Source organism: Amblyomma mixtum, chromosome 5 (genome assembly GCF_055824585.1).
Source record: "Amblyomma mixtum isolate Tamu chromosome 5, ASM5582458v1, whole genome shotgun sequence".
Taxonomy (NCBI): domain Eukaryota; kingdom Metazoa; phylum Arthropoda; class Arachnida; order Ixodida; family Ixodidae; genus Amblyomma; species Amblyomma mixtum.
Window position 1 is genome coordinate 186,851,443 of NC_143016.1, and position 72,089 is coordinate 186,923,531.

General features: G+C 47.9%; 1 protein-coding gene, 2 long non-coding RNA genes and 1 pseudogene across 3 annotated transcripts; 1 reads left to right on the top strand and 3 right to left on the bottom strand.

Moving 5' to 3' along the window:
* Nucleotides 1-10,443: 10,443 nt before the first annotated feature.
* On the bottom strand, nucleotides 10,444-18,093 carry LOC149345141 (uncharacterized; annotated as a pseudogene).
* Nucleotides 18,094-25,072: 6,979 nt separating this feature from the next.
* Nucleotides 25,073-38,144, bottom strand: LOC149345142 (uncharacterized). Its single transcript, XR_016282818.1, has 3 exons — nucleotides 37,797-38,144; nucleotides 35,864-36,029; nucleotides 25,073-25,612 (listed from the first exon to the last, which is right to left on the bottom strand). It is a non-coding gene; the product is annotated as an uncharacterized LOC149345142 (long non-coding RNA).
* Nucleotides 38,145-46,187: 8,043 nt separating this feature from the next.
* LOC149345143 (uncharacterized) lies at nucleotides 46,188-46,739 on the bottom strand. Its single transcript, XM_089542728.1, has one exon. It carries the CDS (start codon nucleotides 46,737-46,739, stop codon nucleotides 46,188-46,190), a length of 552 nt encoding a protein of 183 aa, XP_089398854.1.
* Nucleotides 46,740-54,134: 7,395 nt separating this feature from the next.
* Nucleotides 54,135-57,039, top strand: LOC149345144 (uncharacterized). The gene is made up of 2 exons (XR_016282819.1): nucleotides 54,135-54,279; nucleotides 55,410-57,039. It is a non-coding gene; the product is annotated as an uncharacterized LOC149345144 (long non-coding RNA).
* Nucleotides 57,040-72,089: the final 15,050 nt, after the last annotated feature.

The window sequence follows — 72,089 nt, forward strand, 5'->3', positions numbered from 1 at the left end:
GCATGTGACACATGTGGGTTTACCTCGGCAAGCCAACATGCTGTGTCCAAAGCGCTGGCACTTGAAACATCGTCTCGGATTCGGTATGTATGGGCGGACTTTACAATGGAGGTATGCGGCTTCGATGGAATCAGGCAGAGTTGTGCTATTGAAAGTTAGGAGGATGTGTTTTGTCTTGATTTCAGCATTGTTTCTCCGGATGGTTATTCGTCGGGCTGCTATTACTCCTTGTTCGGCTAGTTCTTCTTCCATTTCCGCATCGGTACTCTGTAGGAGTTCATATTCAGATATGACGCCCTTTGAGTGGTTCAGGGTGCGGTGCGGGGTTACCTGTACGCTCATTTCTCCAAGATTCTGTAAAGACATCAGTTTGGTGCTCTGTTCTTTTGTGTTTATTTCAACAAGGAGATCTCCGGTTCGCTGCTTTTTTGCTTTGTAGTTTCTACCTACACAGTTCTTTAGAGTGTTGGCGTTCACAAATGCAGACAAGTTTGCTACAGGTTCATCTGCATTTGAGTGAACCATGAAAAACTTCGGAAACGTTTCTGGTTTCTGTGGTATCAATTTTTTCGCATCGGTGCGACCCCTTTTTGGGGGCTGATCAAATTTGTTTGCAAATTTTTCCATACGGCATGTACTGGCTAAGGGTTCCCAATACTTTGTCGCCTCTGATTCACCTTTATACACAGAGGAAGGTCCCGGGACTCCCTGCCTGGTAGACAGACGAGGACCCCATCGGCCGAGGATTGACCACTTCCTCGACTGCCACCGTTCAAGGTTTCTTCCCTCCACCTTTCAACCTATCGCCACGGTACGGATGACAGCTTCGGTATGGGGGCTAAGGGTCCGTGGTGGCGCCAAGCACCAACAGCTCGTTACACAAGGTGCCCCTGCGGGGATCTCCGCAATGAATGCGGGCGCATCCTCATCGAGGGCGCCTGCGTGTACTTGCCGCAGAACCGATGGATCGGCTACGGGCCTACCCTGAAAGAGGGCTCGGCTGGCAGCGCGCGACGATTGCCGCAGCAGCGTCTCGTAGCGAGCCTTCAATAAATTATAATAGTCTCGCATAGCGAATGTAAGCGGCGCGCCTCTCTTGACTATGCGGATGCGAGCCAGCGTCTCGTTAAGTTCGCGGGTGATGCGTGCTCTTCGCTGGCGGCCTTCCGCGATAAGGAGCGCGCGCCATTCGCCCTTTCTCTCGTCCCACGGCACTGATGAGTTAGCGCGCGCACCCGGAGCACCCAGCGCACGCTGCAACGATGTGAGACTCGACCAATCTGTCAGTAGGCTGGCGTCCATTCGCCACAAGTCTACTCGTGGGGCGCACCCGCCGAAATCCAGCACTACTGACAGCGGCCGATGGTCGGTAATGCGCGGAGTGCCCGCGGGAAATGCGAGTACCTCGCACGAAGCTACATGACGCTTGAGGACGGGCGGGAGCAAAAACTTGTCGAGCCGACTGGCCGACCTCCCTCTTTCCCATGTGGCTCCGAAGTTATCGCCATGCGACGAGACCCATGCATCGGTAAGTCGGAACTGCGCGCATAGGTCATGCAGAGAATGCGCACCGGCGTAAGGCCGACCCTGACCTGGGCCGCGTACGTCACGTGAGGGGTCCAGCACACAATTAAAGTCGCCCACTATGAAAGTGGGGTAGGAGTCTAGCATAAAGCAATCGAGCGACTCGAAAAACTACGAAGAATCGCCTCGTTGCACTGGCGCGTACACAACCAATGACCTCACCCGTCTGCCGTTAAGGGAAAAATCGACGGCCAAAGTGCGACCGTCGACGCCGTACGTGCAATGTGCGCCTGAACGGAGAGAACTATTGATAAATACGACACCGATACCGCATGACATTGCGTCGGTGAGTGAAAAGAATGCTGGCACGAGGAAGCGATTCTTAAAGCTGGTAACATCAAGTGCGGTGCGGAAGTTGCACTCCTGAAGGAAGAGAATGTCGACGCCCTGCGCGCGAGCGAAGCGCATCACCTCCCTCTGCTTATCCAGCGACCGAAATCCCTGAACGTTCAGGGAGAGGGGATGCACCGTCGCCATGATGAAAAAGCAGGGCGCCGACATTCCGCCGACAAGTTTAGGGGGCCCCGCCATTGGCGGAGTCGCTCGCGCGCGCCAGCTTTTTGGGGACGGACGGATCGGCTGAGCCGTCCGAGTCCGCGGACTGCGACAATGCGTGCTTCCCCGAGACCCTACTCAAGTCCATGGGTTCTGCGGAGGGTAGAAAGTCGGTGGCACCTCTCACCGCACCCGGCGAGGCATGGTCAAAAGGTGTCGTGCACGGGTTGCGGTAGGTGGAGTTCTGGGCCTTCCCCTCCGCGGCCTCTGGGGGTGGTCGGCGCCATGGACCTCGAGGCGGGCCGGCGGCGCTCGGCAGGTCGGTCGCTCCGGGCTGTTCGCAGGGGACGTCCCCGGTGAGGCGGAGCGTCGCGTCACGTGAGGGCGCTCCCTCGCTCTCGTCCGCTGTGGTGGAAGAGTCGTCCTCGCCAGAGGAGGACGAGTCTGACGAGCTCGTGAGGGAGATCGGCGGGAGGTCGCCGATGTACGGGAACGTGAGCGAGTCCGTCGACGCCGTGTTCGCGGTGTTATCCGGCTGCTCCTGCGATGAGGCTGCAGGCTCTGGGCCGGCCGGGGTTTCCGACACGTGAGGGGCGCGCGTGTCGTCGTCCTGGCGAGGCGCGGTCTCCGCAGGGGGCGCAGTCGCGGGGGCAGGAACCGAGTCCTGCGGCGGTTGCGCTGCTGACGATGCCGGCTTCTTCTGAGGGCCCCTGAAGCGGCCGCCGCCGCGTAAGAGCGCGGCCGCAGGCAGTCGGCCGTGGCGTGGGCTCCGGAGCAGCGACGGCACGCCGCCTCGCATCCGGCCGTTTCGTGCCCGTACTCGTCGCAGCGGGCGCACCGCGGCGTGCGGCAGGCCGCGCCCACATGTCCGTCCTGGCCACAGCGTGAGCAGACCTTTCGGACGCCCCTGTAGTCGAACATGACGCGGTGACCCTGCACGGACATGAAATTAGGTACCGCCTGCTTCATCTCCATCCTGACGAGGCGCTGGCCGTTGCTCACGTGGCGTCGCCCCTTCAGCGTCGGATGAGAGATCTCGAGCACCTTGCCGTAGGGGCTCAGTGCCGAGGCCAGCGCCGCGTCCCCGACGAACAGCCGCACCCGGAATGCAGTTACGTGGACCGCGGAGGGGCCCACGCAAGAGACTGGGACAGAGGTCCCGTTCACTGGGAACGATCCCTCCGCGAGGAGCTTTTGTGCCGCCGCAACCGAGGTCACGGCGATACAAAACTTGAACCCTACTTGATGTTGGAGACTTTCGAGCCGTTTCGGGCCGACGATGCTTTCAATGCCGTCGACAGTGTCGTCGGCCGTGGCGTCCGCATTCATCGTGAACATGAAGAAGTGCGCCTTGGGTGGAGGCGCCCGGAACTCCGGACCAGCAGGACCGGAAGCTGGCATGGTGGCAGCAAGGGGGGGGGGGGGGGGCTGGAACAGCAGGATCAGTCCAGGAAGGGGCTCCCGGGCAGCCGGCGGGCAGCGCGGCGCCGGGATGGCGATCCTCCAGGGGGGGGGCGGCGCCTGCTGCTGGGGGCGGGGTCCAGGGCTCCGCTCCGCTTCGGGTAGGGCCTCGCTCCTCGCAAGACCGGCAGGAACTACGCAACGGTCCCAAACGAGAACATCCGGGCACCGTACGAGATTTAACGAGTTTCAACGAGACTCTCTAAGCCCTCCTACGGGACCGGCATACAAGCGCCGGTTGCTCTCCAAACGAGTCAAAAAAAATAACTGCTGCAAGTGTCTTCTCAATATTCATCAAGATATCACTCGAGCTGTGCATTTGATAATGCACGGAATTATAATTTCCGATTTCTAATAACGCGTGCGAAAAGCACATAAATGCCACGGTACACTTCGTTGTCATACGTGACCTCTTAGGGGCTTCGCGCATCGAAGCAAAGCCGCGCAGGCGCACAGGGGTCCGGGGGAGGAGCTTCGTGTCGTCTGCTACCGCGCTGGCGCGCACCTCGCTTGCACCTCGCTTGAGGTGCGCGCAGCGCTGTAGCAGTCGACAAGAAGCTCCTGGCCCGGGCCCCTGTGCGCCTGCGCGGCTTTGCTTCGATGCGCGAACGCGCCGGATCCGCTGGCGCTCCGCGGAGCGCGGCCACGCGGAGCTGTGTTCGCACTTAGAGTGGACCACCCTGTACATTCTTGTCAGGCCTGCGTCTCGTCGTGCCCGCGTACGCTTCTGCATCGTGCTGGATTTCATTGCCGCCACCGTCACAGCTGCTTAAGCCGAGCAATGAAGCCTTTGTTAGGCCCGTAAACATTTCATGCTTACTGTACTCTCGGTTACGGGAGAGGCGCAATTTTTTTTTAAATCTAACCTACATCTACATTTTCTTTCTCGTCTCCTGCTTCTTCCCGCTGTAAATGTGCAGCAAATTGTTCACGTGTACTGTTAATTTGCGATAAAACTGAAATCGCGCTTCACTCAGATCGTTTTTTCTCTCCAAATGCGCCACGCATATATTTGTGACCTGGTTAAATTGTAAAGGAAAAAGCGATTTTTTTTTCTAGGGTGAGCATCCTGTGGGTAAGGGATTGTGTCGCGACGATGTTCGTCTCTGTGTTTGCCGAGAGCGGGAGCTGAAAGCGCATTTGGTATCTTCTCAGCCTGTGAGTAAGTGAGCGCTGCCAACACTCTACGCAGCAATCTTTTAAAAGACTATGAGCGATTAAACTTCGGTATGGGCTGCCGACAGCATATACAAATTTTGCAGTGAACTGCGGCTGGCTCGAGGTAGTAACATCGTATCATATTTTATCAGTATAGATTTAACCTGCGGACGAGACAGTGTAGTGACCGCTGTTTCTTTTGACAGCCCTTTTTCTTCTGTACCTTGCAATCCCAGACGATGGAGTTGCAAAATATCCTCGGTGAGACGTTGACCGCATTTTCCGTTGCGCGAAAGTATTTACACGCCAAAAAATTTAGAAATAGTCTGTATCGAATTGTCAAAATTAGTAGGTAGAAGCATTAAATAAACTGAAAGAAAGCGCATAGCACTAAAGCGCATAGCACTCGCGTCTACATGAATGTAAGGGCAGCGCAGCATAACAACTTTCTGGTGTTATCGCACTCAAGTAAACAGGGAAAATGCGCCAGGAAAATGCACTAATCGCTCAGGCACTGAGGAGATCGACAAGTGCAACTCCAATGCAAGCGTGTGCTGAGGTGAGTAGAAACAAGTTTCGGCAGGAAGCCTAGATGTGTGCCTCCCCCCTCCCCCTCGTTTCCTGCGCATCGAGGCACCCTGGCTTCCACGGGCCCCTGAGCGTGCTGACCAGGCTCAAGATGTGAGCGGCTGCCCTTCCCCGCCGCGTGTCCTGGACAAGAGGTCACTGTTCTCGCTTGACTTGGTGTGGTGCATGCAAGCATGGCGTGTCCCCTGCGCGATACACTAGAAAATACGATGCGCTGCTGGGGTATTCATGTAAACGTGGAGCCCTTGTTAGCTTGCCTTCGTTGTCGCCCACCTAAATCTCTTAAATCTACAGCAGTGCTAACGCTCTTTAATCTCCCTATTTCCGAAAAAGCTTGCAAAATTAGCATCGCGGCTTCAGTACGGAGATCATTCATTTTTATTTTTCTTTATGTAATACGTCCTTTTTTTCGCTCCTAACTGCTCTCAGTGCCGTAGGCAGCGTCACTCGACCTTGCACGCATCAAGTAATGAATTTGGTTGTCTTCGCTTGTTTGTGGTAAAACTATATACCCGCTTCGATCACACCGCATTATTTATAGTACTAGCGAAACACTGAGCTCGCATGAAGAATAACAAAGAATGAAACATAGTGATGCGCAGTTTGTAGGCAGACGCTAAAGATCATTTCTGTATTTTTTTTTCGTGGGCCCTGTCGGATTAAGTTTCAAAGCAAAGAGTTTATTGGTCCCCTACACCACATACCATAGTAACAAAAGAAGCCTCTTTTTCAAAACTGTTGCCTTGGGGAATGAATCTGACCCTTGCTCATTTTTTGATCACTTGGTTTGTTTACACCGTTGTTTTCAGCAAGTTCACATCAGCTTTTGACGCTGTTGTAGTTCATGAAACAAGGCAACTAATTGCAAATAACCAAACATGCGCGATTATCACAAATAATGTTTGACGAAAATCGAGATTAAAAAAAGCAGGAAGATCATTGGATGCATCATGGAGTGACATTAAGAATGCAGCGAAAATAGCGTACAAGTAGGACCATCATTCTAGATGTACAGAGGTGGCACTGCCAATATGGGGATAAAAACAGACAAGAAGGGCCATCTTGGAGGTCTAGTGAAATGGCATTGCCATTATAGGGGCTACAGTGGACAAGTAGGGCCATCACTGCAGGTGTACTGAAGCGGCATTTTCAATATGGGGGCCACAGCGCACAAGTAGGGCCATCGTTGGAGGTTTAATGAAGCGGCGTTGCCAATATGGGGGCTACAGCGGACATTTAGGGCCATTGTTGGCGATGATATAAAGGGGCATAGCCAATATGGAGAGAACAGCGGGTAAGTAGGGTCATTGTTGGATATGATACTGAATGGCAATGCTAATATGCCAATATTGTGACAATTTAGTCAGAACTGGTCCTACACTGTAAACAAAAATATACCCAAAAGGGAGTAAAAATGGTGGCGGCCAGCCTTTTTACTTAATTTGTGAAAACATTTACTCCATGAGTAGGGAGTAAAAAGGTGGACTGTCCTCCATTTTACTCCCATGAGGGAATAATGGAGTAAAATGAGGATTTACCAGCATTTACTCCAGTCTAGAAAGGGAGTTAATTATGCCAAATACTCCACCAGTGCTGAAATGGAGTAAAAAACACCATTTTGTGCTATCCGCCCCGCCGCCTAGCGTCTCGTCTGCTTCTGGTGAGTTGTCGGATAACGGCGGTGAGTGACGACCGCTTGGTTACCATCGTCGCTGGATCTCTGCTGACTTCTGCTCCTTCACGGGCGCCTGCCGCGGTACAAGATATTGACTTGTCGCCGTTTTCCGCTACAGTACGTTACATAATTGAATTGCTCCTGTGAAGCCTCCAGTGCTCTAACCATACCTGACTTTCCTTTGTCAGTGTCGCCACCCCGTTACAGCCCCCGCTTAGGCCTAATTCTCGCAGGCTTTTTTCAGTGTCGTTCTCGCAATGTGTTGCAGCAGATTATGTGTTGCATGAACATAGAACTGTGATAGAACATAGTGTCAACGCTGAGCTCTTGATTGAGCTCATGAAGCCACATTTTTCCTCAGCCATGTTGAAAATCCAAGCCTTAAAGGGTCACTCTACTCACCGAGATGAGTGTATAAATAATGGCACATTCTGGTACTTGGCGCCCTCTAACATCAATAACGAGGGATCTGCTCCCGGTGTAGGCAGGAATTTATGTTTTATTTCGGCGTTAAAAGTCGCGTAAAAATGCATGGTGGCGACCCCAAACGTTCATTTTGGTCAAGCGGGTGGTAGTCTTTTTTGTAGAAGCGTAAGTGAAAATACTACGTACCGTTAGTATGCCCCAATGTCACAGAAACGTACGTTTTGTTCTTGTAAACTGTAGAAGACGTACCACTCGCTTTTTCTGTAAATAACATGTTATACGTACGCTAAACGCAGGCACATTCCCACTTTTAGTTCAGCGTATGCTAGCAGAGACGCAAAAATTAACTCAACCTATAGTGGCGCCATCTGGTTGTCAGGACGGGAACCATTGCTGTAAACAGACCGACTCTCCACTTAAGCCTAGAAGCGGCAGAATCATCACTGTAATTATTAAAATAAAGCAAATTTATCACTTATACGTTTTCTTATAGGCGAGATGAGACGAAGCGAAAGACCAGCGTCCCATTTATGGCTAGTGAACGCACTGAAAAAGGCAGCAACAACGAGAATTCAGTCCGAAGCGAGAGGTTCAGCTTTGATGGGCGCCGCCATGTTTGTCGCCGCGCGGCGGAAATCAGGATGATTGGCAGATGAGGCTACCATCTCAAACAGATGTGTTCCCACATCAATAAATTCTATTTTAAAATGTTCTACCGCACTTCTTGGCACCACACTTGGCTAAACGGTAATTTGAGTAAAGAGCTATCGCTTGCCGCAAAGAAAATATGGCCGATAAAATTCAGTAGACTGACCGTTTAATGAAGTGAATATGAAAGCAAGCACAGCCATTCCAAACTACCATGAGGTGTATTTTCATCTTTCCTGCTCTGGTTTTGAGTCAAATATAGCGTGGTGCATGACCGTGAAAACTACCCACCGTATCCTTTCAATTTAATACCCCTGTCAAGCGCGCAAAATAAAGTGCACTTACGAAGAGTGTCACTTGCTGAAAGTGCACTCTAGCACTGCTTAACGGCCCAATGTAAGTGCACTCGCCAAAGTGCGCACTCAGGTCGGAGTGCGTTCACCGAACACAGTTTGAGGGCCGAGTGCGTAGCCTCGACGGCAGTAATCTTTGCACGTCAAATGTATTACGTTGCAAAATGTGGATAAAAGTACTTTTTATCTGTTGAAGATATTTTTTTATTTGTGCAATGACTTTAAGACAGCCACTAGCAAAACAGCATACAATAAAAACACGAGACAATCGTATTCACAAAGCGGAGCTTGGTGCGGCACTGCGGCGACGCCATTTTCATCTTGGTGGCAGTTCGCGTCGTTCGTTCTCGAAGGTGGTCCAGCGGCGTCGCTTCATCTTCTGCGGACCAGTCTCAGCTTTCGGTGTTCCTGGCAGTGTTTTTCCTATCCGGTATGTTTCTGTTCATATCTTTTTTCAATTACTGGGAGCAGAAAGCTTGCAGGAAGATTTTTTTTGTATCGTGTGTTGCCGTACCCGTCTCTGCAGTGTGCAGTGAACATCTTTGCAGTGAACGCGGCGGCAACAGATATGGCAACTGATGAAAGCTGCCAAAGCAAGGAGCGGACTACATGGACAGACGAAGAGACGCGAGCCCTTATTAGAATTTGGGAGGACCTTTTGCCGGACCTCCGCCGGACCAAAAGAAACCTCAAGGTCTACATGGCGATGGCCGAACGGCTCCGTGCCGTCGGCATTAGCAGGACCACCAGGGAAATCCAAAAGAAAATTCAAAACATGGGGAATAAGTACAGGTTGAAGTCTTCTCAAAAACATTATTGCGCTTTGATTCGCTGTTAGCCAGCTATTGTTCGTTGCCGCGGCAGTCACGCCACGAAATGACATTTTCAGTCGGCTGTTTTCAAGCATTGACAAAAAAATAGGATTTCGGTACTCGCGATTGTCTCTTGCTATAAAGGTTGTACCTCCCCGTGGGTGTTATTTGATTTTAGGCAGCTGACAAGGACAGGCTCTCGGACGGGGTCCGGGGGCATGCCATGGAAGTTTTATTGGGAACTACATAGATTTCTTGGTTCCCTGCCTGTCAACGACGCAAGCCTCATGGAGGAAAGCATCTGGGATGGAAACGTCAGTGCCTCCCCTGAGGAGGTACAGTATCTATCATTATATAGCATTTTAAATATGATGCAGGCCCATTTGGTATGGAGTTGATGTAAACAAACAAGCTACAAGAAATGTGGGCGTACTTGAACAGGATGAAGGGCGTATTGGTATACATGGAAGAAAGCTGTTTTTATTCATAGCCGCAAGAGAGGGTTTTTTTGCATGCAATTGATTAGGCATATCTGTTCTGCAGAAGCATTATTTATTTATCGTACCCCTCAGGGCCAGAGGCATTACAAAAGGGGAGTGGCAGAAACACAAGATTAGAAAAATACAGCAGAGAGACAAATTTAAATAACACCTGAGTACACAATGCTAGCTATAGCTTCGCGGAACATCTCGTAATTATTGATGTCGGCAATATCTACGGGAAGGTGATTGCAGTCACACGAGGTATGCGGCAAGAATGAGTGAGAAAAATATTTGGTGTTACAAGAATCGAAACTGACTTTATGATTATGGTCAGTGCGATGGGATACATAAAATGACTGTGGAATAAGGCGATCGCAAAGTACAGGGTGATGGTACAACTTGTGAAATAATGCGATACGAGACACCTTTCGACGAAGTGACAGCAATGGAAGAGAAAGACTAGACTTCGTAGTAGTTATGCTAGCAGTGAGGTCATAATTAGTGAGATGAAATGCGCAGAGTTATTCTGAACCATCTCAAGAGCAGTAATATGACTGTCGTAAGGAGGATCCCAGACTGATGATGCATACTCCAGTTTTGAATGAATTAGTGTTATATATACCAAAAGTTTCACAGACTACACAATTTCTTTCCTCAGATTTTCAACAATATGGTGCATGGTGAAGTGAGGCAGAATGATGAATCGTATGATGACCCTCCAGAAATGGAAACAAGCAGCGACACCCTGGAACCAGCACCAGTCACTCAGGAGTCAGCTGCACCACAGGCTGCATCACAGGCTGCACCACAGGCTGCACAGGCACAGGCACGTGCTGCAGTAAGGAAGCGGCTGGCTGCACCATCGAAACTGTTGGCACAGCTCTTAGATGAGCAGCGGCAGCTTCGTTGCTCACTAGAGGAGCAAAGAAAGAAAACATTGGAAATGCAGAAGGAGCATTTAGAAATTCTGAAACGCAATGAGGTTCGCGAGGAGAAACTCATTGCCATTCTGGACAGGCTCTGCAAATAAATATTTGCCACAGAGATATGTTCTTTAGTACATTTTTTCACATGTGACAATATAAGTAGAGATCGGGTAGTCTTTGGCGAGTGCAATGCTACCGAGTGTTGATGCGCTCCGAGGGAGACCTAGGCATGTGCGAAGGGCCTGACCCTGCACTGACTGGAAGGCACGCATGTTAGTTTTGCACGTGTTTGAGAGTACAGGTGTACTGTACTGCAAGCATCCCACAAATAGAGCTCTGTACAACTCCAGCATTGACTGGACCGACGAGCCCCATGATTTTCCACCCAGAAATCGGAGTAAATGAGCGATAGATGTTAGCTTTTTTTTTCCAGTACAGTGCAATGCGGGCTCCATGATAAATTGCGGTCGATGAGGATCCCTAGGAAACGATGAGATTTGCTGTAAGAAATGACTTGACGGTCGATGCGTACCGGATATGGGGTCATACATTTACGTGTAAATGCCACTAGCGCGCACTTTTCCGGTGAAACGCTGAGACCTTGCTTCTGGAGATAGGAAGAAGTGATCGAGGCTGCCCGCTGAAGTCTTGCACGCACCTGGAGACGCGTCACAGAAGAGGACCAAATGCAGATGTCATCGGCGTACATACACACCTGGACGGTGTTGGGGAGGTTCTCAGGGACGGCGATGAGAGTCAGATTAAACAATGTAGGGCTAAGGACACCGCCCTGGGGCACGCCACGGTAGGTGTAATGCACAGGCGTCGGGCCATCTTCACATTGGATGAAAAATGATATTTTGGACAGATAGCTCTCTATTCACGCAAACATCCGACCACCGATGCCCACAGTTTCCAGCGCATCAAGGATGGCCTCCTGGGTCACGTTGTCGTAGGCACCTTTTACATCAAGAAAGAGTGCCACTGACAAACGTTTCAATCGCTTCTGTTGTTGAACCGTGGATACGAGATCAACGACGTTGTCAATAGAAGAGCGACCCCGCCTGAAGCCGGCCACAGCATCGGGGTATATTTTGTAGTGTTCGAGGTACCCCTCAAGGCGCGACAAAATCATTTTCTCCATGACCTTTCCTACGCAACTGGCCAAAGCTATTGGCCTATACGATGAGAGCTAGAGTGGAGATTTCCCTGGCCTTAGTAGGAGTATCAATCGACTCGATTTCCATTCTTGAGGAACAGCACCGTCGAGCCAAGAGTCGTAACGTTTGAGGAGCTCTTCTCGCGCGTCGTGGCCAAGGTGGGACAGCGCAGCATATGCGGTTCCATCTGGCCCTGGTGAAGACGAACGCCGACATTCTGCAAGAGCAGCGTCCAGTTCCTCGCGAGAAAAAAAGGACATCCATGGCTGAGACCTGTGAGGCAGGAGGAACACGCCGGGACCTCGAAGCAGTTGCTACACCAGCAATTTTCCTGCAGTATTCCGTTGCTACCTCAGACTGCTGTCGATCTTGATAGACAGCCAATGCATAGAATGGTTGTCTTTGCTGCGGAAGCGTACAGAGTCCCCGCACAGTATGCCATATGAGGGACATGGGCTTGCGGGGATCCAAGTGCTGACAAAAGGACCTCCAGCGCTGGTTCGCCAGCTGATCCACATACGTCATGTAAACACTTTCTTGACACACACACAGGTCACACCAGTTAGGAAATACAGAAATAGGGTCTTAACGCCCTCGTTAAGTAAAGAAAAATCGCAGGAGTTAACAACACACACACAAAGGATGAAAACAGACGATGGCTATTTTCAAGGAACACAGTCTCGCAACCTGGCAGGTGCTAGTCGCTGCCTGCGTGGGTGTCTCACTGCCAAAGGCTCATCGAGCTGATTATTGTCCACATTGTGCTCAGACCCGTCTGACGCTTCATCGTCGTCCAGATGAGATGTCTTACTTGTTCTTGACCACACCTTCAACTGCGAAACATGCGCTGTCGTTGCGAATCTGTTTCTGGTGTTCTTGTTGAGCTCTGCCACTCTGTATGTGTCAGCAGGCAACACTTCAGTTATCACCAGAGGGCCTCGGTACTTGGGTTGCGTCTTAGTCGGGTTTCCCGTGTGTTGGGGCGCTGCCTTCAAAAACACCACTTCGCCCACATCATACATCCTTGCGGGGTAATGCCGGTTGTCGTACGCTTGCTTAATCTTTTCTTGTTCTTCTCGCAGGCGCAGCTGTACTGTTTCTCTTACTTCACTCGGGTCCTTCCATGCGTGTTCACCGTCCATTGCTAGCTCTTGTAGGGCTAACCCATAAAAGGCTGGTTTGCAGCCACGAAGCATTTCAAAAGGAGTCTTGCCCGTGCTTTTGTTCACAGAGTTGCTCAGGCTGCACTCAACGTACTTAAGATTGGTATCCCAATTCCGATGCTCTGGGTCCTTCATTGCCATGGCGATAACAGGTAACACTGTACGATTCACTCGTTCCACCTGTCCATTGGCTTGAGGGTGACGTGTCTAGTTCAAGACGTGTCGAACTGCCCGAGTCGCACAAAACTCCTCAAAGCCTCTTGAGGTGAAGCAACTTCCTCGGTCCGTGATGATGGTCTGAGGTAGACCCCTCTCGAGGATGAATTCTTCCACTGCTTGAAGTACATACTTGGTCGATGTATCGCGAGTGGGAAAAAGGCGTACAAACTTCGTCAAGTTGTCAACGATTACTAGAAGGTGTTGGTTCCGTCTCTTGCTTAGAACAAACGGACCCATGTGGTCCAAGTGCACCGTCTCAAAAGGACGATTGCCGGGTGGAATAGGGTTGAGAAGCCCCTCTTTCTTCCCACCAGGGACCTTGTTGAGGGTGCACTCAAAACACTGTGCAATGTGTTTTCGCACGTAGCTGCGCATCCGAGGAAACCAAGAAGTCTCTTGGATCTTTGCCACTGTTCTGTCCACTGAGAAATGACCAAGCAGGTCACGGCATCGCACCACGACTGCCTTCCTCATACATTTTGGTAACACAAACTTCACTACTTTTTCCTTGTCATAGTTGATGATCCGCATAAGTCGGCCGTCTTTGAGTAGATAGTCCTTTGTTCTGTTCTTGTCTTCTCTTGAACGGTCGTGTACCGGCTGCTCCAGCATTTGTATAAGCTGTCGCAGCTCTTCATCTCCTCTTTGCGTGGCAACTATCTGGTCTTCTAGACTACAGGTTAGGTACACCTCCAAGCGTTTCTCCAAAAAGTCATCCATAGTATCACGCGGACACTCCACTGGTTCTCGACTCAACGAGTCAACATGCTGCATCTGTGTACCCGGCCGATGCTTGATTGCGAAGTCAAATTCCTGAATGACGTCATACCAGCGAGCAATCTGAGGTTTTTGTATGCGCTGTGCATTCAATTAAACCAGCGCCTGACAGTGTGTAACAACTGTAAAATGAATGCCGAAGAGTAGGAAACGAAGTCGATCCACACACCACACAATGGCCATCAGTTCCAATCTCGTGGAATGGTATTTGCTCTCCGCTTCAGTTGTTTTCTTGCTTACACAGTAAACGAGATGCCAGTTGTTTCCCTTTCGTTGTAGCAACATCCCTGCTAGTCCTTCAGAACTGGCGTCGGTGTGTAGTTCTGTTTCTGCCCCAGGATCAAACAACAGCAACACTGGCTTTGATGTGAGCTTCCTCTTAAGCTCCTGGAAACTGCTTTCTTGTTCTTCCGTCCACTCGAACGCTACTTCCTTCTTCGTTAGTCTTGTGCGTGGTTCGGCAACCAGGGCATACTTGTGGATGAATTTCCTAAACAACCCGCTCAATCCAAGGAAGCGTCTTACATCGTGCACGTCCCTCGGGGTTGCGAACTCGGCAATAGCCTTTGTTTTGGCTTCACCTGGCTGTACCTGTCCTCCCATCAGACGGAACCCCAGGAAGTCCACACTGTCATTTGCAAATGGACACTTGCTCAGTCGCAGCGTCAACCCTGCATCACTAAATGCCTGAAGGACTTGACGTAACCGCAGGATCAGCTCATTCCAATCTTTTGCTGGTATAAGCACGTCATTCAAATAACACTTGACGATTCCGCCCCTTAGTGGTCCAAGTACTCGGTTCATAAGCCGTTGGAACACTGCAGGCGCATTTGTAAGGCCGAAAATCATTCGTTCAAATTGACCAGTCTCGTCTGGAGTGATGAACGCCGTTTTCTTCTTGGCGCTTCTTTCAGGGGTACTTGCAGGTAGCCCTGAGCCAGATCTAGGACGCTGTAGAAGGTTGCTCCTGCAAGACCTTCGAATTGATCATCAATGTTTGGAAGGGGATACTTCTCCTTCACAGTCTGAGCATTGTCTGCGATAGTCAACAACCAAGCGCTTCTCACCGTTCTTCTGGTCTACCACAAGCACAGGGCTTGCATAATCAGAGTTTGTCTCGGTCACCAGACCAAGTTCCTCCCACTCTTTAACGATTTTTCTAATTGTGTCTCGCCCTTCGGCGTTTGTTCGATGTGGTCGCAATGCAACAGGGGTGCTACCCGGGATCTCAACAATGTCCATCTCCAACGCCGTCGTGCAACCCAATTCTGCCGCATTCACTGCGAAACATTGTCGGAATTCGTTCAGAACATCCACCAGTTTTGAATGCTGTGACTCCGTCACAGAGGGTCCCACGCGCACCTCACAGCGCCGTATGGGCTGTCGCTTAGGAAGCATGCACACTTCCTTGCTCGTGCTATTTCCCTTCTCTGCGTAATCCACGCTCGGGCCTCCAGCAAAAACTTCCAGTACCTCGACCGCTGTTGCTCTCCCAAGTGGCTGACCTTTCAGTATGACAGCTTCACCATCACCTATAGGCTGCATGGGGACCGTGACTTCGCCCAGCTTCATGTCAAGTAGAACATCTTGTCCACAATGCCTGTACAGCCCGGGGGTTGTGAGCCTTTGCTCAGCAGTCAGCATAATCCAGTTCACAGTGTCTTTCTGTAAAACAAACTCCTCCCTGGCCTTCAGCCTAAGTCTTTGGTGGACTTCATCGGGCTCCAGGTGGGTGAACGGACAGTCATCGCGGTGCCAAAATCTCAAACAACCTCCTATTCTTGCATATGTGACATAAGGAAATTCAGTGAATGTCCTTCCTACTAACAGATCCACGGACTGGGCTTCATCCGGGACTACAAGTATGGGTATGTCCCTTGTCAAAACGCCGTCGATGACTAAATCCGCCTTGCATTTTCCAATGCTCCTTGTCGCGGGCACAGAGCTACTTCCGAAACCGTACAGGGCCGTTGCCTCAGGGACAATTTCTGAGCAACATCGTGCTGCTGGAGATGCACGCAGGAGACAGCTAGAGCTGCCTGTGTCAATGAGTCCAATGAGGGTGAACCTTCCATTTAGTGTAACTTCTTTCAGTAATACGCTTGCGCTCTTGGCCTGCCATACTGGCTCACTCACCGCATTTGCTTCATTTCGCGGCGATACTTCCTTGCAGTGACGCTGTGTGTGATCCGTTCCATTGCAGCGAAAACACTTCATTGGTCGTTTTGGTTGCGGACAGTCTCTCGCCATATGACCGAACTGGCTACAGTTATAGCACTTTCGCTCTCCTTTTTCATTTGACAGAGGGGGCCTCCGATCCTTGGTATTTCCCTCGTCGACTGATTTCCTTGCATGCAACGCACTAGCGTTCTGAGCACGTGCTTCGTTGCTCATGGGTCTACGCTCAAGCGCTGAATCGAAAAACTCTTGCCTCTCACGCTCAATCCTCTCGAATTCTTGTATGTCGTGCAGGATATCATCGTCGTCTTCATGACTTTTTCCGAGCAGCATCGTGCTGAGTTGTTTCGAGCGTAGTCCTGTGATCACCTGTTCACGAGTGTCCCAGAAGTCCAAGTTCGCCTCCCTGCACAATCGCACCTTGGCGTGAAAATAAGCCAGTGAGCGTTCGCTGTGCTGTTGTACACGCTCGTGCATTTTCCGCCAGCGTTCTGCCGCACGTGTTTGGCTCACGAAGGTTCGCCGAAAACGCTCTTCAAAATCCTTCCCGCCGCATGTCACGGTGTGTGCTGGTTCTTGAAGAAGTAGTCTGCTAGGGCGCCTCGAACTTCATGTCCTCTCCCACTGCACACTTCAGTGCTATGGGACGGTTGTCCGTACATGTTGTCAAGTGCATGTTGTTCTTGCTCCCAGTGTGGTTCCACACTGTCGCTGAACTCTTCACATATATTGTGAAGCACACAAGCAGCACGGATACTCGTTTTGGCTTTTGTCACACGACACTCCATCCTCTTCATCACATAACGGAACCGTGCCTTGAGACGACCGAAGGCATTTTCTACAACTCTTCTTGTCTTCGACAAGTTGTAACTGTATGGGGCTTCTCGGGATCCGCTTGAAGCATTTGCGAACGGTTTCTGCAAGTTGGATGTTAAGGGAAATGCCTGGTCACATAAAATTATTGGTGGTATGTCTGTGCCCTCTACGGATGCCACAGGAGAGCGGAAAGCGTCGCCCTCAACCAGTCGGTGCAGTTTCGATCTTCCGTACACACTGGCATCATGACACCTGCCAGGGCAGCCCACATTGAGGTATCGGAATCTGTATCGATGGTCCACCACTGCAAGTAGTATGATACTGTGCCTGCAAAAGAAGCAAATGAGGTACGTGTGGTCAATGACTATGTATCACCCAAAGCAGCTGGTGACAACAGTCCCACTGAGCTTCAATGGCAGAAGCGGTACCAACATTGAAGAAAATGCAGCTGAGTAGAGTCTAAAGCTATACAGCACAAATTAAATAGAAGCAGTTATTGGCAATTAAATGCAGTGAACAAAAGGTATGTCAACAATGCACTCAATGTAGAAAGGTTTTCAAATCTGTTGCATAAATGCATGCACCATGAGAGGAAATGCTTGCCCCAGTTCGGAGAAAAAAGCCATCAGAAGGAGTGCATGCAAATAAAAGCACCACTTATTTTTCTTTTTTTTTACAGTAATAAGTCATGATAGACCTGTCTCCGAATCTGGAAATGACGAGAGAAAAACGGCATGTTCTTCATTGCGAACCAACCCATCGGTTACCTAAAAACTTAATATGGAGAAGAAACCTCTTTTTGACGGATGCAAAAAAAATTTTCCCGGGGAAAGGAAAGAAACCTACAAGCCTTTGTAGTTATAGTAGTCAGTGGCCTGGTCTTAGGGCGGCGAAACCGGGAAATGGCAGCCATCAAGGGCGCCGATAGCTTGAGGGAAGCCAGTGTGGGCGAAAAATTCCCGCATATGGGCGACCATTTCACTGGGACGCACCATCCGAAGCCACTGGCGTTCTAGCAGGTCGATCACGGCGACACAGAACTCTTTGTGAAGTACGTTCACAGTGGAGCGACCAATCCCAAATAGATGGGCGATTGTTCTGTCTTCCGCGCTTGAACACAGGCGGTAAAGCCCCACTGCGACGCGCTTCTCGACAGAGATGGGCTTCATCATGTCGGTGGTCTGGCGTTCGAAGACAGGACGGCAAGACTCCACTAGGTATCGGAACGTGGCGGGGGTCACACGAAGCGCCTGCTTATAATGAAAATCGCTGAGAATAGGCAGTGTTTCCTCAAACCACCTTTCCTTGCGTACAAAACGCTGCCGTTCCGGAGGGAGGTAGTCCGCCATCACTGCGATGATGGTGAAGTTGTTTGCCAACAACTGGTCCTCTATGTTTCTCGCAACAGATTCGGCAGCTTTCAGGGACTCCTGAAAGTGATGGTCTTCACGCTGGCGCCGGGATCTTCCACTCAGATAGGCCACTAGAGCTTTTCTCCATTCAGCAGGACCGGACGCAGGATCACCACCGTCCGCCATGTTGTCTGGATTCTGGATGTGCTGGAAACTTGTCTTGACTTGCTACACTATTATCATAAAACAAATTTAGTGTGGTCGTGGCCAAAAATTTAGTTATATGTTCATTTTTATGTACTCTATTGCTCTAAACAGCCATAACTCAGAAGGTTATGCTTACATATCACCATGTCGCAAAATTTGTTTTCATCCAGCCGCCATTTTCGTATCTGCGAACGCACTCTGCTTTCCCGTTTAGCACCGCGCAGAGTAAAGTGCACTCCCCGTAAGTGCACTTTATTTTGCGCGCTTGACAGGGGTATTACACTACTGATTATAATGTTACATCCCTTTATCTACGAACATGGTCAACGAAAGGAACTCGTACAGCAAAAGGAGACAAGCAGACGACTCCTGCCGCGTACGCCGCCGCTGGGCTAGCAGACGGCGGAAAGAATGCGTGACGCGGGGTCACATTAGGGCAGCGCAGTTTCCCAAGTTGGGTTGCCGGTGGCCCGCAGAGCTACTGCCCGTTTCCGCCGCTGTCACTGCTGTAAGGAGGAGCCTGAATGAGGATTAATAAACATGATGCCATTTTTGGTCTCCATTTCTGTGGGTAGTAAAAAATTTACTCCCTTTTCACTCCAAAATAACTCCTTTTATACTCCAAAATAACTCCCTTATATACGGGAGTAAATACAAAAAACCATACATATGGAGTAAAAAAACTTCCTTTTGGGTGTGCGTTAGAGGACAAGCCATTTCCTCCCTTTTGGGTGTTTTTTTGCTAACAGTGTATACGGCCAGACATAGCCAACTCTCTCCCAATATTGGGCCAACAGTTTGTGCTGCCTGGGACACGTAGTCGTTGTCAATCGGCAACGGCAGCGTTTTCGACAGCCGGTTAACCATGGTTAAATAGTGGAAAACGTTAAAAAGAAAAACAAAGTACTCAAAAAGACATGGACAGTGTGAAACACAGACGCCTTGTGTGTCCGTCTCATTCTGTGTCATAGTGATGGTTCAACAGTGCAAACACACACAGACCAAGAAGGAGACAAGACACACACAGCGCTGAACTTACAACTGTATTTTTTATTAGGAAGAAGCATGTCATAATATACACACACGAAAACAACACACACGAAAAAACAGCGCACATGCGCAATGTCAACAATCTCATAGTACTATAAAAGGTAAAACCGCTTTAGAAGAAGGAAGAAGGAAGAAGAAAGATAGTGGTTATGCCGTATGTCCACGCGCTGTCGCACCGGATTAAGAAAGTGGGGAGCAAGCATGGGGTAGAAGTTCTGTTTTCTGCTCCTAACAAACTAGAAAGAGTGGGAGCGGCGGTTCAAAGAAGGCATGAGGGGCGCAGAAGAAATGCTTGCAACATCAATCATGTGGCAAGATATGTTCCCTGTAAGACTGGCATAGTTTATCAGATCCCCTTGTCCTGCGGCTTTACCTACATCGGCCAGACTGGCCGCTGTATTAACATGCGGCTTATGGAGCACGCTAATTCTTTAAAGAACAAAGAAACAAACCTAGCGAAGCATTGTTTCACATGCAAATGCACGCCGTTTTTTGGTGACACTGAGGTGTTGTATCGTCATTCTGACCAGCGCACCAGAGAAATTGCTGAAGCCTTTCATATTATCCGGAAAGATAAAGGGTGTGTGAGTGCACCATCTGTAACATTATCTGTTAGGGAAATGAAAATGCTACACAGTGGATAGCGGTTCTATAGATACACAAGTGATTTTAAAGCGGTTTTACCTTCTTTAGTACTGTGACATTGTTGACATTGCGCATGTGCGCTGTTTTTTCGTGTGTGTTGTTTTCGTGTGTGTATATTATGACATGCTTCTTCCTAATAAAAAATCAGTTGTAAGTTCAGCGCTGTGTGTTTTGTCTCCTTCTTGGTCTATGTGTGGTTGCGCTGTTGAACCATCACTATGAATCTACACCAACTAGCCCAATCTGCAGTTCTTCTACAGTTTCTTTCTGTGTCCTTGCTGAGTAGTCGTTGTTTGTATTGTACGTGAGAGAGTACGTCCTCTACGTACGCGTTCGTTAGTTTCGTTCACAATGAAGGAACTCCGGTAAAACTTAACAACTGGTTTAATTGGCCGAATGGTAAAAGAAGAAAACTTTACAGAGAGATTTGAAGCAGTGCCTTTCCGTTTGGCGTCTCACAAAGCACTGTACTTTCGATGCCGAGCCGAGTCCTCCTTTCTCCCTCTACTGCCGCCGCTCCCGCCTCTCCGCCATTGGATAGTAGAATTCCCGGAAAGCCTGCCGCCCGGTTCAGGGACGGTCGCGGGGGAACGGCCACGGGAGCCCCTTTCGGGCGCCTGCCGCCTGGTCGGCTCGCGCGCACACACTCACACACGCACACACAGGCGCGCACACACATGTACAAGGGTCCTTGACCGAGGAAATCGCGTGTCGAATGGCGCCACATTTTGTCCCCCCTTTTCGTCTCCGACACACTCCCCCCCGAAATGACGAAGTCGTTTGCTAGCCGGAAAGTTCCAGAGGGTATATCAGTTGAATCGGCCGCCGAAGTTTTGTTCCCCCTGGCATTCTGACCTCTTGCCCTGTTGTCTCTTCCAGTGAAAGCCGTTTCAATTATGCCAAGCTTCCACAATTGGCGCGGCTGCAGAGCTTCTTTTACGAGGACCACGTCGCCGATGTCAACTGGTTTTCCCCGTTGGACCAACGGGGAAAACGTCGCCGATGTCAACTGGTTTTCCCCGGTGTCCAACGGGGAAAACCAGTTGACATCGGCGACGTGGTCCTCGTAAAAGAAGCTCTGCAGCCGCGCCAATTGTGGAAGCTTGGCATAATTGAAACGGCTTTCACTGGAAGAGACAACAGGGCAAGAATGGGTCAGCTGCAACTCCTTTAGGTACTCAGAGCACCAGCGCTTCTAGAACCTCTCCAACGCCTTACCACGAGCCGATATTGTATGTCGCAGGTGGTTACATGTCAGAGCAGAGATTTCCTTTCGTTGCAGCGCCGGTAGAGAGGTCAGTCGTAGTCCGGTGAGAAACATAGCGGGGCAAAACGGCTCGGGTTCATGTGGCTCTGTATAAACATGAGTAAGTGGGCGGGAATTCAGTACAGCTTCCACTTCGGTCAGCGTAGTTGACATTTCCTCGAGAGTTAGGTAGCCACTTCCGAGAGTCTTCTTCAAGGCTTGTTTCGTCAGTCGGACAAGCCGCTCGTAGAAGCCACCCCATCAGGGTCCGCGTTCCACAATGAATTTCCACTGAACCCGAGAGCTTGCAATATGCTCTTGCACCTGGTCACTTCGCATTGCATCCCAGAGGCGCCCAAATCCTTGTTCACTTTCTTGAATGTGAGGGCGTTGTCGCTGTAGATGGTGCTCGGCAGTCCTCGTCTGGCGGTGAATCTCCGAAATGCGAGAAGGAATGAACCCGCTGACATATCGCTGACCAGTTCCAGATGGACGGCTCGAGTGACCGCGCAGGTGAACAATGCTATATAGTACTTGATTGGAGTGGTCCCCTTGACAAAAAGTGGCCCGGCGAAATCAACGCGGTCATCTGGAAAGGTTGGGCCTCTGTTATTCGGTCTTTAGGTAGTGGTGCAGTCACTTCATTTGCTGGCTGTGCGTTAAATCGTTGGCATATTACACACTCTTTCAGAGTCCTTTTCACCAGCTGCCTCGCTCCGATCACCCAATACCTTTCCCTGAGCTGAGTTAGGGTGTAGCGTATCCCTCCGTGCAACACGTTGCGGTGGCAGTAGAGGGCAAGCAGCTTTGCTAGGTGGCTCTGCTTAGGTATCACGACCGGATGCTTAGCGTCATAGTTCAGGTGACTACGCTGTAGCCGTCCGCCAATCCTCAAGACTCCCTTGTCGTCCACCACAAGTGAAGCATTTCTGAGTGGAGAGTCGACGGGTACAGCCTGCGGGTTCTGAATGCTTTTCAACTCTCTGTGAAAGCCCTCCCTCTGCTCGTTGCGGATCCAAAATATTTCAGCTCGATACAGTTCTTCTGCGGTAAGATCTCCGACTTCGTCGTTGCGTCGTCTCACCCTTGAGACAAATCGAAGCACCCAAGCTGTGCCTCTGATCAGTCTTGTGAAGGAGCTGTAGCGCTGAATGTCCATTAATGCAGGGGAAGGCACGTGAAATGACGTTTCCTCGAGAGTGAGTTCTTTCATAGGAGCCATCCTCGATTTGCTCATCACTGCAGTTGAAGTTAGGCCGTCTTCCGAGGCGATGGTAAGGTATGCGACCGCCCCGTAAGCCGCGGGACTGGCGTCTGGAAAGATGTGTAGATCCGTCTTTGCTGCTTGCCCGCCTACATCCGCTACATAGTACCGCGGCACCTGTATCTCAGGGAGATGTTTTGATTCGCCGTACCATGTGATCCCTTTTTCGGCTATATCACCTAGCAGTGGATCATCCCACTCCACGTTTTGTCGCCACAGATTATGAAACAAGATCTTGGCCCGCGCGATAAAGAGTAACAGCCATCCCAGCGGGTCATAAATCCGTGCCGTATGTTGTAGCATGAATCGTTTGGTGTCTGGTTTAGCAGTGTTGTCTGCAACGCACGGCGCAAAGGTCAGGCGATCTAAATTGGGGTCCCATGCCAGCCCTAGTACCTTGAGTACAGCAGACATAAATCCCAGGAGCTTGGTTTCCTTACAGTGTTGCCCAAATAGCTGGCGCATCCTCTCGTTAATCGATGACCACTTGTGCAGCTTCATTGAGGCGGCGTGGAAGATTGCGTTAGCATTGGTGTATAGCTTCACGGCCTCCTCTTCGTCGTCTGCACCAGTTAACAGGTCGTCTACATAAAGGCTTCGCTGCAGCTGGATCGCGGTGGCAGGAAAATGTGTTGTTTCTCTACCAATTACTGAAGCGCGCAGTGCCACGGTATTGAGGCAGTTAGTCTGCTCGGCACCGTCCTCAATAGGTCCTTGAACGGTCCATCCAGCTGATGTTTCCACCGCCCTTAGTCGTTTTCCCAGTTTGACGGATCTGCCTGTCGTTAAATCCCATATGTGATCAGACCCGATGAGCAGCTCAACATTTTCCGAACCGCCGTCAATTGAGACGGCCGCTGCTTCGTACACAAGCGAGCTTAATTTCTGCAGTACATTTCTCGGTGGCGAGGGAATCGGTTGGTCACAAATGACTTCTGTTTCCAGCACTTCGAGTTCGCGTTCGCATCCGCGCTTTGTCGTTAGCGTAACTCTGACTCTTCGGAACTCGCGTTCCTCTTGATGGCCTCCGAACACACCGATGGTCAACCTTTCATGCCCGAGAAGCGTGCATCCTAGTTTCCGCGAGGTGTCAGCGGTGATGTAAGAGCGCTGACTGCCTCCGTCGAACAAAACTCGCACCTGAGCGCTAGAAGCTTCTCCACTACACAACGCAGTCGCGGTCTGCAGCAAAACGGTTGTTTTGTGAGTGGAGCTGTCTCCCGTGGCTGTCGCTTCCAGGCTGATTTGTGCACTCGTCGCTGTTGGGCTCGCTTCGGGTGGCCTGTTACTAGAGTACGTCGGGTCGCACATCGTGCTGGCATGCTTCTTGCGGCATTTGTTGCACTGCACGTCTACGCGGCATGCTCGTGACTGCACTGTAAAAAATATTTATTGAAAAAAACAGAAATTTTCTGGCAGCTGGCCTGCCAGAAAATTTCTTTTATGCTATGTTTTCGGTTTTTTACTTTTTCTGTCATTTTACAGATCTTTTCTGTTTTCGACTAACAGAGAATTTCTGTTAAGACGATAGAAATTTTCTGTTATTGTATGTTTTCTGTTTTCACTTTTTCTGTCATTTCACAGGGTTTCTTGTTGGCAATTAACAGAAAATGTCTGTGAGGATGACAGAAATTTTCTTTTTTTACTTTTTTCTGTCATTTCGCAGGTATTTTCGATTTGCTGCTAATTTTCGATTAACAGCTTTTTTTTTCATGACTCAGAAATTTTCGATTAACAGCTTTTTTCGATTAACAGCTTTTTCGATTAACAGCTTTTTTTTTCATGACTCAGAAATTTTCTGTGAAGCTCCATGTTCTGTCATTTCACACACTTTATTTCTTTCACATCATCTTTTAATGACTGACATAAAAACAGACACAGAACATTAGGACTGCTGCCACATTTCAATAGAATAAAATATTTCACCGCTTTTAAACAATCACAAGCAAAGGCAAGTGAGTATTCAAGAATATTGGAAAATATGCAGTGTTAAACAATGCAATCATGGCTGATATTTTACTATACAGTAATATCTTTCAGCATCACTGAATTAAGTTAAACGGTAGGAGGGTGGCCGAAGGAAAAAAGAAACTTACGTTGCCCTGCCTGCACTACAGGCATACAGTAAAAGCATGCAAAATATGCAGTAATGGCAAGTAGAGTAGAAACGAAACCTGTGCCTTTCTGTCATACAGAATGGCATGATTCACTCTAAAATAGTAATACAATACAATGAATACGCCACGGAGTAATAATACCTGAACAATGAACACAACCAGTCACTAAACTAATGGCAAGAATACGCAAAAGGAGAGTATTGGAAAAATATGCTTTGCTCATGACTAGTGCTGCATTAAGCAGCAAGATGAAAGCAACGGGACATAACGGATGCCATGGGCTGTTTGCCTTATCACAGTTTAACTGCAAAACATTTTTTCACTCCAGTTAGTACGTCTTATCTTGAGACTACAATAACTTTAAAATGAAAAAAGTAACACAGACAAGATAGAAAGTAGTGCTACAATTCATACAACCAGCCACTCAAGTGTAACAGCAAGTATAAGCATAAATAAGGCATCTTAAGCAAATTGTGTCTTGCCTGACACTAGTACGAAATGAAGTGAGATAGAAGCAACAGGACATAAAGCATGCCACAAGCTGTTTGATTTACCAGTGTAACCATATAACATTGATTCTCTATACATAGTACATCCACTCTTGTGACTACTGCATGATAAGTCATGCCACAGGCTGTTTGGTTTATCACAGCGTACACAAAATATTGATTTAAAAAGTTGTCAAATTTCAGAACAGTTAAAAGTCAGTCTTGCATGATGAGGGAAGCAACTTTTGAAGAGGGGCAGTGTTGCTTCTTCTTCGAGTGCTCTGCCTTCGTTCCCCGGACAGGATTCACAGCTGCAATGGTCCTGAAACAAGGACAGAACATTGTTACTCCTCGGACAGTGAGCATATCTATACTGTCTTCAAAGAAATAATAAACATTGCAAGAAGACTGCACCCCTCCACCTACCCCAAAATTTAATTCCTTTGTAGCCCACATTTCAGTTTCATTGTGTGCACTAGTGAATATATCCAGTAGTCTTTAGTACTCAGTACAAAACCAGACTTCAAGCCAAAATAAACCTTTCCTAAATGTTCACTTTAATAAGGTTTTTAACAACCATAGTGTTTTGTTACTTGCGTGAAAGCTGCTCACTGAACTCCAACACTAGTTTTTAAAGAGATGCAAAAACAACTCCATGAAACCTGTTGTTCTTGGGAAAAATTCATTCTGTCTGCATTTTCCCAATTTGTTGCACGCCGCGGTGGCTCAGTGGTTATGGTGCTCGGCTGCTGGCCCGAAAGACGTGGGTTTGATACCGGCCGCGGCAGCCGAATTTCGATGAATGCGAAATTCTAGAGGCCCGTGTGCTGTGCGAATTCAGTGCACGTTAAAGAACCCCAGGTGGTCGAAATTTCCGGAGCCCTTCACTACGGCGTCCTTCATGGCGTAAGTCGCTTTGGGACGCTAACCCCCAATAAACCGAATCAAACCATTTTGTTGATGTCAGTGTGGCAGCGAAAAAATGCATTTATTGCTGAGAAAACTACATTTAGAAATTTGCCGGTCACTAAATTCAAATTCTGATGTATACGCCGAAAAAGACTTCATGACCACATTTTTAAGTTAGTTGCGGGGCTGCTTAGGAGGGCCTTGTTATCTGCACCCAGAAATCTGACGTGTCAGTAGATTGCAGTCTACTTAGAAAATTAGGCAATGATGACAACACCTGCACTTTGTTTCTTCATTTTATGTAGCTTGTAAAAGCACCATTTCAGTCTCCTTGCAATCAGACAGTAGCCTCTCGACAAAGGCCAACTTCAGTTTCCATTCAATGTTCCTTCAAAGCGCTCTCTGACACCAGAGTAGCAATGTCTATGTATACACAGGCCGAATAATCAGCATGCCTATTCTGTGTCACCCGAAAGTACAGCCGTAAGCAAAAATCTTTTGACAGGTAATAAGTAAGTTTGCAGCACATATTGACGTGCTTTGTCTTTACAGAGATTCAGATGCATGACGAGGGATATGCACATTTTAGTGAAGATGGAATTAACAGAACTGAGCAGAGGCTTGTTTGTATTACTAATGCCCAACTAGTGATACGCAAGTCTAAAATGAGGTCTAGTGCTGCAGAGCAAGCTGTTACGTGAATGTGACGTTACCCTCTTAGATCTGCACTCAGCTTCCACTGTCCAAGAATAGTGCAAAGTGCCTGCTGCCCTGAGTAAAAAACTTTTCTGACCACAACCTCAAGCAATAACCCAGCTAAAGACACATGCAGAATGCACACAAAATATTCTCTGTAGGCAGAATCAAAACAAAATTAAGCAATAGCTTCGAATAAAACTTTTCGTTGAGCATTGGAAGTCGCACATATTCAGTGCTGTAGCATTTTCCCCATACGCCGCTAGTACGGCTCACATGCAGGCCTCAAAAATGCAAGTACTAACAGCCTTTTTCAGTATCCTGGCTTATGCTCAGTTTGAACTGGGCTGCAAGGACTTTCACTATCGCGCATAGCAGTCCTTGAGGCTAGTCAACACAGCTGAGCGTGTCTGTACAGCATCCTGGGCTCCTCACTCCTTCGACATATAAATTCCCCCCTACAGATGCACTTTGGAAGAAATATGTGCGGCTTACAGCGCACCCATCAAGAAAGCTTCATGTCAAATGCAGCAATAACAATGCTGTATCTCTCATCAGCAATCCTCACGTAATTTACTCAGGAGCCAGTTTATTGAGGCACAAATAGCGAGGTATATGCCACAACAATATGCATTGCTTTATGCATGGGTTATCTTGCATAGTATACAATTCAAGACTGTAGGCTCAAATACCGCAAAAAGGAAGTCTTCCAGTCGACGGCACCAACCAACCATTACGATGTTGTGGTTATTTTGGCTAATTTGTGGTTTATCCTTTCCCTTTGCCAGCTGGTGTGATGGATTAGCAAGTGCATGAGAATTAACAATGAAGTCGTCAGAATCATTCAACACCATAGGGGCATTTGCTGCTGCATTCTTCAGTTGTATCCAGCTATAGTCACAATATCAAGCATTGCGTAACAGTTCACGCTCAAATGAATGCAAATCAAAATACAAAAGAGAAAAAACCCAAACTTCCCATTAGCAGTGAACCTGTCTCCGACAAGTGGGAGCAATGCCAGCCTTAGGGGAGGGTGACCGGTGCAATCGCACAAGACGTCACCAAAATGGGGATGCTGAGTTGCCCTGTGGGTGTTATGCTACATCCTCCCATCCTCTACCCGCCTTCCCTCGGTCCCTTGACCTTCAAAAGAGACATTTCCAGAGCTCTTCAGAATGAGGGAGACAATATGTATGCCTGAAGCATGCCAAAATGAGTGCATAACTCGCTACTGCAGAGGGTTGCAAAGGGTGCATGCACCTTACAGACTCGGCATAGTTTCAGGTGTCGTTTGTTGCGGGCAGGACCATCTAAATGACATTCTTTCCACCTGTAAGCTCTGCTGCGGCAGAAGGGAAAGGGGTAGGAGAGGACAGTTGTGCTTAGAGAGCTTTGTCAGTTCACTGCTTAGCCCTTGTCCCGTCTCAGTTGTGCAGATTCTTTCCATCTTTGAACTTAATACTGCCTTCAGCACGCCCTGTGCATTATCTAAATCGGAACACATCTGACTGTGTCAAGCTGTATTGCATTTAATGGTGGTAGGAAATAATGTGTGCACCATTTCTCGCCCTTGTGCATGCTCTGCTCTGTGAGAATTTCATTATAGCTAGTTCTTCTTTTAGGCACCCAGTGCTGCAGAGCAGCACTGGTTGATTTTAGGCGTTAATTACAGACCTAAATGTAGACTGGGCTTTTTGCTAATCATCATCTTTGAGACTCACAGGATTTTGGACTGTGAGCCCATAGTTACTGTGAGCCCATAGTTCTACATATCCAACTGGAAAAAGGTTTTAATTTTCCTGTCGCCCAATTTAGCGCTATCAAAACTTTGTTATGCTGGCTTTTTTGTAGTCACTATTAAAAGCGGAGCAGGCAACACTAAAACATCAGCTTCATGAGCTAAATAATGGTTTCAAAAGAAGCGGAAATGCCCTGGGAAGGCCAGCATCGTGAAACACAGCGACCCAGAGAAGAGAGATTGCATGAAAAGTGGGACAGGTGGAGTGTACTCATGGTTCTAGGAAACTAACGCACAACTTAAAAATCTGGATACCACTCCTCTGCTGCTTCACGGATATGTACACCAACGTAACACATGTTGACTACGATAACACCAAAGTAAATCCGGCCGGTCCCGTCCGTGACCGAATATTACAACCATTCAAGACATTTTAGTGGTTATTGCAGGGGCAGATTCATGGGTGCAACTGGAAGGGGGGGGGGATTTGAAGGAGGGGGGTGGGGTACATTAGAACCATGTATTCCTTGAACATTTTTCATCTAAGAAATGAGGTTCAACATGGCTGTTATTTAATATTTTCCAGTGGGAATCCTTTCCTTTTAATCAATTTCTCCTAGGTGAGCATTACCACATATCCTAAACAAGGTTTCTCAAAGACACCTCAAAAACAACAGACTTCAGTGGACACTGGATATTTAACTTATTAAGACAGAGTATTCTGTTTCTGCTGCAAGCTCTTTGACAGGGATCCCATGTAACCACCAGCGGCAACTGGATAAAATGACTGGAGGCACATGGCACAGATTCTTAGAAGCCTCGAATATTTGACAAATCACTTCACACCATATCAAGCTTCCACAGAGGCAAGTCTAAGAATGAAGCATAGCAAATGCACTGACAAGGAGCATGAACTCATCATGGCACAAGCGAAGAAACTCTTCAAGTATGTCTTAGAGCACCTCATCAAGATAAAGAGCATATACGATATTTCATGGCTGTTCAGACTGGCTTTTTGCAATCTGTGAGGAACCAGGGCAAAAAAAAATGACAACAGACTACACAGAAGGAGGACCACATGGACTGAAGCACTGAATGATCAACTTTTGTACAGTTTCCTGTCAGCACACATGGCAAAAAAAGGTGAAACCATATGAGGAGATATCCCGACACAATGTGACAAGTGGTTTTTTTAGTCTGAAAAAACAGAGGGAATACATCAGTAAGCATCTGCACAGCTGTTTCTAGGACACAGCAGAAAAGCAAAGTTAGTGAAGAATGGCCAACAAGGAACATGGAAGAAACCAGGGTGGAAACAAGTGCACAAGACATGGTCTTGAAAGCTAAAACCAATAAAAGTGACAAAAACGTTACAGGGCAACAGGCTAAAAAGATTAAAGTCGCAAAAGTGACAATGAGGTCAAAGACCAAATGTAAAACCAGAAGTGGTGAAGGCGAAAAATAAAAAATACGACTGAAGGCCGAGGGTGCACATGGTGAGACAAGTGTTGCATATATAAAAACTGGTATTGCATGACAAATAGGCTGGTACTTTTTCAAATAATGAAACTGAAGGTTTCCTTATGCACTGGTCCTTCATTGCCAGTACCTTGCCTGCTTTGATGATTTCACAAGCCAGTGAGTTTTTGTTCTTCGCTATGAATTCCATTCTTTGAAATTCGGATAAACGTCCTGTTTCCAAAATTTTACAGTTCCGACAGTGAATGCCAAGATGGCAGCATTACTCATTATCAGAAAAAGAACTAGCCTACCTGCCATCCAATGCCTGGTTTTAGCTACACAACACTTGTCTCATCATGTGTATCCTGGGCCTTCAGCAGTATTTTTTTAATTTTTTGCCTTCACCACTTGCTCCTGGTTTTACACTTCGTCTTTTCCCTCATTGTCAAATTTTATCACTTTTAACTTTTTAGCTTTTTGGCCTGTTACTTGCTGCCCTCTGAGCTCTTTATCTCTTCTATCACTTGTAACCTTCAAGAGCATGTCTTATTTTTTCACTTGTTTTCATCGTGGTTTTTGGCATGTTTCTTGTTGGCCATTCTTCGCAACCTTTGGTGTTTTGCTGCTTCATAGATACAGCTGCGCAAATTCTTGCAGGCCCATTCCCTGTCTTTTCCGCCTAAAAAAATCTCCTTGTCGAATGTTTTTGTCTTATTTTGGTGTTCCGTGATACAAGCTTTCATATCAAATGGACCTTGCCTAGCTTTTTTTGTCGTGTATCTGACGGCTAGGAAGGTGTACAAATAGCTGTCCCCGTTTCATCTGATATAAAAGTTGGCAGTTCAGCATCCACGTTGCCGCCTTCTGTGCAGCTCTTTGCCCAACAGAAAGTGTTGCTCTAGCTTTTCACTGTAAACAATGAAAACTTTCTGCGATTACCTGAGCTTCTTGGTTAATACGACAAAGTCATAAAAGAGCACTTAGGTGTGTGCCAGATGTGGTAGATCACTACTGCAGCAAAACAAATTAGAATAAAATATTTCACGTGATGGTGAAGAATGTGATCAAGCATTTCACAGAAAATGAAATGACTGAAGTGAGTGCTTTTTTGCCTCTGATGCCTCCCTTCTGGCTAGCAATTTCATGAGTACTGGAAAAGGAATGTGTACTATGGTGGCAAAGATACCTTGGGGAAAAGTGCATCATGCTGCGCCATCTAATAAGTATTGTTTTTTTTCCCCGTAACGCAAGTGCAAGTGCTTCTGGGGCACTGCAACAGCGACAACTGGCTCTCTTGGATAAGTCGGGAGCTCACTCTATGCGACTGTTTCTTACCAAATAAGCACTTTATCAGTCCTTTCATTACTGGGATCTTGTTGCTGCCACTTCTCTTTGAATAACTATACTACTTGTGTCACTTTGATGCCCATTCTATTTATGTCCCTTGGACTGGTTGATTTATTAAAGGAATTTTAATCAGACATATAATATCTATGTTTTGCTTATGCCTGCACTTTTAGAAGAGGAGCTGAAGGTGTCAGCATTTTCAGTTCATGTAACTAAACTCATCTTTCAGTGGCAAGCCTCTTTGCTTTTCTATATTTTAAACCGTACTATCTGCTTGCAAACTCGGTGGTCCGTGACCTTCGGTGGCATTCTGGTGGCGACTTCCGGGTGCCGCTATTGGTTTGCAGTATCCCTTCAAGCTACAGCCATCTAAGGGCACAGCATGCGGTAATGTACTGTAAAGCACAATTTTGTTTTACAATTAGGCTTCCCTCTGAAAAATACCGAAAAAAAATTGCAATGTAAAAAGGTAATATAAACAAAAGGAAATAATGAGAGGCTTTGCAAGTATGGGCCTCAGCAAGGGCTCACACAAGGTGCGGTAAGGTCGTCCCTGAGGCAACGCGATACTGCCAAAATTACCTGGCAATGTCGCAATGTTGCAGGGGTTACACTTACTGAGAGGCTGGGACACATCTTAAGGTGGTACTTGTGAATCACTGTGTATTTTGAGGGACTGTTCTGCTACCGTATACGCCTGTGCACACAGACTGGGAAGCTACTGGCAAAGCGCTGTTTGGTAACTGTCATCACTGATTACTTAGTTAAATATGGGGTCCTTCACTCCATGCAAGGGCACTGGCTTGAAAGCTACAAACTGCTGGAAATGAAAAGTTGCATGTCATTCAGAGATCTGCCCTTGGCCATTGTTTATGAGACATTGGACGCATACCAAGCACACTTCCCTCTTTTCCGCATCTCTGGAGGCATCTGCATATATCATATAGTGTAAAAAGAATTTTTTCCATCTTTTTCTTCTTTCGTCCTTCCCGCAGCACAATGTATCCAACACAAGCCTAGCTAAACTCTCCGCTTTTCTAATTTCCGCTTTTCTTTCGCTGCAGTGTCTAAAGATACACCTCAAAGCCTGTTCATTCTCACTGAGCGTATGGAGGATGTAGCTGCCGGCCCATGGCTAAATCTCATCCAACATGATAGTGGATGCTGCCAGCCAGTGCACTACTGCTGCGTGCAACACTCTTCTCTGCGAAGCATTTGCAAGTTGCATGCCACATATTGTGACTTGTGAGGAGTTTCAAATGGAAGTTTTCCCATTCTTATATCGCCGGCTGTCATTCAGATGACGTAAAACAAGCCCAGCTCTCCCAAAAAATCCCCGATATATATCTTCACACCCGGTTGCACGTGCATATATATAGCACTACCATCGCTCGCACCAGTTCACATATATAAGCAGCAAGCTATGCGGCGTGCACCAGCAGCTTGGTGCTTTCGCACTGGTCTTGTAATCTCTCAGCTCTGCTCATAATTTAAGCAAGTTATCACCAGCACTGAAGCGCAGCAGAATGCTTGCTATATCGAGCGCCTATGCTCTGCACAGCACGCATATTCCTAGATGCACCTATCCGTATTACATAAGAAACATAATGCTAGCTCTTTTTTATCACCAGATATAATATTGGTTGGTTGGGTTGGTTCATTGGGTTTAACGTCCCAAAGCGACTAAGGCTATGAGAGACGCCGTAGTGGAGGGCTCCGGAAATTTCGACCACCTGGGGTTCTTTAACGTGCGCTGACATCGCACAGTACACGGGCCTCTAGAATTTCTCCTCCAAAGAAATTCCAGCCGCCGCGGCCGGGATCGAACCCGCGTCTTTTGGGTCAGCAGCCGAGCACCATAACCACTGAGCCACCGCGGCGGCCTGATATAATATTCATCTCTAAAATATTTATATTATGCCTCACAGCCATGCAAAAGCAATAGTATGGGGAATTTATTTACAGCGTTGGCCTAGGTGACTCGAAGAGATACTCCACCACAATACACAAGAACATTGTGGAGGAGCAACCACAAAGCAGGAAGCATGTACAGACCACTTCCGGGCCAACATTGACATTTCTGAGGGGAATACAAGGAAAGTGCCTAGCTCGCTGCTTGGTCTTTCAGGCGGAAATTTGCACATATTGAGTGGTTCGAGCTTAGCATGAGCCAATGGGCCCCTCTCAGCCAATGCCACACACCACACGTGTATTTGGAGCACTGATCCTGCACACGCACTCAGCTTCGACTGAGGGACAGCGGATCGTCGCAAGTAAACAAACCTTCAAGTTCACATAGCGGACTTCAGCGCACAACAGAAAAGCACACATGTGCACCATGCTGCATGGAAATAGCCAGGAATAATTTTGCAGTTCACACACCCTAATCAAACGACATGTGGTGAACGGTGCAACCGGAGAACATGGTGTTTGTCATGCGATCAAGCAGTTCATTGCATGGAGCTCTCAGATTATGTGCGCCGAACACCAATTGCCCCATTCCGGGCAGTGAGTAAACATTCTTGAGCCCAAGGTATGACTAATCCTCATAGAATTCAAAGGAGAACTATGAGAGTAAATCGAGCAGACTGCCAGGCAAGAATCAAATGGCCGGACTTTGAAAAAGTCCGATTTGTCCGATGTATTTGGAAAAAAAATGCTCCGGGTCTACCCAACGTACTAAGGGGAGGCAATGCACCGGGTCCATCCGGCGTACCTTTAGCCACAGCCTCCTCTCGCAGTCAGTAGTGAGAGCACACCATACAAAAATTTCACTGCTCTATTTAATAACCCCATTGTGAGTTATATAAACAAAAGACTTAGCAGATGAATGCAATTCCAAAAAATGCTGGAGCTAAAGAAGATTATTTTTTGACAGAACTCACAAAATGACTGCTAACGTGAACAAGGAAGCCTCATTGACTTAGTGTGCTCATAACATTGGCTGCAAAAATGAAGCACTGTGGTTGCAAAGGCTTGTACACTTACACCATGATTTCAGTCATGTTGACTGACATGATAAGTACAAACACCATGCATGACCCGCCACTAAACCAGGTGTCAAGCAAGCTACTTTCTTCCAGTTCCCTGACTTTTCCATGGTTTCCCCGACTATTTAAGTCAAAATCCTCTGAATACTGAACAGACGGGAAAACACAGTGGCCAATGGTAATGTACAGTATACGTGATCTATTCACAGCAAAAAGTATATACTGAAACTTCAAAAGCTGCAATCAAAATAGATTTGCTCTTATTTGAGGCAGCTGATTTCTTCTTGAAGAAAGTCCAGCTTCAATGCGACTTATGAAGCTATCTTTGCTTTTTCTGTTCCATTTCTCTAACACAAATGGTTAACATAACCTTTATTCTTCTGAGCATAAGTTGTCTCCACTATAAGTGTGTTCATATTTCAAATTTTTATTTTAAAGTGCAGAGTATTAAAAATTGGCTTAGATTACAAGACAAATGTGTTTCCACATAATACAGCAATGAAAAGCACCAGACATTGGACAAATATTTAAATCCTCATCAATTATCCTATCCGAACACCGATTAAGCACCACAAAATACAAAAACAAAATACAAAATATAGCATACCCTCCAAATAACGCCAGAACCACATCAGCTGCCAGAGCTCGAGATCAAAGAAGCTCCAGCAGCCGTAGTGTAAATGCGATCAAACCATCACAAAGTTCATCGCAGTTACATGAACACAAGTCCTCGTACTTACTAATAGCGAAAGAATGCTGACAATTTCTGCGAAGTACCATCTACGACGTCAAATCCATCAAATCTGCATGGCGACACATTGAAATCTATCCATAAACAATGGATGGTTACATGGCCACAAAAGGGTTACTGGCATTGCATGCACATATGCACTCTTCAGTAAATCCTCTCCCCCAGGTGCTGTGCTCCTCTGGACAAGTATCTATGACCCCTATGAGCAAGCAACGTGTATGACTTCCACCAAAATAGCCATATACTGCTACATAATCTCAGAAGCAATATAGTACCATGTACCCCTTCCAACCCTTTCATATTAGTGACTGGGCGCCATGCAATGCAGGTAGTATAGCCATAATCTGTGAAGAAGTGGTTGAAGATCAACTCCACAAAAAATAGTTTTATCTGTCTTTCCTTTCCACAGATTTTTTCAGACCGCTATTTTACCAGCTGCATTAACCAAGCAGCAGCAGCAGCAAAATTTCATTCCATAGCTGATTCGTTGCCTGGGTTCAGCAAACATTTTCTTACTTTTTTAAAAATTGCTTTTGCACTTTGTTAGCATTTTCATAAAAAGGTCTTATGATAAAGTGGTATCTACCTATAACTTTTATTATCACTGCGTATTTGAGAAGTGGCAAAACCAAAACAACAAAGGTTATCACAACTCAGTTAACAAGCGAGATAGGTACTTACTGCTGTGTGAACTCCAGGCAGAGGCTTGTTTCCTTGGGGTACACAACATTGAAAGCAAAGTGCACCAAAAACATTAGCTTGAAAGCCTGGCATGGGTTGGCTGCGTGCATCACTGGCAGGGTGTCGATGCATATGGTGAAGCTCCTCGCAGTAAGGAAACTGCCTCCTGCACAAACAAGTTTTAAATCAGGAATGCTCGCCCGAGTGCGGTACCACAGAGTTATACCTTTTGCAATGATGAAAGGAGAACATGGTATGTCCCCGATGTCGTCATCACTGGCAGATCCCTGGCATAAGAGGGAGTTAAATGCGTATAAGAATTGTCTACTAAAGTAGCACCATGTGAAAGCTGCAACTTTAAACCAGTTACAAATAAGCATAAGCATGCAGCAGAGTATAAGCATAAATAAGTCATTTCTGCGCTTGCTCAGGCTCTTATTTTTCCCAACAATGCGTGGTGAAATGCTTTGGAGTGTATACAAATAAGCGTCAACCACATATAAAGGCCCTAAAAATCAGCATAGGCATTTACAAGTGCTGGATTATTTACAATACATAAACATTGCACCGTTTTAGTCAAATGCAGCCCAAGAACACAGTGTAAATGCCTCTTAAGAGCAAAAGAGGCCCTCCATCGAGTGGTGTCAAGAGACTGTCCTAGCAGTGCAGTTAATCCGGCCGACCGGTAGTGAATAACCTTGCACCTGCCAGCCCCCTCAAATGTCACACTACTAGGTCACAGGGGAATTATTTAACGTAAGTAGAGCGCAGCTTGCGTTTTATCTCAAGCAACCGAGCAAACTGTTTGTAAATGACTACGTTTTAAGTAGCATAGTACGAGGTACTAAGGTGCGCAGTCGTCGTGATCGGCGCAGTGCTGCGGAAAGTTCGAGCTCGCGTAGTGAATGCTGAATGGTGTACTGTTATTTCGAAGCGCCCATTTAGCGAGTACACGAACTATTTACTAAAGAAGCACCAGAAAAACGCAAGCAGCAGATATCGTATTCAACAGCCACAGAGCCCAAGCAGACACGCGCGGCACGGTTGTGGGCAGGCGGATGTATGGATGGTAGTGGCTTAACCCTTCGTATCGGGCGGTGGCTCGCGCCTCTAGCCTAGGATTCCACCCCCCCCCCCCCCATTTTTAATTTGTATTTTAATATGCATAATTTGGCCATCTTTCATAAAGTTACTCCTCCCTTGACCTATTCCACGGGCTGGCCGAAGCGATGCGATTGACATTGGAGGATACGGACTGAGCTCGAGTGTCGAAGACGCTCAAAAATCTCGAATATCGGCTCCATCGACATCAGTGCCATTGAAAAACTTCCCTGTGGCAGCGCAAGTACGGGATTTGAAACGCCTGTGTAGAAACTTTTCAGCCTGCGTTGACCCGTGCAACGCTATTTCGGCCCAAAGATAAGATCAGTTAAATCTTACAAAATGAACACAATTACTGCATTACTTGCACCGGCATGAATAATCGTAAATAAAAATAAAAAGAAACAACGTACACTTATGATCCTTTCTTAGACGAGAAACGAATTTGAAAATCCCGCGCTCTTTGACGTCTTCCTCCGCTAACCAATCGCGTACTTCCCTGGCCTAAAATTTCCCGCGCTTACTCACTCGGTTCTTTTAGGAGTGCATATCTCCAGACAAAGCAAAATTTGTGCATTTTCCCGCAAACTATCGCACTCTTCCGTGTTTCTCGCTTGTGTTCCTCTCTCTTCCGCGCTCTGTGCACCTTTTGTGAGACACAGTAAAGCAGCAGTGACGCATCGGCGGTGAAGCGGCTGTGGTGGGCACGCTCAATGTCCGCCGGCGATTTATCTTCACTGCCCTGTTCAACAGCAGTACAAGCCCGCAACAATAATCCCAAAAGACGACAAAAAGCGTATCATTAATGCCGGTAAAAATGCGCACCACTCACCTTGTGTGCGAACGGTCTGATCGGTGAAAATCACGGACACAGCACGCCGGTATTATCCTAGCTCCCGGCTCACGTTCATGCCGTCCTCCATGATGCCGTCAATCGATGAATGCAGGATCGCAGCAAATAGTACTGCTTCTCATTCTGCGCGCTAATATTGCGCATAGAAACTTTTTGACGCTTAAAATATGTAACGTGATTGATGAAAAGTAGCAAAGGTTTTCGGATCACTTTTTTGTGTAACGGCGGTGCTTACGTCACCAACTTTCGTTGAAATGGGCGTGTTGCGGCTCCAAAAACAGAAAATTACTTTCTTTTGCGTGAACGTGTTTCTGTTAAGTGCGCAAAACAGATATTCTCTGTATGAGAACAGAACATTTCCGTAAAAATGCCTGTCATTTCACACACATTTCTTACAGTGTGGTGTCCAGTTTTCGTGCACCTGAAGCAACGGCCGGAAGTACGCAGAAGTCTTTTCTTCTCTAGAAGAGTTTTTGAGGCGTTACAGTTCTGCGTTTGGTGCTCGTTAGAGTCACAGAAGAAGCAGGTCAGCGGAGTTGCACTCTGTTGAAGCATCGCTGCGGATCGAACATGCTTGTCATGCGTTTTTCCATGCGGCTTGTGACTCTCTTTCGTGCTTTCTCTGGGTTTTTCTTCCTCGTCCATGCCTTGCGATGCAGCCAAGTTCTCTCTACTTTCCACCTCTACTCTCAAAAAGGAGAGTAGCTTAGAAAATGAGGACACGGTACCTTTTCCGCTGTCGTCGGTCTTGTGTGGCGAAGTTTCCGAGACGGAGCCTTGTTGCTCGCTGGCGAGGCTGTCGGTGTCGACAACTCACCTTCGGTTGAAGTCCAGTAAGATGTCCTGTGGCATTGCTCGTTGTACGATCGGAAGCAGCATTGCACTGTAGGAGTCCAACTTCCGTCCGAGCGTTTCGAGGCCTCTGATGTGCGCCGCCAGGGTATCGTAGAGACGGCGTAGGCCACGGACATCTTCTGAAGAACGCACTGGCTTCAAATCAATTAGCTTCTTCAGATGTTCTTGTACAAGAAGTTCCTCGTTGCCGAACCGTTTCCTCAGGAGTTGGATGGCGTCGTTATAACATCGTGACGTCGATGGAAGGCCTGCCAGTGCAGCTGTCGCATCGCCTGTAACTGATGCTCGCAGATAGTGAAACCTGTCTGTGTCAGACAAGTCTTCGTTTTTGTCTACCAGCTGCTGGAACACTAAAGGTTTGCCAGTCCGAGCGCCGCCCGGTGAATTTGATTATTCAATTTGAGGCAGCTCCACTCTCGTCTTCCCTGACGTGGTCGTAGGATGGCTGGCGTGGCCGTTTGCATGGTAATGCCACTGCCCGCCGAATCCACGGCAGTCTGCGTTGTAGATGAACCACTGTCGATTAGAAGTTGCAATCCAGCAAGGCAGGATATGACACGATCTTGATAGTCGTACACTTGCTGGTATTCGTTTTCAATATCTTCTTCTGGTACCAATGGTACAACTTCTTCGTTGACATGCTCTAGCTGTTGCTGCAGCTTGCTGAGTCGAGCGTGAAACGACCGAGCTTCTGTACTTGTGAGGGACGCTTGGCTCTCCTCCGTTTTGTTGATGAGCTTCGTTATTTGCGAGAGCAATGCTCTTCGTTTCTTTAAAAGGCGCTCCATTCTCTTGTAAGTTTTTTTAGCCAATTCGTTTACCGGATTGATGACATCAGATGTCGTCGTTGCCGAGACGTACCTGAAGTGGATGCGTTGAGCGTGAGCGTTGGAGCGATGTAGCGATGATCTTACAAAATCCACAGCAGAACTCCCGGGTTTCGGCGCCAAACTTGTGTTTGTATTGTACGTGAGAGAGTACGTCCTCTACGTACGTGTTCGTTAGTTTCGTTCACAATGAAGGAATTCCGGTAAAACTTAACAACTGGTTTAATTTGCCGAATGGTAAAAGGAGAAAACTTTACAGAAAGATTGGAAGCACGGCCTTTCCGTTTGGCGTCTCACAAAGCATTGTCCTTTCGATGCGGAGCCGAGTCCTCCTTTCTCCCTCTTCTGCCGCCGCTCCCGCCTCTCCGACCTTGGATAGTAGAATTCCCGGAAAGCCTGCCGCCCGGTTCAGGGACGGTCGCGGGGGAACGGCCACGGAAGCCCCTTTCGGGCGCCTGCCGCCTGGTCGGCTCGCGCGCACACACTCACACACGCACACACAGGCGCGCACACACATGTACAAGGGTCCTTGACCGAGGAAATCGCGTGTCGAATGGCGCCGCATTTTGTCCCCCCTTTTCGTCTCCGACAGTAGTAGTTACGCATGAAGCACGATGATAAGCCGAATCAGCTGTCTTACCACTCATGGCAGTTGAAATTGGAGGGTTAGTCGCTGATAACCATGGTCATGCACAAAGTCACAGCAGAAAGGGGATAAAATGAGGCGTCTTCGCATGGTGCCAATGCGCAGTCCGAGGGTGACGCATTTCTTGCATGGTTAAGAAATTGCCCTCTACAGGCCATGTTTTGCAACTAGTATTTTCCCAGTGTATTCTGCTAACTCTTTATTACTGACTGCCGCCACCTACCTGGCATTATTGAGAGCAGCCAGTGTTAATAGGAAGCGAGCTATAGCGGTCGCCGGTTCAAAGTTGATTGGATTGTAAAACATTTATTGCGTCGAGAGCAGGTTGCGGAGGCACGTACTAGATGGCCGCTAGCCCATGGCTAGCGGCGACCTCGTTGGCCCGCTCGATTGCCCGCACTTGGATCTTCGGGTCCGAGCTGACCAGCACGGCCTCCCACCGCTCGGGAGAAGGGATCTGTATCAACTCCGCCGGAGGCGGATCATCTGCGCAATTCCACAGAATGTGGTCGTAGGTGGCCCTTTCACCACATTTATGGCAGTTTGGATCGTACTGGCCAGGGTACATGAGGGCAAGCAGAGCCGGATTGAGAAGGGAGCGTGTTTGAAGACGGCGCCAGGTGACTTCTTGCGCTTTTGTTAACGACTTGTGGGGAGGGGATATGCGCGCCTCTCCAGCCTAAAGTGATGGGTGATGTCATGAAATGAGATTAACTCGTCCCTCGTGAAATTCGGGTCGGAGGGCGCGCTCACTGCCCAGTCGACGAAACCTCGGGCTTGCGCGTGAGCCGCCTCGTTCCCCGCATTAGACGAGTGGGCCGGGACCCAGATCAATTCAACTTCTCTAATCGGAAGGCGGGTGTTTTGAAGGATGCGGAGTGAGGTAGATGTGATACGGCCCCTCGCGAAATTGCGAATGGCTGTTTTGGAGTCGCTGAATATCAGCACGCGGGTTCGCTATAGCTAAGGCTATTGCCGCTTCCTCCGCCGTCTCGGAGGAGGTGGTTTCTATCGACGCGGCCGCCAACGGGGCGCTGTTCCCGTTCACCGCGACCACTGCAAACGCTTTTCTCGGGGTTTGTCGGTATTCCGCTGCGTCCACGTACGCCACGTTGTCGTGTCGGCTGTATTTGGTGTGTAGTGCGCGAGCCCTCGCTGTTCGTCGGCCTTCGTGGTGCGTGGGGTGCATGTTCTTGGGTAGGGGTTTGATCAAAAGAGCTTTCTTGATGTGCGTGGGTAACTGCGTTTTCGAGTCTCTCTCTGGGAGCTGTTCGCACATCTTTAGTCTGTATAGGAGGGCCCTTCCCGCGCTTGTACGAGTGAGTCGTCCGAGCTGTGAAACAAGGTGCGCCTCGCACAACTCCGAGAGAGTATTGTGAACCCCAAGGGCCAGCAACCTCTCAGTGGACGTACTGTGCGGGAGCCCAAGGGCCGCCTTGTAGGCCTGCCGGATTGTAGCTTCGACCTTGTTTCTTTCCACCAGCTGCAGTTGCAGGTAAGGGAGGGAGTAGACGATCCTGCTCAGCACGAAAGCCTGCACAAGTCGACATAGATCTTTCTCTTTCATGCCTCGTTTTTTGCTGGAGATCCGTCTGATTAGCCGCACAGTCTGATTGACCGTGGCAGTGAGTCTGTTGATTGTTTCGGTGTTTTTGCGATTGTTCTGTATGTACATGCCGAGTATGCGTATGGTTTGGACCTCCTTGACCAGAAGTCCTTGCACATATACATTGAGAGGGGTCGGTGCGGTGAGGTTTGCGTTTCTACCGCGTGGCTTGGTTCTAAGAACCAGCAGTTCCGATTTCGAGTGCGAGCATTCAAGACCCGCTCCCGACGCGTAATTTTCAATTATGTCAACTGCCTGCTGCAGGGTATCCTCTATTTGGCCGTCATTCCCAGTGGTTACCCACAGGGTGATGTCGTCCGCGTATAGGGTGTGCTGCAGCCCCGGAAAGGCGGCAAGTTTGGGGGGTAGTGTAATAAGTGCAAGGTTAAAGAGGAAAGTTGAGGTTGACCAAGTGAAGATAACAACAAATTTCCGACGATTACGTTACTTCCTAATGCGAAATTGGAGCGCAGCTCATCAGCTGTTTCAGCTTTTCGATAGATTGGGGGCAAAGAATTCGAGCAAGACATGTATGTACAATGGCAGGTGTCCACCGAGATGTGTGAGACAGATACTACGCATTTGCTTTCCTCAAAAACCAATTTACAATTTTTTACCCTCTGCTTTTCAAGCCGCCGCCCTATTGCATGGTTTCGCAGCTGTGGGAGACAGATACTGCGTATTTCCTTTCCTCAAAAGAAAAAAACCGAAGGTACTTTGGAAATTCTAAAGTGTGCTTGGCGAAAGGCTTGTGGTCGACCCAGTGCCGCTTCCCTGAACCGCTTGGCGCTGAATCACTGTTCCGCTTCGGAGCCATGCGTCTCACTCACTCGACTGCAACGAGACGTTTGGCGAAGGAGCGTTGGTGTAGCTGCCACCGCCGACGCGCGCGCGCTCGTTCTACCGCTACCGTGTGACGTCACGGTTGTTATGCACAGGTGCGCCCCCACTGGCGCGCCTGTTGCTAAGTTTCCAAGCTCCCGCGCTCCATTGCTCTAGCAACTTAAAGGGTGTCCACTGTTGATTACAACGGACAACGTCGACGGCGACGCCGCGAAACCCAGATGGATGAATGGATGGTGAAACTTTATTACCAGCGGATATAGAGGAGCGACCCGAAGTCGCCACCCGCTTAAACGGCGGCCGCTATCCCTTGGGCAGCGGAGTCGTCTTCAGCCAGCTGGAGGAGCTTGATCTGTGTCCCCGTGTCGGGGCTGAGCAATGGAGCCTCCCAATGATCAGAGTCGGTAATGAAATGACTCGCGGGTAGGGAGTGCGGGCAGTTCCAGATAATATGATTTAGATCGGCTTTCATATCGCAACTTTTGCATTTGTCTGAGTAGACTCCTTCCGAATAGAAGCTACACAATTGGGGATTTGGATAGGTGTTAGTTTGAAGTTTACGCCAGGCTTTGGCCTGTTGCTTGGAGAGCGTTTTATCTGCTGGGGGAATCTGAGTCTTGCAAGCCTGTAGTGCTGCAGGACTTCTCTGTAAGAAAACAACCTGTCTTTGCCGGAGTATAGGGCGGGTGGGCTGCACGGCCCAGCTCGGCGGGACAGTTCTCGAGCTAGGTTATGAGCCGCCTCATTACCAGCAAGGGAGGCGTGAGCAGGCGTCCATATTAGGCGAATGCGCCGCGTGGGCTGGTAATTCAGCAGAATCCGTGCTGCTTGTGGGGAGATTCTTCCAAACGTGTAGTTACGTATCGCCAATTTTGAGTCGCTGACAGTGGTTTCTCCCGAGGATCCCACAATGGCTAGAGCAATGGCTGTTTCTTCTCCAACATGTGTGTGCTGAGTGCGTATAGTGCCCCCAGTTATGAGTGTACCACATTCCGTGGTGACCACAGCTACCATCCTATCAGCCGAAGAATCTGCTGCATCTACATATACCCCAGAGGTATCATTAAGAAATCGTTTGCCTTATGATTTGGCTGTCTCTGCACGACGTTCAGCGTGGAAATCGGGGTGCATGTTCCGAGGTAGTGGAGGAATGATCAGAAGCTGGCGTATATGTTTGGGAAGGTCTGTTGTTGGTCCGCCTCGAAGAGCAGAAACGGGAGCCTAAGAGCTGCGCTCTAAAAAACCCTTACGCAATACTGCCCTCACTGTAGGCAGACTGTAGATTTAAGAGTGTAGCGCCACCACTTCTGCACGCACGAGGATGTAGAAGAACGTTTAGCTCTAGCGGTATAGAACCGGTCAGGTTCCCAGCTGGACAGCTGCCATGTTCTTACCCTCCTTGGTTAGCCACTGTATCTTGGTGCTTGACTAACCACCTCCGTCCATGCCCGGCAACAGCTATAATGAATGTGGTGGCTAAGAATCTGATACCAATGCGCGCGACAAGAGGAACACATTTCGGTTTACCTTCCATTCCGCCTGATTTTTCTTTCGTGATAGACCTCCAACGTTCATTGTGGAGTCTGTGACCGATAATATTTTCCGAAAGGAAAACGGCAAAGAAAACGCGAAAATAGCTTACATTGTGTCAATCTATTCGAGTGTTTTACCTGCAGCCGCTCCGTCAGAGATAGGTGTCCTCCGCACATTATCACAATGCGGCTTCTTTAGAATCAGCGACTTCCCTCGATAAGATGGTTCCACTCCTTGATGCTTTCTTTTTTCGCTTTGTTTATGCCTGACCTCCAGAGGTCTTTGACCGCTGGCATTGGCAGGGGTTGTATTACCCTCAGTTGTTTTTCTTGTCATTTCTATTGTTTGTAACGTAAGCTATACTATTTCGGCTCGACTGCGCGTGTGTGGCAAAGTAACTCAATACTATTAACTGCTTAATAACTGCAATAATAAGAATAATAACCGTGCTTTTCTCATCTCAAGAAGCTGAATTCGGAAATCAGTGTGTACCTGAAAGGGGAAATTCACTCAGCATTGCTGTAAACTGCGGTTCACAGCACGACAGTCGTTTGCGGTGCGGAGACAACAGCTTGATCTGGCTCCTCGGCATCTTTCTCACCATTGCGCTGGAGCATGTTCTAAAAGTAGAAGGTGGTGCTTCTCTAATTCGAGCACGGGTGCTGATTGACGGCGCTCAGCCTCAAGAAAAACCGGTGTACTGCGGCGCTGTCTAGCGTAGAGATTATGAATATCGTCGAAAAAAACAGCCTGTGTCGTCTTCAGCTCCATTATTCAAATTGGTCGTAAAGAAGATGACCTCGCGAAGGATGTCTTGCGGCGTCGCCGTGTTTTGAGCATCACTCGGTTGTCGTACGCTTCATGAATATTGGCTTGTAAGCTAAATTATTCTCTCACACATGTCCGGCGAATGACGAATGGCAATTTTAATTAAATTTCTCTTCTGTGAATATAAATTTATAGAACATGTTATATAATTCCATCGTGTCATTCTGTGCAGCTAACAACTTATTTACTCCCACATAAAGGCCTCCGGGTACAATATTTCTTCCGAAATTCAGCCGCTTACTTTTACAAATGTGCAAGCAGCCGTTAACTCCAAATGAGTAACTGAATGTTCCTTCACTGATTTCTCCGAAGCATTTTGAAGTAAGACATTCACTTCTGTTAAATAAAATAAGCACCCTTGAGCCTCCACCTAATCTACTTAATTGGATCCGTGTCTTCATTATTAACTGCGGCCAATTAGTCTCCGTTAAGAACTGAGCCTCCTCTGTCCAATTATTGCACTCAGGTATCCCTGAAAGGTCAGTGGTTGGAGCACTATTACTAAGTATGAAATGTTTTTATATCAGGAATACACTTAACGGCTACATTTTCACCACTCTTTGTCGCAGATATTCAACCGTTCGTCCATCCGGCCGTCCACGCCAAGTCAAAACTGAAGCAAATAAAGCACGCGTGTTACTAAAAATTGACTTCGTGAAGCTCAAGATTGAAAACAAAGTAAAAGGCATCGTACCAGAGATAAATTTTATCCTCTATTTGAGTGCGCGATATCCTCATTAGATCACCAAGTAGAGGCTCCTTGGAAACATTTTGAGCTTTTTCCTTTTCGAGCACCCACAGTCTATCTTTGTGATGCGGTTTGTTTTGCGTACGAGCACGCATTCATCAATCATCATCGATCACTTTATTTCATGTTTATTTACAAGAACTGAGGGCGGCAAGAAAAAAGCAGTCATTACGACCGCTGGACAGGCCTCGCCACCCCTACAAAGAGGCAGTTTAGTAGCGACTATGATGGTTACTTCATACACTTGTAACAACGCAAGGTACACGGAAAGACAAGGCGTGTAAATACATGCATAAAAGGAAACATTTTTTTTTAAATACGTGCATAAAAAGAAACTTTTTGTTTTTAAATACATGCATGAAAGGAAACTTTCTTTTATTTTGCATGGACAAGAAGTATTTCCGCACAACAAAATAAAGGTTTTACACAAAATTTACGGTTCAATGCAATAAAGTTCTATACATGGGCACACATACTGTGGGACCTAGCTTGCAAACACATTTCGAATCGCCGAGACAGACATGCTGTGCAACATGTCGTAAAATGGCGTGTTCAAGTATTTCGGAAGAATGTATTTTAGTGTGGAAAAGCCATAGTCTGTTCTACATTGTGTTAATGAATAGATAATACGCTGTCGTGTCATATACGGTGTCCGATGTGGTGTGAGTGTCACAATGCTAGAAAAAAATGTGTCATCTTCCGCTATTATTTTTTTATAGAAGGATGCAAACCTGTAATCGAACATTCTTGTTACGGGTATCATTCTGTATTGCTGGTAGATAGGACGTGTTGGAGCATCATACGGTACATTAGCAATTACGCGAAGTATTCTTTTTTGCAATACTAGAAGCTTCTGGATGTTAGATGCTGTGGTTTGTCCCCATACAAGGAAGCAATATGATACATAAGAATAAAATAAGGCATAGTAAAGATTCAGCTTAGTTTTTGCGGGTAGAATATGTTTATTCCGCGAAACTATCCCAATGTATCTGGAAACGAATAGGCACACTTTGCTTACGTGGGCGTCCCACGACATAGAAACATAAATACCACTCCGAGTAATGCGAAGGTTTCCACGTACTCAATGGGAGCGTTGTCGAAATAGAGTGGTGGCACACTGTCTATATGCTGCCCCTTCGGATGGAACAATAAAGCTTTAGTTTTTAGTTTGTTTATTTTTAATGAGTTCAAAGATCACCACTCAGATAATGATGACAAAACTATATTTGCGGTGCTAGTTAGTTCTTTGATATCAGGTGAGGACAAAAATAGACTGGTGTCGTCAGCATATATGATGTATTTGACTAAATTACTGATGTTGCGTACGTCATTTATATATATTGCCGCAACGCATTACTGGCGCCGCCTAGTAGTCGCGCTCAGGAGGCTGGCACGCGCTCTTCTTCGCCCGAGAGCTCGCTCGCTAGTCGGTTAGCCGGCCGGGCCGTTTCCGCTGGCGCTTGGACGTTGTGGCAAATATAAACCTGCCTACCTGCTTCTGCGGCATTTTGGTGGAGGTGCTGGGTACATCCCATGTCCGAAGAGCTTTTGGGTGCCTCCGAAGCCCCGCTACACACCGTGAACACACCTGTGCACAAGGCCAGCCGCCGCTTGAGAGGCTTAGCCCCCGAGTGTGGTCCCCTTCTTTCCTTACCGCGAAACATGACGACTACAGAGGCAAGCCAGCCCATTCACCTTCCAGTGAGTGCCCAGCCGCTGTTCTTCCATGCTCCGCGTATGCCCACGCCGTTCCATGGCGACAAATTTGAGGAGGTTGAGGACTGGTTGACCAACTTCGACCGGGTCGCTGCGTTTAATGCGTGGGACGAGGAGCGAAAGTTGCGGAACTTGAAGACGCCGCCAAGATGTGGTTCGAAAACCACGAGACTACCATCACCACCTGGCAAGATTGCAGGCAAAAGCTGATCAGCACATTCGGCAACGACGCAAGAAAAGAGATGGCTGAACTGGCTCTACACTCCCGAGCGCAGCGGCCCAATGAGAGCGTCGCCATGTTCGTAGAAGAAATGACTCGGCTTTTCAACCGCGCGGATCCGTCCATGTCGGAGACAAAGAAGGTGCGCCATCTTATGCGTGGCGTTAAAGAACAGATCTTCGTCGGCCTTGTACGTGACCCTCCATGTACTGTGGCTGATTTTAAGAAGGAGGCGACAAGTATGGAGCGTGCCCTACAGCAGCGATTCGCACAATTTGATCGTTCTGCGAACATCAATGCTGTGGACTTCCGCTTGCCGATGAACGGCAACGAGAGTGGCGCCCTTCGCGAGCTTGTCCGGAGCATCGTACGTGAAGAACTGCAAAAGCTGCCCTTTGTCGAGCAACACCCGCGTGTTGGAGGCATCTCGCATGTTATACGTGAAGAGCTCCGGCAAGCAGTGCCATCAATGCCATCCCCCCAGCCGCCTGCGCCGCACGTCATGTCCTACAGCGACGCGTTGCGTACCCCTGCGCCAGCACCGCCGGCACCCTACAGGCCCGCTCCTCTCGTCCGTCCTGCACCCCGACATCCAGCTCCGGCTGATGCGCCCGACACCCGACCGCCCGTTCGCAAAGCACACGTGTCGCGTACGCCGAACAATCTACCTCTGTGCTTCCACTGCGGTGAAGCCGGACACGTACTGAGCCACTGTCCATACCGTCAGATGGGCTTGCGCGGATTCTCACCGGATGCGCCTCGGCCGCGCTATGGTGAACGACTTCGGGACATCGACCAGTGCCTCAGCGCCAACGTCCCACCTGCCTCCCCACCGCGACGCCAGTCCTGGTCGCCAACGCCGCGACAGTTTTCCCCCAACCGGCGTACTTCCTTCAGACAGTCCCCAAGTCCGCGCCGGGAAAACTGAGGACGGCGACTCTCGGAGGTAGAGCCGCCGTCGATGAGCACTACGACCAACATCCTCCGTTCGCCGATTCGATCAAACATTCCGACCTCCAACCCCCCGCACCGACCAGCAGTCCGACCACTTTCTGAAGATCGCCGCAGTTTTCCTCCGACGCCCCCAATCGACGCACCGAACGACCAACGAGTCCGACGACCTCCCGACGATCACAGAAGCTTACCTTCGACGCCGCAATTCGACGCACTGAACGACCCGTCAGTCCGACGATCCGTGATACGGCGCACTTCGTCGACGGTGAGCTTCTTTCCGCTGAGATACCGATCGTCGTTGACAACCACCATACGACTGCCCTTGTAGATACCGGCGCTGATTTTTGCGTTATGAGTCGTGGCCTTGCTACAATCCTAGGCAAAGTCCTGACTCCTTGGCACGGCGCGACGATAAGGTCAGCCGGAGGGCATGTGCTGACGCCACTAGGAGTGTGCTCCGCCCGAGTCGAGATTCGCCACATAACTTTCTCTTGTTGCTTTGCTGTGCTTCCGGAGTGCTCCAAGGACCTGATCCTCGGTTTTGATTTTCTTCGAGGAAACGGCGCCATCATCGACCTCCGTGACCTCATGGTGACTTTTTCGACGCAGCGTGCAGTTTCCGACGACTACACAGCAGACAGGCCAGTTTTCCGGGTATGCGATGATCATGTCACACTACCTCCACGCACCAGCATGTTTGTTACAGTGCACTGTGGCAACCCTCCCGCCCTTCAAGGCCTCGCGGAAATGAATGTGAATTTATTGTTGAGCCTACAAGTCTGCGTCGCTCGTGGGGTCTTTTCCTTGAGTAATAAGCGAACTGAACTGCTTTTAACGAACTTTAGCGCCGAATACCGCCATTTACCGCAAGGGGCAGCCATCGCTTACTTTGATGAGGTCGGCAAGCCCTCAGCCCACTGCGACCTATCGTTGCTCAACAAGAACCCTCCCGCGAGCACTGGCCATACAGTTCGAACTGACGTGAATCCTGCTTTGCCTTTTGACCGGAAACGCCGCCTTCAAGCAATTCTTGACTCTTACCATGACTGCTTTGCCGTCACGTCCAAGGTGGGACAGACGTCAGTAGCAAAGCATCGCATTATAGTTGACCCCAGCGAACGTCCTATCCGCCAACACCCCTACCGAGTGTCGCCTAAGGAACGCGAGGCTATTCGGGCGCAAGTTGATGAAATGCTTCGCGATGATGTGATCCAACCGTCCACAAGCCCATGGGCCTCGCCTGTTGTGCTGGTCGCTAAAAAGGATGGAACACTCAGATTCTGCGTCGACTACAGGAGGCCCAACAAAATTTCAAAAAAAGACGTCTACCCACTACCTCGAATCGACGACTCGTTCGACCGACTCCGCCATGCCCGATACTTTTCATCGCCGGTCTACGCAGTGGCTATTGGCAGATCGAAGTCGATGAACGTGATGATGAAAAGACGGCGTTCATTACTCCTGACGGCCTCTACGAATTTAAGATCCTTCCCTTTGGTTTGTGCTCCGCCCCCGCGACCTTCCAAAGAATGATGGACACTGTCCTAGCCGGCCTCAAATGGCAGACGTGCCTCGTCTACCTTGACGACGTCGTCATTTTCTCTGCGACTTACGACGAGCATCTCAATAGGAGCGGCCCCAGAAGGCTGCCCTGGGGCACGCCGTTTGTGATTGCTAACAAGTCCGAAGAGCAGTGATTTAAAGCAACATACTGGCGACGAGCACTGAAATACGATCGAATGAGACAGAGGGCGTGGCCACGTATACAGTAGTGGTCGAGTTTTTTAAACAGAGTGTCGTGGTTCAGTGTATCGAATGCTTTGCTAAAGTCTACAAAGACGCCTAAGGTGAGGAGTTGAGCTTCGAAGTTATTTAAATCTATTCTTTTTGATCAAGCAGAGCATGCTCAGTTGATCTATGCTTTGTGAATCCATACTGACAGTTAGCTATTACACAGTGCTTCTGTAGGAAATTGTAGTAAGGTCGATGCATTATTCGTTCTAACCCCTTGGAGAAAAAACGTAGTACAGATATTGGCCTGTAATTTCCTAGAAAGTTTTTATCGCCTTTTTTATAAATAACCACTACTTTGGCTACCTGCATGGAAGCGGGAAAACGTCCTGTGTGGAGTGCAGTATTGTAAATATGAGGCATGGCACGATCAAAGGTAGTACGTATACTCGTAGCGTCCTTTGCACGTGCTCCTGTCCGCTCTCGCACATGCTTGAATTTTTCGAGTTCGTTCGCTTCATGTGTTGCAATTTTCGTGTCTGGTCCCTCATAGCGTCCAGAAAGTGCCTGCAAATATGCGTGTACCAACACTAGCGCCCTCATTCGTTGCATCTGTCTGTCCAATCGCACCTGGAACGCGGGATACTATTCCAAAGTATGGAAATTAAACATGTATGCTTGAGCCCGGACGCAGAGAATCGGCGATGATTCTTAGCAGACATGTCGCATAGGCTGTGCCATCGCCGCTTCCACGTGAGTTATTTCGAGTGAAGTAACGAAACGAGTGAAGGAAGGTTCGTTCAACGAGAACTTTCCATGAGCTGTTGCTTGCGTGTAGACGAGATGAAACCATTTAAAAAACACGAATGCATGCCTGCAGTGGAGTAATCTAGGCGCAGTGCGGATTACATCAAAAATTTTTAGCTACCGCTCTCGGCAAACTCGAGCGAACAGCGTCCGAAACTCACAAACATCAAACTGGGCTTATCCGAAACACCCAGATCGGGATTTGAACTACCGGCAGCGCACACAGATCAGTCTCGCCTGCAGGTGCTTTATACCACTGGACGATCACAATTTCTTTTCACTTTTTTTATTACCTTCAATAACATATAATATGTAAAATTGAAACATCCGTCGCACTACGACATTGAAAGGCTAAAATTTTGCCTTTAAATATTCAGTTTAAGGGAGTTAACAACACAGCCTCTCGCGCCAACTGCTTAACTGGCAGCCTCTTACGCTTTCGTTTGGACACCTTCGTCTTTGTTATCCTTGACTCGTTCGTTTTGCGCCGCGAATGTTTGCGCAGGCCTCTAAGAGAAAAATTGGTTACCTCAAGTGTGTATCTCAACCTCGCCGTGAGGGAAGGCATGCAGAAATTAATCAAGTAGCAAGAGAGAAAGAAGTTCATTGTGAATGTTCGGGATTCATTTGTACCGCCTGAGTTTCTTTAACGACCCCTAACATTGTGCAGCACACGAGGGTCTTTTTCACTCCGTCTTCATTTAAACGTGTCTGCTCCGGCAGGGAAGTAACGCAGCCGGCTCCTTCACAGCCACTCTGGTGCATAGAAATATCACCGCAATTCAACATTTTATAAATTATTCGGAAGAAGATTGCACCCTACTTTAAATAGTACTAAGGCAAAAAGGAGACTCAAATCTCTTCATCCTTAATGTATACAACCCGCCCAGAAACAAAGGCAATGGACTCCCACACTTGTTGATAAACACAGTAAAGCTGGCTACTAGGGCTCAACTAATATTTGTGGGAGACTTCAACGCTCAACACCCAGCATGGGGATATACCAAAGCAACTCCGAAAGGGAACCTGCTCTGGCAAATCATACAATCACTAGGGCTCGCAACGCTAAACCACCCGAGCGACCACACACGCATGGGCAACAGTGTATGTGTAGACACATCTCCAGACTTATCCCTCTCTAAAAACGTCAAGGACGCAAAGTGGGTCAACACCGGGCAAAACCTTGGTAGCGATCACTTCATCCTTAGCATCACCTTCCCCACGACAAAACTTAAAAACAAAGCAAAAGAAATACGAACCACGGATTGGGACAAGTTCAGGCAACTTCGCAACAAAACAGCTCCAAAGGAGATCTCTAACCTTAGCGACTGGGTTATCTCCCTGAATGAGGATGTCAGCTCCACTAGCGTTGTGGTGCCAGTTGAGAAGGAGGAGCAGATTGCAGACTCAAAACTGTTACACAGGCACAAAAAGGCCTCCAAAAACGCTGGAAGAAGCAAAAACACAACAAGCGACCACGCAAAAAGATCGCTGAAATCGAGAGGCGAATCGAGGAACATACACTTATTCTCCAAACACAACAATGGAACCAAATATCTGAAAGCGTCAATGGACAGCTCGGAAATAAGAAGACATGGCATCCTCTAAGACACCTGCTCGACCCAGAACAAACACGTCCCGTGCAACAAAGTCAACTGTACAGACTCATACATAAATATGAGGGTACAACTCAAGACCTAATCAAAGAGCTAGCAGAACGTTATCTAAACACGGATGATGGTACCACACAACCAGACTACCGGGGGACTCCTAATCCAAATTTAGACGGATACATCACAGACGCAGAGGTCTGGTACGCAATTGGAGAACTGCGGACAACATCTGCGGCAGGACCAGACAAAGTAACAAATAAGACTCTCAGGAACTTAGATGCAACGTCGATCGCGGCGGTTACAGACCTTATGAACAAATACTGGCATGCAGGAAACATACCACCAGAGTGGAAATACGCGAAAATCACTTTTATTCCTAAAGCGGGTAAAGGCCGTTGTACGATCGCTTTTGAGAGGATCCGCCAGGCAGGCGGACTGGCGGACCGAACGACCAGACAATACCCAGTGAAACACCATATCCCAGGGATATCCGAATTAGGACCGAATATCCTCGTCCCTGGTCGTACCTCCTTGGGATATACGTCGGATGTCCTCGCTTTATATGTCCCGCAGATGACGTCCGCTGGACACCGCATTTGGACTTATCTAGAGCACATTTTAAACAAACATTTATTGCGCAGTTAAGCTGCTTGGTATACATACCAACGGCCTTCAGATTTGTTCGCTTTTAAATAGACCACTTCATTCTACCAAGTAGACATACTTTGCAGCCACCTACAAAAATCGCCGCAATAGTTCGTGCGATACAAAACACTGGTTCACACTGCAGTTTATTCGGCAGGATTATGCGCTAGCTTCTAGCGTCGCATCCAGTTTCATAAAATATAGTGGCTCCGCGCGCATCAACTACGTATGTATCGCGCTGGACACGGCTGCATTAACAAAATATCGTTCCAGTGTCGACTGCGAAGCACTCAACGTGAGTACCGCATCGCTCTACCGAAACAACATTAGCTGAAGGCAGCAGAACATTAATATGCTGCACAATTTCGTGATTGCAACAACTGTCTGGTACCCTTTTGAGTGCAAGCACAGCGCCAGTCCCACGGCCAGTCGCCACATTTTGGCTCTGCAAGGCTTCTGCCTTGGCTTCAAACTACGCCGTGTTCGAGCCAAGTACGTCACATTATGCACATCGCAATGTCCAAAATCAAATTCAGATTCTTAAAAATTGTACAAAAAAAGTAGTTACTTGCCTATGCACTACTCAAATGTGAGCAAATTTGTTTCACATCTGCCACGGACGTGTAGCCGTTGGCTGTAGTAGCTCGCTAAAGTTAGCCTGCTGGTCGCGCCCTCTCACTTTTTGTGCTGCTTGCACTGCCACGGCCACGGCTTGTCCATTGCCTGGGTCCATAGAGCCTTTGTTTATTTCGCCTTTCGCGCCGTTTGCGTGTCTGTTATGCGCTGTTGCTGCCGTTGAGACCTTAGCGCCGTTGCGTTGCTTGTTCGCGCCAATTTCGGACTTCCTTTGTCCGTGTTCTCAGCAAGCATGGACAGGAGTGTGCCTTCAGGTAAGCGTGTTTTCTTTGCTATTGTAAGCGCTGACGTTCCTTGCTAATACGCAGGGTATGGCGTTGCTCTCTCGAAGCGGACTTTTCGGCGCCGGTTAAAAGAGGCAGTCTCGGGCAGTATTGCAGCGGCTACCGCGTCCCGTGAACCATGCCCAGCATCATTAGAAGCAGACCTAATCTCAGTTTCTGAAACTGTTGCGGAGCCGTCAGATGATGAGGCGAGGCCGTGTCATACTCTACCAGACAATGCTTCTTCCCCGGCGTGTGGTTCGGTTGAGAGCGATGACTATCGCGGTGGTTTCAAGTAAAAGCAAGCATGTTTATACCCCCGTCACACGTTAGTCCTTAAAGGCCCTTCCAGCCAAAGTTTCTCGTTTCTCCAAAGGAGCAGTGACGCTGCAAGTAATCATTCACCTCAAAATGTTGAACAGCTGCACTTGTGCTCCTACGGTTGCAGTTGCATAAAGCGGCAGAAGCATAGCTTTAAAGCTGGAGTGGAGCATTTTATTCATTCTTTGAGCTTAGAAATTACAAATTTATTTCATGATATTTCCTTCATGAAAAATAGTGATAGCTTCTCTCGTCAGCAGCAGCAGGGTTTGTTTATCGCTCTGGGCACCATTTACTCGGTGTTGCTGCTGCATTTTTACTGTCTCGAGATCTTAGCATAACATAGGACGCATCCAAAAACTAGATTTAGGCACTTTTTTATATCTGATATGTTTTCAAAGTTATATAACTGCTTAGGTTTTCTCTTTGCGGTTAGTTTTCTAGCGTGGTGGTGCTGCAATCGCAGCTTCTTGAATGCTGCTGGCTTCAAAGGTCTCGGATGGCCAGCTTTGCTTCTAAGACCCGTTGAGGCGATGGCACATTACGCATGCTGCATAGACGCGCACCGTGTGCCTTTGAGCAGAAGGGCCCCGATTCTCTAAGGCCTTTGCAGTGCCCATGTGACAGGCGTATTAATCCCATTTAAAATATAACGGCATTAATGCAGTGGTCGGGTGTCATGTCAGATTCTCACATTGCGCACTCAGGTCAGGTATCATACCGGAATGCAAAATTAAGTGGCCTTGTCCCGGTTTTCATAAAAACTTTACTGCAACAGCTGTTTTTTTTTCGGCTTTCAGTTACAAAGCTGATATTCAACTCCAGGACGAAACTACAGACATCGGCACTGCCTGCTGATCCGGCAGCCTCTGAAACTGTGGTGGCAGCCTCGAGAGTTATGGCAGCAGCCCCTGCTTCTGATGACAGCCCTGGAGATGAGTCTGACGTGTAGCACTTAAGTTTGTGGTACTTGCTTAAGAGGGGGGTAGCCTTCAACCAAAATTTATTATTGACGAAGTTTCAATTCTGGAGTCTTCAGGAAACGTAATTTTGTGTGTCTGCCCTAAATATGTCAGTTAATCTCATGAAAAATGTGCTTGTGCACTTCTGTAATATGTTGTGCTGGTTTTTGTCGAGCGTTTTCAAGAAATATTGCTGTAAGGAACTTGCTGAAATGCTTGTGATTTATTTTTCTTGACAGCACGAAAAGCAGTTAGGGTAACATCATCATCCTGCCTTCAGCACTTGAATTTTAGGGTTTTTGTGATAGATAAGCAGGATGATAATTGTACCCTTATTTCAATCCCTGATGTCAAGAAAAAACAAATAGCCTGCATTTGAGCAAGTTTCCTGCTGCAAAATTTCTTGAAATTTTGATAAGAACTTGCATAGCATTTAAATTTAGACAAGCGCACAGGAACTTTTACATGAAATTAAATGACGTATTTGGAGTCTGCACACCAAAATGCTTTGTGAAAATTTCATAATAGGGACTTTATGAATGAAAACTTTTCTTTGAAGGTCTTTGTAGTCAGAGCAGGCATGCTATCTATGGGCTTGCTTCTGGGGTAACACATCAGATGCGCTCTCAGTACTCTTTTGGGGCACTTTCTTGCTGTGCCTGGTGGATTTGCCAGAGCTCCATGCCAGTGACACGTGCTCTGTTTTCATCATCATTGTTCCATTCATGGTAGGTTGAGTGCAGTATTCTCGTTAGGTTATGAAGTGCACTTACGTCATTTCTAGTCCGCGAAGCACAAGCATTGTTTGAAAGAAACTGTTCCAAGTCAGTATGCTGAATATGCTACAAGCTTTTATAGCATTCAGTCAAAATTTCCTTACAGTGTGTATTTTTTGGGTTCCCTGGTCTGTGTATTATAATGTGTGCATTCTATTATGTGTTCTAGTCTGCAACGCATACGCAAGGTTTGCAAATATGTTTCACTTCTGTAGGCAGAACATGCTACAAGCTTTTCTAGCATTCAGTAAAAATTTCCTTGCAGTGCGTATTTTTTTTGTGAACTCTAGTCTCTATTATAACGTGTTCATATTATGCAATTTGTTGTCTGCAAGGCTTAAGGAAGGTTTGCATAAACTTTGTTCCACTTCTGTATATTGAACATGCTGCAAGCTCTTGCAGTTTGAAATTTCCTTAGTGTATATTTCTGTGATCTCTAGCCTGTATAGCGTATAATCTGAGCGTATTTGTGTTTTGTATACTGCAGGGCACAAGCAAGGTTTGTGTATGCTGAACATGGTACAAGCTTTTTCAAGTTGATATTTCCTTACTCTTTATTTTTCTGTGACTTCTGGTGTCTAGGTTATAACATGTGCATATTATGCAATTTCTAGTAGGTGTAAGGTACAAACAAGATTTTCCAAATACTTTGTTCTGCTTCTGTATGGTTACGGAAGGGTTGAAATGTGGGCCAGTTGTACATTGTAAACGGAAAAAACCAGTCACACAAGACGACGGACAAGTAGAGTGTGCACACTCTTCTCGTCCGTCGTCTTGTGTGACTGGTTTTTTTTCTTTATGGTTATTTTCACACATTTTTAGCATTCAGCCAAAGGCTACTGCTGGTCAGCTCGACCATGCGGTTGTGTTTAGTATTTTCTTTCTGTATTTATAACATTTAACATAATTCTCTCAATGTGTAGAGCGTAAATTGTAAAACACTGTAAACTGCTATGAAAAGTTTTACGAAATCTGTGGAATGTTCCACTTCTGCACATTGAACATACTGGTAACAAGTTTTGATGGGTTGCAGTTTGCGTGTTGTCTTCATTTTAACAGCAGCAGTGTTCAGTAGTTTTCTGTAACTCGTTTTGTGGCAGATAGTTTGTGTACGGTTTCTTTCTAAAAATGTTCTTTTTGGTGCATTAACTGAGGAGGTACTCATGTTTGTATTGCTATATTCAGTGAAATAAATTTCTTGATGTTGGAGCTACTCTGTGCAGTTTGTCGGTACATACAGCTGCATATTTATTGGACACCTCCCATGGGCTTCCAGTGCATCCCTTCAAGCATACTGTGAGTGTCTAAATGCTGACAAAACAAAGAAAGTTGGGCTAGCCAGTTTAAAGTCACGCTAGGTCTAATGCAGATGACAAAGACTGAGATGGAAGCGCACGACACATTCTCGTGTTTTTGTCTCAGTTTTGATTGTGGTGGGACCCATATAACAAGAAAAATGTGACAATTGTGCTGCTATTATAACACTTCAAACACCCTAAACACTTCAGGTAGCAGAAAGCTTCGCTGTGAGTGTCATGTTGCATGGACGTGTTCATTTGTACACTGACCTGTGCTGTTTTAGCGCTTTGAAATACCTGAACCATAGCCACGACGACCCTGCCGAGTCCCCTGTATGTCCCCAAGGATATTTTGTGGATCTCCGTGGGATACAGAAAAGGTGGCCAAAGTGATGTGTAAGGGATGTCCCCAGATGATTTTGGGATCTGCTGGGGATATCCGCATCTCCTGTTGCGACATCGCACGGATGTCCACAGGACGTCAGTGTTGTCACTGGGATAGGCATTCGCCCCGTTCGGCGGGCGGGAGGAAAGTTGGTGAACTTCAACTTTGGGGCGGACGAGCGAACCGCCTGGCGACCGAATTGCAGCGATTGGCTGCTTTTTACGTGACGTAGGCATCCGCTCCTGCCGGGGCAAGATGGCCGTCCTTCGACTGAACTGGGGAGCGAGGCATAGGTCGTGGCTGTAGTGGTGGCACCTATGCCGCGAGGCATACTATATTGGCCACATGTTGATATTACGAGTGTTCAGAGCGACTTCGAACTTCTCCGCGTGCAGCAGCGGCGAGCAGCGACAGTTTCCCGTGTTGAAATCGACGCTGATGTAGTTGACAGAGCGCCTAACCGACGCAAGACCTACGCGTTGGCGGTGTCACGAAGTGTTTATATGGAGCTGTTTGTGGTTGCTGCAAGCGTTCCTAATTCCTGCGAGGATCATCACGCACAGTGGCGAGCAACAGCTGCTCACGGTGAACTTCTGTGCGTGCATGAGCTGCGTAGCACAGTGACTAGTGTCCGCGTAGTGAAAGTGATTGCGATCGAAGCGAGTGCTTTTACGTCAAGGCAGTGAAATGTGCGCCTTCGAGAGCTCACTACGCACGCCGTGCTTTCCGAATGCTGAAATGAACGTGGCGTTGTGCAGCTTGTCGCATTCGTTGCGATGGTTGCAGTGATCGCGACCGAAGCGTGCACATGACGTTGTTGCTGGCTACGCATTCGTTACCATTTTGTTCGCTATTCGTGTTGGCACTGTGCTTGAGAATTGCCGTGTGTGCGACGTGACGCGACGCGAGCTTGGCTGCACGGCCGTAGAACTGTTTTGCGCCGACAACAGCGATGTCGCCATCCTTCTGCGCTTTGGTGCTCCATTCAGTACGTTTTGTGATGATGGGTGCTCGGTTTACGACTCGCCGGAGAAACTGTGTAACCTGTATGAAAACATCGGTGCAGTGCAAATGTATCTTCGGGAGCGTCATTTCTTTTTATTTCCTGCCGGCTGTGCGCACATTTGCCTGCAGTAAACATATCGGCGTGATGAATGGATGACTGAACACTTCCTCTAGCCATTTCGGTTTAGGTTGTAACAACATGGTATTACGCGATTACAAACAAGAATCATTCCCGCTTTTAAATCACGACTGATTGACTGTGTACAAATCTCTAATATGTGCCAACTCATAAGTCTGTTTTTCATGAGCATTTTAATTGATGTAGCGAAGAAAAAAAAAGTGTGGCAGCAGCTTATGCAATCAAAACTGTCCACAGAGCAAGTTGAGCATAACGAGTCTTGATGAAAAAGAAAAAAATAATAAGAAAACCTTTGCCATTGCTTTTCTTCTCTTTTTGCTTAGCAGTGTTAAGTCAATATTGACAAATGCTTGGCAGTATTCAGTTTAAGTCGGATGTTGGTTTCCACTGCAATCAGAAAAATACAGTGGTCTTGAAGCACCTCATAGGCAATGACAGTGTCTGTTGTTGATTTTTCTCATGGTCCTTTTCGATCCGGAAATCAGTGGTACGAAACTGGATGTGTTTGCAATGCTATTGTTGCAGAGCTGCTCGCGAAATCGGCTTTATTGGTGTTAAGCGGTTGTTCAGCGGCGCTTCCTGGGTCAGCCGCAGCAGTTTGTTTAACAAGACATTCTCGAAGCTGTGAGAAGATCTCGTCGATGCACTTGCATATGTCTGTCTGCTACCACCTTCATTTGCCTGTGACTGCTTGCTACAGACATGACTACTTGCAGACTGCAAAATAAGCCCTCTGGAGCTGGTAAAGCTACGCTAGGAACAAAGAAGATGGTAACAACATCACAGCAAAGGGTAGCAATTCTTGCTCTGTCGTGTTCCCTTAGCACAGTTTCGACATGCCAACTTGCCACCGGTGCACCCCACAGTACGCTATGATCAAGTTCTGTGAAATTTTCAGAAAGCAACAACGGGAAAAGAAGCAGGTTGTATAGGCATATCCAGTGCATGCTGTACAGATAGCTTCCTGCCTTACTATAGCCTGGCCCCTCTGTGTTTAACCCTTCATCACCCAGCACCTATGGCCCTATTTGTGTTATTGGCATGTGCTGCAAATCACCAAACACATTTCATACTCTTGACCCTGCTAGATTGTTTTGGACCATTAAGTTGTTTGATTCAAATCGGCAAGCTTTTAGAAGACATTTCTGCAATAGCCAACTTTTTCTTGTTCTTCACGGCATGCACCTTGACTGCAACATCCCCCAAATGATGCTTTTGTTCTTTGCTTTGCAAAAGCATGCGATTCCCCTATTTATGTGAGGCTGGTTTTCTCGTGCTTTAACTTGCATCCAATAGCTCTAAACTGGGTCCAAGCTTAAAGAGCCAGCCTTCGGCAGATTTCCCTTGCTAATTCTTACGTATCCTGCCTTTTCCTGCAATCTCGAACGTCCCCCGAGGCACTCCTTTGGGCCCCAGCTTTTTATTACTTGCATTATTACCGTCTCTTCAGTGTTTTGTCACATGCCTTCACTGACAGCCATATGGGGTCTGCCATATTGCAATCAATACCAGCATTTCAGTTCTCCAAAACAAGAATTAGCATGCCCTGCGTTGGCCTGTTTGCTAATGTTACTAAGAATGCACTAATATTGTTTTTTTATTGTCAGCATTACATTTTGCCAACTTATAAGGCCTTTCGATAGAGGTATATTCACAGTATACTGGTTCAAATACCTAATAATCCTCATACACCCACCCACAACCCATTGTTACGTTGCAAGACACTGCTGGCTTGTGGGCCAGAGATCCGGAAACTGTTTGTGCCGCGAGCGTTCGGACCTTTACTCGGCATCGCGGGGTGCCGGCCTCTTCACGGACGCGGGGCTCATGTTCGGCGTTCGAAAACGCGAACGTAAATGCCCAGGGACGCGAACGCGTGGACACGGCGTTCGAGAGCGCGACCGTCAGCGCAGAGGGACGCTTTCTCCCGAGAACGCCCAGCTGGGTCACGTGGGCACGGCGTTCGAGGGAGCAGCAGTGAACGCACGGGAGTCAACGAGGAGAGTCTTCCTCCAGCAGCCGAAGAGTGCAGCTGCTCGGGGAGCCAGCCTGTACCTTCCAAGGGCCTGGGGCCCTCTTTTTCTTTTGGATCAAAATCTTTTATTAAAGACCCATTTCCCAGCCTTCACCGAGTCCACAGCCCGTACCTCGCAACAAACTGGTTGGCAGCGGCGGAATAAGTACCAGGCTGGTGGACAGCTGCTGACGAGATAGCGTCTTCGAGGATCCGGGATCTACGGAGCTCCGCTACGTGGCTCAGGGAGTCACCTTCGTCGCAGCGCAGGATGAAGGCCAGGCGTGAAGAAAGCCGCTCAAAGGAAACCTCGACGATCTGGGATCGCCGGACTTGCTGCATGGTGTAGCTTCTTTGGCGGCGGGAGAAGGACAAGGCTGGTGGACAGCTGCTGACGAGAGAGCGTCTTCGAGGATCTGGGATCTACGGAGCTCCGATACGTGGCTCAGGGAGCACCTTCGTCGCAGTGCAGCGTGAAGGCCAGGCGTGATTACAACCGCAAAAAGGCAACATCGACGATCTGGGATCGACGGACTTGGCAGTTCCTGTCTTCGGAAGACACGGTGGCCATCGAGGGCTCCTGGTTGGGTGAGTGCCGAAGCGACTACGTATTGCCAGAGGATTTAGAACTGGGTTCTATCTGAGCAATCGACTGCATTCATTCACCACAGGGTGTGTGATTAATTTGCAGATTTTGTAGTCGGCTGTCGCCAACCATGGATTTAAAGAAATTGACTTAAGACGAATTGCTGCTGATGGCAGCTGAACTTGGTTTAGAAGTAAGCCAACGTACGCGGAAGCCAGAGATTCGCCATAAAATTGAAGAGGGGGAGTTTGAAGAGGACGAGATAGCTGAGGCTTGGGAAAAGATATGCCGAGTGCAGAAGGAAAATGAGCGGGAAAGAATAGAGGAGCAATGGGTAGCGGCAGAGCAAGAGAAGCGGGAAATAGAGGAACAGGAGCGGGAGTTGAAAAGATTGCAGCTTGAAATTGAGAAGGCAAGGCTCGAACGCGCAAGGTTAGAACGCGGCCGTCACACCTCAGGGAGGTAATGTTAAGATGACGAACTTGCTTCAGCCGTTCAAGGAAGGCGATGACATTGCTCTCTACCCCGTCAATTTCGAAACGATGTGTGAGAGACAGTCCATTAGCCGCGACATATGGCCAGAAAAGTTGATGGCGTTGCTCCCGGGAGAAGCTTCACACGTTGTGGCTCGCTTGAGTTCTAGTGAAGCGGGTAACTATGATCTGGTGAAATCAAGCCTGCTCGCGAAGTACATGATCTCAACAGAAGAGTTCAGGAGGAGATTTCGGACATCCAGAAAAAAGCAGAGTGAAAGTTTTCTGGTATTTGCGTGCACTTTAAACGACAACGTGACGCAGTGGGTAAAAGGCTCAAAGACAGGGGACGATTTCTAAAAGCTTAAAGGAAAGGAACGCCAGACCGCGGCCGAGTTGGATAAACGTGACGCCACGAGAAAGAAGTTTGTTCGGGCGTCCAAGCGACATGGGCCTGAAAAAGAAGTAGATGCGCCTCAATATATAAGTTCCGAAAGTGAAACGGAGGGTAGCCTTGAAAAGTGTGCACAAAACAGTGCAGAACGGTCCCACCGCAGGGTGGATGGCAAAGATGAGCTAGGTGAGCTCAAAGGTAGTCATGCAGACGCGCAAACGCAAAAGGACAATCCTCAGAGGTACGAGTCGCATAACCCAGAGGCAGTGAAACGTCCGGCGGTCATTTGCATGGAGTTAGTGCTTAGCTGCAATGCCAGCGAGATAGTTACTCGTCAACCCGGAAAGAAGTGTACCCTTAGTGAGTGTGGGACGATCACCCGGAAAAGACGACGTCGAAAGCTACCACAGCAAGTTTGTGGCGCCAGGCTACAGGAAAAGGCACAGAGAACTCGTTTGCGTCTGCCGTGGCGGCAGACGGGTCAGAAAGGGAACAGTGCAGCCGGTGGTTGCTGGCAGGCCATTGTTATATAATAGAGTTCGGCACTGCATGCGCTACCGAGGTTTTCACAGTGTCTGGACAGGGCACAGAGACGAAGACAATGGTCACGGAATGTCCAACGCTAGGGGTGACTTCGTTCGTCGCGCTTCCGCAGCTGAAGTGGTCAGACGGACGCGACCCCGAAGGGCACGGCTAAAATATTAATCCCTGAGCACAATATAGGGGTACCTGTGCTTATCGTTTTCTTTTGTGACCACATTGAAATAGTTGCATTGCTTGACAACGTGATGACAGGGCACAGCGCAAAGTAAATTTAGTTCATATTGCAAAAGTACAAATTCGACGTGAGAAGCGAAATGTGGACGGTCAGAGTAGAGAATTCTGAACTATGAGAATATGAGACGGCCTTCTCTGCGTCGCTTTTGTTGTTGTGTGTTTTGCCATGTGTTGACGGGAGCCGAATACTTGATTAGAAAAAACAGGCAGGGAGACTTTTTCTTGCAATCGCCGTCTGGCAGTCGTTCGTCGCTTGGACATCGTCAGCCAGGGGTTTCCGCGAACATGTGTGTGTGTGTGTGTACACGCGCGAGGAAAGTGAGTGCATGCATTTTCCCTGTTGGTGTCCGGAGCGTCTTCTCCCGACCCTGCATCTGCGGACGCAGCCTCGGCGAAGGACTTCATCGGGGGGAGGAGTTTGTTACGTTGCAAGACACTGCTGGCCTGTGGGCCAGAGATCCGGAAACTGTTTGTGCCGCGAGCGTTCGGACCTTTACTCGGTATCGCAGGGTGCCGCCTCTTCACGGACGCGGGGCTCATGTTCGGCGTTCGGAAACGCGAACGTAAATGCCCAGGGACGCGAACGCGTGGACACGTAGTTCGAGAGCGCGACAGTCAGCGCAGAGGGACGCTTCCTCCCGAGAACGCCCAGCTGGGTCACGTGGGGACGGCGTTCGGCGGAGCAGCAGTGAACGCACGGGAGTCAACGAGGAAGTCTTCCTCCAGCAGCCGAAGAGTGCAGCTGCTCGGGGAGCCAGCCTGTACCTTCTAAGGGCCTGGGGCCCTCTTTTTCTTTTGGGTCAAAATCTTTTATTAAAGACCCATTTCCCAGCCTTCACCGAGTCCCCAGCCCGTACCTCGCAACACCATGATATTTACACTCGACGTGTCCAGTATCACCGTCTTCCAAGTTGCTTGCGTTCAAATCCCCTGTGTGGCATCAGCTTGTGTATTCGAATGGCACATGCCACAAAATCTAACTTAACTAGAATCCTGAAATGAGTTCAGACCTGAGGCACTTGTTTTATTCTCTCAGACTATTTTTGAAGCTCCAGTGTAACAGCACTAAAAGTGAATCTTCAAATTTCTGCATGTCGTGCAGAAACTGCAGATTTTTTTTAACTGTTTACTGTCACATAACCAACTAATCTGTTCTGAGTCATGGTTCCTTCTGCACTAGTCGCACGAGCAGTGTTGTTCCTGAGTTTGCGCATGCCACTGCATTTCAAGATTCATTTTTGTTTTTGCCACAAACGGCTGGAAACTCACAGGGCTTACTAACCTCTTGTCCTTTGAGCTAGTCACTTCAGAAATCCATGCAGTAAATGATGATGTTCATCCACTGAATTAGGTAAATCCCCCAAGGTGAAGATTTGTGATAAGGGAATAATTACTCATTAGCGTCCACTCAAGTGAAGCCATAAGGCTACAAAGAAAACCTACAAAGTTTTCCTTTGTAGCGGTATGGCTGTACTTGGATGCTAATGGTTAATTACTTCTTATTAGTACAAATTAGTACTGTTCAGGTATAATAAATGTTAAAATAAGCTATTGAAATAAAGTGCTTAGCCACTTGCTCAGCTCAGGAAACCAATACAAAGCTATCTTATGTGTAAGAACTATCCTCAAAATCTATTTCAAGTAATATTGGGGCAGATTTACAGAACAGTTTTGTCGGACGGTATACAGTTGCATTTAGGCTAACTTGCACACTACACAAGCTAGGTCTAGCCAGCTAAACTCGTGCACTGAAAAGCTAAGCATGCATTACCTATCTGTGTCAGTCTTTCCTTGGCGCTTCTCTCTTATCGTATCTTCAGCTAAGCAAGACATCGACTTCATAACATGGCTCAGTGAGAATGCTGCTAATGCATACATATGCATGTGACTTTTATATATTCAGGATAGTGTTTACAGGACTGCTGGTTCATCTTAAACACAAAAGCCGTCAACTTCAAATTGCAGTATAGAGATGCAAGAAACGACAAAAGCCATCACTGCTTTTCTGTTTTTCTTCGGCATTCTTCGGCCTAACTTCATATTGCTATTTTCCAAATTTCTGTTGCCTGTCAATGCCTCGGTTAATTTCTTTTTTTGAAAGCAGACTGGCAGTGATATAGGTATATTTTGCTGAACATGTTGATGGTCAGCAACTAATAGCACTCTAAAGAAGAACTCTAGTTTGGGCTAGTTGGTTCATGATTCAACAGGAAAACGGCGCAAAAGACGTGGACAAAATAGACAAACACGACAGGACCAGCGCTGGTCCTGTCGTGTTTGTCTCTTTTGTCCCCGTCTTTTGCGCCGTTTTCCTGTTGAAGCACTCTAAAATTCAGCATATGTTAAGTGGTATGAACATCACTTAACAGTTAGCAATGTTCACTTTTGCTTGCTGCCTTGGGAAGTGGTCATCGTTACATTCAGCCATTCTACATTTTACTGATCAGTGAAAATAGCTTTAGACATTACTTTAAGGCTGTATCAGAGAACATATGCATATATACCTGTCACATACTTAAACGGTTTATTTGTAATTTCATTTTATAGCACGACATCATAGCTCCCATACTGCAAACTCCAATTTTACAAATTCTACTTGAGGTGTTAGTGTTTGCTCGAGATAACCAGCGAATATGGCCATCGTACCTTGTTCTCTTGACTATACAAGTATTCTTTCTCAGCCTAAGCCGGGAGCCGTGGCCATGTAAACCTTCCAAATTGGTTCTTGCATTTACTGAACCTGTAATTCAGTTTACTGGCTGCGACATCTCATTATATTTATATTAATGAGAATGGCATGCACAGACTTCTATGCAATACGAAGGCACCAACTTTGCTTTGCATTCACAGCGATATTTGAGAATGCTTTGTAGTTGCACAGAGTATCTGCCAACTTGTTTTGTACATGGCAACAATGACATGGCCTTCAGCAGAACTTCCCATAGTTGTTTTCGACACTGCATTCCGGCTTGTGCAACTGCAATAGGAGCTCAGGAAGGAATGCTAAACCACAACTTGATGGCCCGCTGTCACTGTGCAGAACAAAGCCATGCCCTTTTAGCCCAGCGATGCACGTCTAAACCACTTTGCAGCCACAGAGTGCTATTTCTATGTTGGCTTTAATAATGGCGTGAAAAACATGACAAAAATAAATCATTATTGTTGCATTTTCACTGTTCTGTGAAATGCATAACTGCTTTAATTACAACTGATTTTACCTGTTCCAATTAGCTGGAAACATAACTTCTCATGTCCATTAGCATTTGTGTTTGACAGCAGTGTTGTGCTAAGTTGTGAATGTTAAACGCATGCACAATTAACACACACCCTCACACGCACCTTATATATTGAATAGGTAAGCATGTCTTTTGCAGTAGCAGTATAGGGAGCCAAGGAAAAGGCCGTTTACATATTACAGTGACTGTGCAAATTGCTTGGGAAAGGCTGCAAGTGCAATTATTTTTTTTCTCTGTCAGCAATGCAAAAACACTGAAGTGTGCTATTTTGAATAACTGACTAAAAATTTTAAGTATGCAATCGTAACTATTTTAAAAAGTGGGATTATGCCGATAGTAAATACGGACGGTTGTTAGCAGCCTGTACTGCAGTGTGGCCCGATCGAGAATTCGCAGTAAGAATCGCGTCGTCGCAGCGAAATCGTCAGGGCAACGTAACTTTCAGAGCAGGCAGCATTCTCTTATTTTGGGGCCGGAGATCACGGTCCGTTGTGAGAACGTATCGTCGAACGGGGACGCGATGTGACGCGTTTTTCAATCTCTTGGGTAGAAAAGATTCAAACACGTATCGTTTCCGACGGCATCGCTTCAGATGAGCAGACTCGCCTTCGATCTTGCAAAGTTTTGTCGCGAATTGTTTCGCGGCCGTCAGGGTCGTCTGAACCGAGATTCGTGCCGTTCCAGCCCGAATCACAGCTGACCACGAGTCTGCCTTCGACGAAAATCCCGCAGCAAAAGAAACGTTGACGCAACGGATATTGTCTTGAATACGCCGCATTTAATATGGGTAATTTCTACCGCAAGATATCTGCGTGCTTCGCTACAAACACATGCCTGTACCGCTGCGGGCGATTAGGCGGGCGGCACTGCCGGGAGTGCCAATCGGAACGTTCGAACCATCCGTCTCGTCCGCCAGCAGCAAAAGTGATCGTACAACACCATTCCGCCCCACGCCCGAGCGGAGGCTGAAAGTGAGCGGTTCGCTCGCTGGCGGATCCGCCCGGAAAACGATCGTACAACGGCCTTAAGAAACTCAGCACTGAGAATCTACGCCCAATTTCATTAACATCATGCCTAGGCAAACTCATGGAGCATGCCATCCTCAATAGGCTCCAAAACTATGCGGAGGACATGAACCTCCTACCTGAAACAATGTTAGGATTCAGGGCCCAACTATCTACCCAGGACATACTCTTGCAGCTTACCGTGGAATTCATTCATGATATGTTGAAGTGCTCGCGTAACCCGGGGGTGATGGGAGTCAGGCGACTTGGCCGTGAGTCTCGCACCGTGTTGTTACTCTTTGAAGATGAGACAGTGCCACACTGGATTTATTATGGAGGCATGCCGCTACGCTGCCATCTCTACAAGAAAAAATATTTGGTCTGTGTGACATGTGGCCAACTCGGACATCGAGCCGACGTATGCCCGAACCCAGACAACATTAAGTGTCGAGGATGTGGTATGAGCAACCCCCCTCGGGAACATACTTGTGACCCAAAGTGTACCCTATGTGGGAAAGGGCACATACTTGGAGACAAGAAGTGCCGGGAACTGTACAGAGCCCCGCACATAATTAAGAAGCGACAGTGGAAAGAACGAACGCAAGACAGTGAGAGCAAGGCAACAACAGACAGCGAGAACAACGCATCTGGACGACAGAGCAGACCAAGAACCAGGGCAGAAGGAAGATTTCACATGCGACAGGACTCCTTCCCGCGCCTGGAGTCGGGGACATGCTCTGGTGGTCACGGCGAGGCCACGGGACGCTCCAACTCCCGAGGCCGCTCGGGTTCCCGGGACCGCCTCAGCTGCAAGGGCCCTTCCAGCTCCCAGGGTCGTTCCAGCTCCCGGGGTCGTTCCGGCTCCCGGGGTCGTTCCAGCTCCAAGGGCCATTCCAGCTCTCGCAAGCGCTCCGCTTCCAGGGGGCGGGGCAACACTGGCAACAAATGGAACATCGGAGCCCGGCCCAAAATCGAGGGACGCTCTGAGTGTCAGCAGCAAGGGTCAACGCCGCCCACGGACAAGACCAACGTGCCGGATGACCAAAAGAGGGTGAGCTTTGTAGTTAAGGTCTCCCATACTCATCCACCCGGTGGGTCTGAGGACATCTTACAACTTAAACGCATGGTGGAAAAATTAACCGGGGCGGTTACGGCCCTTCAAAATGAAAACACGAAACTCAAGAAGCAGCTCCAGCTTAAGATCCAGATAGATAAGAAACGACAGGAAGCCGAAAAACCACCAAATAATACCCAGGAGAGTACGATGGTGGTGGAGAAATCCCTACCATCACCCAACAAGAGAAAATCGTTAGAGGGCGCACAACCCGAACTTACGCTGCAGGAAGTCTGCCATAAACTGGAGACCAACATTCAGACCCAGATTAAGGCCCTGGATACCAAAATGCAAGCGCAATTTCAGGCACTGGAAACTAACATGCAAAACCAAATTCAGTCGATTCTCTCCGCAATACAGGGACTCACAGACGTAACACAAGGACACAGGAATGAGCTCTTAGCCATCAATATATGGCGGCAAACTGTGGAACATACCATTCAGCAAATTCAACATGGCCATATACACAAAGAATAACAACTACTTGCTGTGGCAATAGAACTGCCGGGGGTATCGGCGGAAAAGGCCGATCCTCCAGCAGCTCCTTGCGTCTCTGAAGGTCCACCCAGAGGTTATCGCCCTCCAGGAGACTGGAGGCACGTCAAAATTAATTGGTTATCAAGCTTTTAACGCCGCAGGCGACAAACCTAATGTTACCACATTCGTTAGAAGGAACATTACGGCCATTGAACATGACACGGGCATCCGCCACATAGAGCACGTCCTCGTCGAACTTACTCCGGCTAAAAAGACTCAACGCAATCTTTTCATTCTGAATATTTATAGCACTCCAAGTCAGAAGAAAGTTAAATTCGACTCCCTCTTCAGGAAAGTGATGCGTATCGGCAACAAGCACGCACTGGTTATTCTAGGTGACTTCAATGCCCACCACCCTGCGTGGGGCTACCCGCGGCCCTGTACGAAGGGCAGAGAGCTATGGCTAGACATACAGCAAATGGGCTTCACTCTGCTCACGGATCCTCTCACCCCCACAAGAATGGGTAACAGCGTGTGCGCTGACACGTCCCCAGACCTCACCCTGGTGAAGAATGCGGGTACAGCTAATTGGTCCAACTCCTTGCTAAACCTAGGCAGTGACCATTACATACTTGTCACAGAAACTGACGTTGGCCCTGCCAAGCGCCAAACGCGCTCCCCGCATATTATCGAATGGGACGCTTTCCGCGACGCTCGTAACCAGGACGGGAGAAAGGCAGAAATCACAAACATAGAACAATGGGCGGAGGAACTCCGCAGGGATGCTAAGAATGTGACTAAAACGCTCGACGACAACGCGGAATTTGAAGTACTAGACAGCCGCCTTCTTCATATGTGGGAGGCCAAAGCTAGTATGGAAAAGCGATTAAAGAGACAAAAGTGGAATCGCAATCTCAGAAGACGCCTAGCGCGCCACAACAAAGAGATTGAGGCATATGCACTTAGACTCTGCGATCAGAACTGGGAAACAATGTGCGACCTGCTTGAGGGCAATATCGGCCTCGCCAAAACATGGAACCTCCTTCTGCACCTCCTCGATCCAGAAGGTAGTAAACTAACACAGCGACAAAATTTACAGAAATTAGGTTATAAATTTGAAGGTTCGGAGCAGGAACTCCTCGATGCAATTCGTTGTCGATATATAGGCCCCGCCACCGAAACTTCCTTACCGCGCTATGAGGGTAAATCCAACAGCGAATTAGACGCCCCTTTTCACGAATTCGAGGTTCGAGCAGAAATACTAAAACTGAAAACCAAATCAGCCCCCGGACCCGATGGTGTAACCACCAAAATGCTTACAAACATAGATGACAAATCTATAACGGCGCTGTCCAAATTCATGCAAGAATGCTGGGAGAAGGGTGAGATTCCCAAACAATGGAAAACCGCTAAGGTAATTCTCATACCTAAGCCAGGGAAACCGCTCAATCTAGAAAATCTAAGGCCTATATCCCTCACATCTTGTGTTGGAAAACTGATGGAACATGTCATACAAACGCGACTAAACAATTTCATGGAAGACAACGACGTATACCCCCATTCGATGATAGGTTTTAGATCGCATTTGTCCACGCAAGATGTCATGATACAGCTCAAACATGACATATTAGACACTAAGTCGCTGGATGCGAAAGTAATAGTGGGACTTGATCTCACTAAAGCTTCCGATAATGTAAAACACGAGGCGATACTAAAAAACCTGGCTCTTTTAAACGTCGGGGAGCGCACATACAACTACATTGCCAATTTCCTTTCGGGCAGGATAGCGCGCATCCACTTTGGTGAAAGTCAGTCTCAAGACATACACTTGGGCAGCATAGGCACCCCTCAGGGTTCGGTACTTTCCCCTCTGCTCTTCAACGTGGCCATGATACGGCTCCCGAAGAGACTGGAGGGGACAGATGGCTTGAATTTCTGCATGTATGCGGACGATATCACCATGTGGATGACCCGTGGACACGACGCGCACATCGAAAGTACGCTACAGAAGGCCATAAATGAGGTCGAAAACTATGTCAGCCGTAGGGGCTTGCAATGCTCGCCGCAGAAGTCTGAACTTCTTTTTTATCGACCTCTGCATCAAAGACAAACTACAACCATCCCAAACATCAAATTACAAACTCAAGGGGCGGAGATTCCTCATGTTGAAAAAATCAGAATTTTAGGAATGATTATACAAAGCAACGGGTATAACGGTGATGCAATAACTAAGATGGAAAACTGCGCGCAACAAACTATGCGGCTCATAAGCGGATTGAAAACAGAAGACACGGCATGAAAGAGCAGAATCTCCTACGGCTGGTACAGGCTTTCGTAGTAAGCCGTATCTCGTATGCTGCCCCCTTCCTTGATCTTAAAGTTTCGGAAAAGGAAAAGATAAATGGAATTATCAGGCGATGCACGAAACAAGCTCTAGGATTGCCCATCCGTACATCCTCTTACCGCCTCGTAGAGCTAGGAATGCATAATACCCTGGAAGAAATTACGGAAGCAGTGAGAACGTCCCAAATCGAACGCTTAGCCGGGACCACAACCGGCAGGGCCATTCTAGAAAAACTCAATCTGAGCCGAGATAACAGAACAACCGCCAAAGTTGACATGCTCGGAAAAATTCGAGACAATATAGTTGTACCCCCATTACCCAGGAATATGCATCCTATTCATCACTCAGTGCGCCGGGCCAAGCGGGCAGAGGCGCTAGAGAAACGCTTCCGCTCCTACAAAGACGAGGACGTGGTCTACGTGGATGCCGCTGAGTATGGTAAGAACACGATGACCGTCGCGGTCGTCAATAATAAACAACTCCTCAAAATAAGTGC

Coding starts and splice junctions, on each gene's coding strand:
- LOC149345143 (XM_089542728.1), bottom strand. CDS start 46,739: ATGTCGTGGGACGCCCACGTAAGCAAAGTGTGCCTATTCGTTTCCAGA.